The sequence below is a fragment of the Neolamprologus multifasciatus genome, chromosome 11 (genome assembly GCF_963576455.1).
Source record: "Neolamprologus multifasciatus chromosome 11, fNeoMul1.2, whole genome shotgun sequence".
Classification (NCBI taxonomy): Eukaryota; Metazoa; Chordata; class Actinopteri; order Cichliformes; family Cichlidae; genus Neolamprologus; species Neolamprologus multifasciatus.
Genome location: NC_140449.1, coordinates 2,477,325 through 2,548,815, shown reverse-complemented (window position 1 = coordinate 2,548,815; position 71,491 = coordinate 2,477,325). Strand labels below are relative to the sequence as shown.

The following is a 71,491-nucleotide window of genomic DNA, read 5'->3' as shown; positions in this document are numbered from 1 at the left end:
TGATTTCATTTTTCTCAGAACCAAAAATCAGTTAATAAAAAATCAGATAATTCTTTGTTTTTACAGTCATCAGCTTCCAATCAGCCCAAATATCAAAGAGAAATTAAAATTAATGCCACGAAAGAGTTCGGGTCTTAGGAGGTTCAATTAAAGGTTGAAAAAAAAAAAGTAACTGCAACTCTGCTATTGATCAGTAATTGCGATTAATCGCAATTAATTACAGAAAATTGTGAGAACACGTACAAACTCCAAAACACAACAGAAGTGCTCCAGGATGCTCAGCGCAGTGTTGAGCTTTTGTTACCTAGTGGCTACACAAGCCAGCAAGTACCAACGACCGGATTTGATGTGTGGTAGTAACAGGTAAATGTAAGTATATATATATATATATATATATATATATATATATATATATATATATATATATATATGAGTGCCTGTGTATAAATACACAAACAATACACACATGCTTTCAATTGTGTAATTTTAGTGATCTAGTAGCTCTGGAAGTTCAGTTAAAGCTAGAAATGTGTTTTGGAGTTTGTACGTGTTTTGTCTGTAGGGGGCCACCGTATATATTTTTAAAATATAAAGAGAAAGAGCCGGTTCTCTAAAAAGAGCCGGAAATCCCATCACTAGTAGAAACGATATGGCTGATTTCCTTTGTCACAGAAGCGTTAATAGAAGCAGGATGTGGATATTTTATAGGTGAAGTGTCAAATGATCTTTACTTATAATTGTCTCCTCCTGCAGTGGAACTTCCCTCTGCTGATGCAGGCGTGGAAACTTGGCCCTGCCCTGGCAACTGGTAACACTGTGGTGATGAAGGTCGCAGAGCAGACGCCGCTCACTGCGCTTTATGTAGCCAGCCTTATCAAAGAGGTATGTTTCAGATTGTAATCGCAAAGTATTAGTCCTCACAAATGTAGTACAGAGGAACGTCGACATCAGTATTTCAGTCTTTTTCTTTGTTATGAACTTAAATTGTGAAATCTTGTTACATAATGTAGAGAAATGTGTTGTAAAATCAAAAGAAGTCCCCAAAATATCCATAAATATTTTTGTGCATCTTAACCTGGTCTGGGCCCGGAAACTGCAACATAGTCAGCCAGCCACCTCCTCTGTGGACACCAGCTGCTCCAAAGCCAGCGCAGAGATGCAGCGCTGCAAACAGCCCCACTGCAAGCTGTCTGCTGCAGCTGGATGAAACCAAAGGAAGCACATCATGAGCAAAAAGCAGAGACAAGATCCTGAGCTCGCTGAACCTGAAGCCCTCTGCCCCCTGGCTGCTGCCTTGAAATTCAAATCAAATTTTATTTCTATACATAATAAACAACAAAGTTGCCCAAAGTGCTTCACAGTCGGTCAGAGCAATAGCATGAGACAGAATAAAAAAGAAACAGTTAAAAGGGCAGGAAACAATATGAACAATATGGGTAAAAAAAAACATAACTAGCAACAAAATAACATTAGTTTGAATCAAAAGCCAGACTGGATGGACTCGGAGGAACGAATGTAAGGAGGGAGGTTACTCCAGAGTCTGGACTTCAGACAAGACCTTGGTTGCGTCAGGAGCGTTTGATTGGAAGATCAAATGCCTTATTAGGGAAATACAAATGGAGGAGTTTGCATAGATAGCTGGGAGCCAAATTGTTTAAAATTTTAAAGGTATGCAAGAGAATTTTTGAAATTGATACGATAATCAACAGGGAGCCAACGTAGGTTGGCTAAAACTGGTGTGATGTGGGCATAATTTCTAGTACCAGTTAAGAGACGCGCAGCTGCGTTTCAAACTAACTGGAGCCGGTGAATAGAGGAAGGTGGGAGGCCCGAGTAGAGGGAATTACAGTAGTCTAATCTGGAAGTGATAAGAGCGTGATAAGGCATCAGATAGTTGTTCCAGCGGGGTGTGACTATCAAAAACTGAAACTGTCTTATCCTGGTTCAGTGTGAGAGAGTGATAACCAAGTTTCGACCTCACTTAGACAGTCAAATAGGGCTCGCAGAGAAGTAGAAACATCCGATGTCAAAGGGAAATAAATTTGTATGTCGTCGGCGTAGCAGTGAAAGGAAACGTTATATTCTTTAAATATTAATCCCAACGGCAGCATGTACAAGGAAAAAAGAACTGGGCCGAGCACAGATCCTTGAGGAACGCCACAGTGAATGTGGGCAGAGGCCGAGGAGTGTTGCCCCATGGCTGTGGAAAACGACCTCTCTGAGAGATGGGATTCAATCCAGGAAATCATGAGCCACTGGTGACAAAGAGCAAACTCCCACCCAGCCCAGACTGAGAGAGGAATCTCCTCTCCAGCGCTGGCACACACTGTAGTCTGGGAGGTGTGATTTCCTCGGAAGCTGGAATACAACCTTTGGTACCACTATAGGGAGGAATGCTCTCCAACAGCCATCCCATAGCAGAATTAGGCTTAATGTCATCTACCAGAGGGGCCAGGACACTGGAGAGCTTATTTTAACTACCTCAGTAGTCAAATGTGCGGCCATTTGTCAGTGAGCCAAAATGGATCGAGCAGCAGGACGAGGATCCCAGCACAGCAGGAAATCTACAACAGAAACGACTACAACTGCAATATTGTGTGGGACCCTCAAAGAGCTGTGCATAAACACATGCCCACAAAGCTCAATGAACTAAAGTATTGTTGTAAAGAAGAGCGAGTAAAATTCCTCAGGGGGTGATGTGAGAGATTATTCACAGAGAAACCATCGCTGCGACTTGCTGCTGAACCGTTGGGACGTCCTTCATACTGCTGCTGCGTTTTGTTTCAGTTTTGGGAGATCAGTAATGACGAGGTTTAACAGATTGTGTATTGTTGTTGGACCTGGTGAGGACTACATGATTTAAAAAATGTCCTGATGTGTTAAATTTTAGAATTGAAAGAGAGAGTAATGTATTTTTGATGTGACTGTAAACACAAAAAAGGTTTTACTAAGCTTTGGTTCTGTTTGCAGGTGGGTTTTCCTGAAGGTGTTGTGAATATCCTGTCTGGCATGGGACCAACAGCTGGCGCTGCCATTGCAAAGCACATGGATGTCGACAAGGTGGCGTTTACTGGCTCCACAGAGGTACGACAGTTATTGCCTTTTGTGCCATGAGTTGTTGTTTGGACAGTAACATGCTGTATGTTTGCTAAAACTCATAAATAATTACTGGCATGGCCGAAAGAACGAGCGGCAGAAATGAGCTTCCTCCAACTGGCCTCTCCCTCAGAGAGGAGTTCAGCTAATCCGGGAGGGGCTCAGAGTCGAGTCGCTGCTCCTCCACATCGAAAGGAGCCAGCTGAGGTTGTTCAGGCATCTGATAAAGATGCCTCCTGGGCGCCTCCTGAGTGAGGTGTTCTGGGCATGTCCCACCGGGAGGAGGCCTCGGGGCAGACCCAGGACACGCCGGAGAGATTATATCTCTCAGCTGGCCTGGGAACGCCTTGGTGTTCCCCCGGATAAGCTGGAGCCGGGGAGAGAGGGGTCTGGGTTTCTCTCCTCAGACTGCTGCCCCACGACCTGGCCCCGGATAAGTGGAAGAAGATGGACGGAAGGAATTATTGGCACGAGGGGCTGGAAAACTAAAAACAAGTCAAAATATTCAAACCCTCTTATTCTGCACCAGCTGTCGGGCTATGTGATTGAAGCCAAACATGATATGGAGCAGAAAGTGACCATGGCCCAACAATGTGCTGTAGGCCGGCTTTTACTTTAGTTTGTTTCTGCAGCAACATAAAAAGGAGAAGTTTAAATGAGTCCACCACAGAATCAGAAGGCTGAACATGTCTATAAACACTGATATACATAATTAGAAGACATAAGGCTTCTAGAGTGCAAGCTTCACTTTTAGTTTGTGAAACATTAAAGCATAAAACATTTATGCCATTGTTCTTACAAACGCTAAAAATGAAAGATTTGCTGGGTCCTGTCAGAGAGGAGCATTTTAGATGGACTCAGGCAGAGAGCGTTCAGACTGCATAACAATAATGAACATGTGTGTAAATGCCCAAAACATGTGGAGCTCTGTTCTAAACATTTCAGGTGATATACATTGATGAAAATAAGGTCAAAAGCTGCTGTAGGAGAGGAAACCGAAGCTTTGCCATTGTGTGTGCAACTATTGGTAATGCTCGTAATTTAAACTTGTTTTCCAAATGAATTAGCAGTCGTAGCAGCAGTGACCACAGGCAGCATTACTCGATCGCACAGCATTCAGCCTCAGAAGTTTGTCCCCTGAAAGGGAGACTCCAAATGCAGCCGCAGATACCTGCAAAACAACACGGCAGTAGTCAGTTACAGGTGCAAAAACTCCCTTTGATGACAGGTGGGGAGAACCAGCCCATTTAAACTCTCTTGCTTGTTACGCACAAGTCTACGTTGTTTACAGCCTGTTGGCCGCTGTTTTTTCCTTTTACTTACTTTCGAAAAGAAAACCTGATTTTAACATCCATGTAGATGCTAAAAATGACAGCCTCAACATGGCATTTAATCTGTTGTTAGACTCAATTGGTTTCTCTCAAAATGTAAAAGAACCCACCCACCACTTTAATCACACTCTAGATCTTGTTTTAACATATGGCATAGAAACTGAACATTTAACAGTGTTTCCTGAAAACCCTCTCCTGTCTGATCATTTCCTGATAACATTTACATTTACAATAATTGATTACGCAGCAGTGGAGAGTAGACTTTATCAAAGTAGATGTCTTTCTGAAAGCGCTGTAACTAAGTTTAAGAATATAATCCAGCCACTGTTATCATCGTCAATGCCCTGTACCAACACAGAGCAGAGCAGCTATCTGAACGCTACCCCAACAGAGGTCGATTATCTTGTTAATAATTTCACCTCCTCACTACGTACGACTCTGGATACTGTAGCTCCAGTGAAAACTAAGGTCTCTAATCAGAAGTACCTGACCCCGTGGTATAATTCTCAAACACGTACCCTAAAGCAGATGACTCGTAATCTGGAGAGGAAATGGCGTGTCACAAATTTAGAGGATCATCATTTAGCCTGGAGAAATAGTTTGTTGCTTTATAAGAAAGCCCTCCGCAAAGCCAGAACAGCTTACTACTCATCACTGATTGAAGAAAATAAGAACAACCCCAGGTTTCTCTTCAGCACTGTAGCCAGGCTGACAAACAGTCAGAGCTCTGCTGAGCCAACCATCCCTTTAACAGAAATTGTATTGGGAGAGCAGCCTGTTGTGCCTGACAGAGACGTGGCTGACAAACATCATTACCGACTCTGTGATGAGTTTTAGTGGCTTCAGAATGAGCAGACAGAGTGAGTGGTGAGCAGAAATGAGTGGGGCTAAATTTGCCTGTCAGTAGCAAGTAGTGTAACCCTATGCATCATACCATATCCATCACTGACCAGATATGCAACAAGGGCACTGAGCTGTTGGTGACTGGCTGTGTTACCTACCAAGGGAGGTACTGACTTGATGGCCTGAAGAGTTCAGGAAGGAGTCTGATGTTAGACAGGGAACAGGTGGAAGAGGACCTGCAGAGGTTTAAGTATGTGCTGGAGGAAGAATGAAAGTCGGTAGAAGCAATGAGGGAATGAGAGGGACATGGAGGGAAACATGGAGGTTCTGAGGGTAGACGAGTTTAAATACCTGGAGTCCAACCACCAAAGCAACAGACGGTTCACAAGAGGGGGGAAGAAGAGAGTGCAGGCAGGCTGGAGTGGGCGGAGACGAGTGTCAGGGGTGATGTGTAACCAAAGGATAGCAGCAGGATGTCATGTGACGATGTGAAGCCGGCAGGATGACGACCAAAAATGCAGACTCATAGGCAGGACTTCACTCAAACACAGCTTTGTTGATGGAGTGCCAGAAATACAAAGCTAGACTTGGATACACAGGAAAACAAAACAGTTTCATTTGGTCATTATGGTCAACAAGTATTGTTTAGATGTTTCTGTGATATTCTAGAATAGAATAGCTCTTTATTATCATCGTACATATACTCACCGCTAATTCAGAGCAGCCACACATCCATTACCTGCTTTATGTGCAAAGACCTGGGTCTGTACTGTGGATGCAGGTCTTTGTTAGATTTGTAGAGTCAAGTAAAAGAAATGAGAACAATGTTAAGTGTCTTTTTTTTATTCTTGAATGATTCATAGGTAAGTGTTACGCAACTTACCCAAAAGAAATCTCCTTTGGAAATAATGCCTGACAAGCACGGGTCTGAGTGAGTGAACAAGCAGCCAAAAGAGAAATTTTGCATTTTGATTAGAAAGCGGGAAAAATGTTGAGTAATTTCTTTCTGCAAAATTGACAGCGTATGTTTTAATCCACACGCCTGGTGAATTTTAATGCTCACATCATAAGTAGCAGTGTTGAATATAGCTCTGCCTTTCCTCCTGTCTGTCAGGTGGGTCATCTGATCCAACAGGCTTCAGGCAGCAGCAACCTGAAGAAAGTCACTTTGGAGCTGGGAGGAAAGAGCCCCAACATCATCCTGTCTGATGCTGACAGTACGTCCTCTGACTTCCTTTGCAGTACACACTGAATATAGTATGTTTAGAAATCTGTATCCTATTGTTGAAGACACTTTTTCCCATCTTTGTGTAAACTTTGAGGCCTTATTAGGACTGAGCAGCTGGATGCATAAAAGTCTTCTGCTTTGTGGCAGCTATAATGTTACCACTGGACAGTCTAAGAATCGTAGTGTTGCTTCTGTTTTAAGATTGTCTCCAGTTAAAGTTTTTCTGTTTCTTCCCTGATTCAGTGGAGTACGCTGTGGAGCAGTCCCACTTTGCTCTGTTTTTCAACCAAGGCCAGTGTTGCTGTGCTGGCTCTCGAACGTATGTCCAAGCTGATGTGTACGACGAGTTTGTGGAGCGCAGTGTGGAGCGAGCCAAGAAACGAGTTGTAGGAGATCCTTTTAACCTTAAGACAGAGCAGGGACCTCAGGTACACATAAAGTCTGTTGTTCCCAGAGTCGAGTACTTTGCACCGTCACATATAATCGATGCCCTTTCTTCCAATAAACTCTCCAGATAGATCAGGAGCAATTCAACAAGATCCTGGGATACATCAGCAGCGGGAAGAGAGAAGGAGCCAAGCTGATGTGTGGAGGAGGAATAGCTGCAGACAGAGGATACTTCATCCAGCCTACTGTGTTTGGAGATGTCCAGGACAACATGACCATTGCCAGAGAGGAGGTAGGAAGGAAAATAACCATTATAACTGTAACTGTTTTATATCAGTGTACTCTAGTAGTCCAGACAAAATCATGTAAAGCTACACTGTGAGGACAAACACACTCACCCTCCCCACTTAATTTGCAACAGGGCTGCTGGGAATTTCCCATGATGCACTGTTTCTTTTTCACTCAGCATGTGTTTACACCACACTTTGGATTTAATCCTTTGTTATTATTCACGTCTGTCTCTCTTCCACAGCATGTCTTTTATCCTGTCTTCCTCCCCTCACCCCCAACCAATCACAGCAGATGGCCCCGCCCCTCCCTGAGCCTGGTTCTGCCGGAGGTTTCTTCCTGTTAAAAGGGAGTTTTTCCTTCCCACTGTCACCAAAGTGCTGCTCATAGGGGGTCATATGAGATTTCTCTGTTATCTTTGTATCATTGTAGGCTCTACCATACAATATAAAGCACCTTGAGGCGACTGTTGTTGTGATCTGACTGGATTGTTTACATAAATAGACTCTAATTGAATTGGATTCATCTTAATTCAGGTGTCAGTCTGTTGCCACTGGTGCAGTCTGGCTTCACAAACATCTGAGGGTCACTGTGGAGTGCTCACAGGATTAAAGTGTGGTACCATGCAAAGCTCCAGACGTGGCTGCTGAGAGCGTAAACGTGGCCTTCCTGGGGCTTTTACAGCGTGCAATTAACACACACACACACACACACACACCTGGTAATTTCTTACTGTTGATGTTTCTAAAATACTTTTTTGCTTTCGTGTCTCTCTTGTTTTGCAGATTTTTGGTCCAGTGATGCAAATCTTGAAGTTTAAAAACCTCGAGGAGGTCGTGACGAGAGCCAACGACACAAAATATGGGCTTGCAGCCGCCGTGTTTACTAAGGACATCGATAAGGCCAACTATGTGTCCAGTGGACTTCGTGCTGGCACAGTCTGGTAAGGACAGATTAATAGGATCACTAATGTGCAAACATTCACAGAGGAGGGAAAAGTTGAACTCTCTGTCCTGAAACATGAGGGGGGATACTGACTTTTCTAATAAGGGTTTTCAGTTATTTGTGTAGCTGCACTTTCCAAACACCTACAAATCCAGCTGCTGGAGGACATCACGCAGCCATGCGTCATCACTGGTTGTCCACACTGTGTTGCTGTAGCTCAGTATTCATTCAGGCCATGTTTAACATCAGCGTTTGTTCCTGTGTGTGTTCTTCTGCAGGATTAATTGCTACGACGTGTTTGGGGCTCAGGCTCCGTTTGGAGGCTACAAGGCTTCAGGTGTCGGCCGAGAGCTGGGCCAGTACGGCCTGGACAACTACACAGAAGTTAAAACGGTAATCACTGCTGCCGTTTGGTGCTTACAGCCTTTGAATAGGTGGCTCCGTGTTGGCATGTATGCTTGGCTAAAATCTCATATCTTTAAGCTGAGATTCATAGGTGAGGTTATCATTAGCTTTGCCTTTATTCTGAGCCTTAGATCACATGTGCCAAATTCAAGGCCCGCCAGCCAAATGTGGAACGCCACATCATTTTATGTGACCTGCGAGTGATTGTGCAAGATTGTCTTAAAATAAGTTTACTGTATACTGCTCAAAAGCACAGTGACTGCAAACTACATCTCCCACAATGCATTTCAATTATTTGAACCAGGAGCAGGGGTGAGAGGCAGACTATAAGATAAAGGAATAAAAGACACACAGATACAGTTGTAAACAAGTTATACCTGCTGTAAGGTGCAGTGTAATCAGTGGTAAGAGGTCGAGACCAGAGGTAGGAATGTTGGTTGCATCATACTATAATAAATATGGTTTATAAATAGGAGGGAATATAGTATAAAAATGTCCATCTAGTTTATCGTGATGTCCCGGAGGATCTGGTAAATATAGACGTGTGTGGAATCCACAGAAACGTCCGAATCTCAGCTCAAAGCTCGTCAAACCATTTCAACGACCAACAAAAAGCCAAAACAGCAAACGATTAAAGAGCAGGTAAACAGATCGCGTAAAAAGATGCAAACACGGATCCCATTGGGTGCAGGAAGCCGACATCTCACATCGTCACCCTCCAACCAAACTTCCCTGAACCAGCAGCAAAAGAAGACCAACACCACACGTCTGAAAAACATTGAATTCCCTCTTACTTTGGATGCCACCACGATAAAACCGCACAGCTCTATCTGTGTGCTGCGAGACCAGGCTCCCATCAGAAATCTCTGTTTTCTGTGTTATTTGTTTGCTTATTACGCACCAGTCTATCGGTGTGTACAGTGCTGTCAGCTGCTGTTTTCCCCCAAAAATGACAAAAAAGCCAAATTTTTGTCATTTAGTACCAAAAAAATTCAACTTGCAAAACACTTAATTATGTCTCCAATAAACCCTCTGCAGTATATAGAAATCTCTATGACTACAACAGCCAAAAAATGGTCAGTCTGAACAATGAGCTGCCACCACGTCTACACATGCGTCTTACAGCATGTGTAACTTGTATTTTACACGTTTATTTCTTCCAGTTTAAGTCCAAAGAGTCAAGCTGACAGATTTCTTTCTTTTTCACACTGTTTAAGATCAAAGTGGGCTGTGTGCCTCAGAGGCTGATACAGGGAGAGCGTGTGAGTCTCAGAAAGGATCTAATTATGATTTTTCTGGCAGATATTCTGATTTCAGTTCAACTCATGATTTTCAGCACAAAATTCACAGCGTACAGTAACATTTACAAACATGACAGAAAATGACGTCGTTTCATCAAAACAATAAATGCGATTACTCTATGACGAAAACTAAAGTGGTTTCAAATGTATTTATTAATAAGGAACACGCAGGTACATTCAGTTTTTGACCAATGACAGTTATTACAAACGAAGAACTAAAAGGACCATTTTTGACTGAATAAATCTTTTATTATGTGAAGTTACAGTGAAGTAAAATACAACAAAAACCGTATTTGGTGAGACACCATGTCACAGTGTGTTATGCCTCCTAACTGTCTTCTGGTTCTGCTAAATAAACAACACTACAGATCCTGGGTCAGTCAGTCAGGAGCAAAAAACCGCAGCTTTGGCCGTCACATGATCGCGCTGTCTGAAATCACAGTTTTGATCAGAAAACGATCAATCGTTCAGTGATTACAGAGGAAAGGCTCGGCCTTGCATATCTTAAACTCGGTCTTCTAATCAGGGTCGTAATATCAGCTGAGCGTTTAATTAGGCTCAGTTATCAGCCCTAGTTGTTATTATGCAGTAAGTTAGAAAGGATTAAGTCATAAAATCGATCGTTGTCAAACCCATAAAGAATAATTTTATTGTGTTCAGACTGAGTTACAAATATTTGTGTCACAGATTTGATAACTGGGAATGTTTCTGCACCATAAACAGGACATAACAGAGTCATCCTTTAATATTAAATATAATATTAGGTCACAGTACGGATGGGACAGCGATGCACTCCTCAAACACGACACAAACGTGGTGGGTTTTATACCAAACAATGAGAGGAGCAGCTCTACCTGTTTGTTGAACAACCTGCTGCTTAACACCAGCAAGACCAAGGAGGTCATAGTCGACTACAGGAGGTCCAGGAGGACAGAGCACCCACCTCTCCTCATCCGAGGGCAGTGAGGGGATAACATCAAGGCCTCCACAAAGCCTCTTCTTCCTCAGGAAACTGAAGAGGGCTGGACTCTCCCCCCGTTTGCTCAGAGCTTTTTACAAAGGAAGGCCAGTGGTATTGCTGCTGACCCCACTCTCCCAGGACTGTTCATCGCTGCATCGAGGTCACGGTTACATAGAAAGCCCCACCTGAGGGACAGCTTTCTGCCACGAGCTGTGAAAGCCATCTGTCCACCTGCACACACACTCACGTCCAGTCGCTGTACTCGAGAGACTTCTGCCTTTGCTTTTGACTTTTTTAAAATCTTACTGATGTATTTATTGATCTTTTGTTCTCTTTATCACCGAGGGCATCACAGTAGGTTTTGTAATGCTTTAGTAACATAATGACAGTAAATGTGATGTACCCTGTGATGCAGTGTATTTCTTACATGTTGACAACCTGCTCGTGCTTTCAGGTGACCATCAAGGTGCTGCAAAAGAATTCTTAGACGTGTGCAGTGAGACGGGACGACAGCTGACTGAAAAAGCTGCTGAGAAGATGTCAGACGGAGAAACTGCCCTCTGTTACACAAACAGTACAAACCTGCTGAAGCGAGGTGGAATCTGTGCTGTGGATTCAAAAAATCACCTCCCCACTTAAAGCTTGATCTCAGTGAAATATGTTAGTGAATGAAATCACCAAACTCAATTACAGTTTTCAGTCATGGCTCAGATCAAAGACTAGAATCAGAATTTGATCGTATTGTATGTAGAGACCAAGGTCTGTGGACCTTTCTCTCATTTTTCATAATAAACTGATTTGAGTCACTCGGCTCTGTGTGTGTATGTACAAACTCACAGACGACCAATTACACTGTTGAAACATGAAAACACACTTTAATCAGAGTAGCATCCATCAGGTAAACATCTGTGTAGTGAGTGTTAAATAGCTTCAGCTGCTGTGCTGTTAATGAAATCAACAACAGGTGCAACACTGAGACAAACCCTAAAGCAGCAGCGGTTTAACAGGTGGAGGACACTCGTGTTCAGGCCAGTTTCACTACTGATATCAAGACGTGATACCTGGACGGGTTGCACAGGTAGCTGCTCCAGGATGGAGCCGTGTCTCCCAGCACAGGCTCCAGAGGATGAAGGAGACTCCAGAAAACAGGCAGTTAGGAGAGCAGCTTTGACTCTGACCAGAAACAGACTTCATAGAGTGGCCTGAGTGCCTGATGTCCTCTGGTTGGCACCGTCCTTACTGCCTGGGAGTGTGGACTGCCTCAAGTAGCTATCAGTATGAAGAAGTGAAGCTTTTTCTTCATATGTGAATTATATTATTTAACTAAACACAACAAGTAGTCGTTGAATTCAACAATTACATCAAGAACAAAGGATTGTGAATGACTGCTTCAGCTCTAGCTCTGGTTCAGCTTCTACATTTAAATATCGTGGGCTTCATGTGAGCCTTCGACTGAAACCTTGCGCTGCAAAAAAGAAAAACCCGCCAAAAAGCCTGAATCAGATGTTACAGTCATGTAATCCAAGTGCAATACAGTACAAAAAATGACTGCAGCTGTCTTGATGCATTTCACCTGAACTTGAAGCAGCACCGTGGAGTCTGCTACCAGTAAATTCATGTTTGGCTGCCGTTGCTCCTCCAGTAGAGCTTCAAACTCCGCTAGTACAGAATTAAAGTTTAACTCAGCAGATAACTCGTCTTTGCAGATGTTCCTTTTCTGCTTGTTGTGTCATCCTGTTCAACATTGTGTCCACGGATTTATGAATGCACTGAAGAACTACCAATATGCATACTGCCATGCACCATTACTATCACTTTCATGCTGGATTGTGATGCTGGCAGCACTACAACTAACTTTATTACCATTGGGGCAAATTGGAACAGTGCCATCAATATTTAATACCGAAACTTGACCTTCTTGCAGTAATAGTGGTGCTGTTGATGCTAGATAAGTCATCATTGAGAGTTTGGAGCCTTCACCGTCTCCTGAGCAGATTTGTTAGTGTGTGGTCTGCTCATGTCTGCAGATTATTAGCACGTGTGCCATTTCCATCATTTCCGTCAGCTCAGTTTCTGTGTTTCCTGTTCACCACCTGCATCCAGTCGCCAGTGTTTCTCAGCATCATCATCTTTTTCCTTATTGTGATCAATCTTTGTCTTTCATGGAGGAACAGCCATGATTTCTTGTCCTGGTGGACCAACCCAGATCATTTAATCCTCTAAGCCACATTAAATTTAAAAAACAAACAAACAATACAAACGTATCAAATGTCAAATATTTGATGCACTTTTTACTTTGAAACAGGATAACAAATAACTGGAGATGGGGTATGATGTACATGTACAGTGGGGCAAAAAAGTATTTAGTCAGCCACCAATTGTGCAAGTTCCCCCACTTAAAATGATGACAGAGGTCAGTAATTTGCACCAGAGGTACACTTCAACTGTGAGAGACAGAATGTGAAAAAAAAATCCATGAATTCACATGGTAGGATTTGTAAAGAATTTATTCGTAAATCAGGGTGGAAAATAAGTATTTGGTCAATAACAAAAATACAACTCAATACTTTGTAACATAACCTTTGTTGGCAATAACAGAGGTCAAACGTTTACTATAGGTCTTTACCAGGTTTGCACACACAGTAGCTGGTATTTTGGCCCATTCCTCCATGCAGATCTTCTCAAGAGCAGTGATGTTTTGGGGCTGTCGCCGAGCAACACGGACTTTCAACTCCCGCCACAGATTTTCTATGGGGTTGAGGTCTGGAGACTGGCTAGGCCACTCCAGGACTTTCAAATGCTTCTTACGGAGCCACTCCTTTGTTGCCCGGGCGGTGTGTTTTGGATCATTGTCATGTTGGAAGACCCAGCCTCGTTTCATCTTCAAAGTTCTCACTGATGGAAGGAGGTTTTGGCTCAAAATCTCACGATACTTGGCCCCATTCATTCTGTCCTTAACACGGATCAGTCGTCCTGTCCCCTTGGCAGAAAAACAGCCCCATAGCATGATGTTTCCACCCCCATGCTTCACAGTAGGTATGGTGTTCTTGGGATGCAACTCAGTATTCTTCTTCCTCCAAACACGACGAGTTGAGTTTATACCAAAAAGTTCTACTTTGGTTTCATCTGACCACATGACATTCTCCCAATCCTCTGCTGTATCATCCATGTGCTCTCTGGCAAACTTCAGACGGGCCTGGACATGCACTGGCTTCAGCAGCGGAACACGTCTGGCACTGCGGGATTTGATTCCCTGCCGTTGTAGTGTGTTACTGATGATGACCTTTGTTACTTTGGTCCCAGCTCTCTGCAGGTCATTCACCAGGTCCCCCCGTGTGGTTCTGGGATCTTTGCTCACCGTTCTCATGATCATTTTGACCCCACGGGATGAGATCTTGCGTGGAGCCCCAGATCGAGGGAGATTATCAGTGGTCTTGTATGTCTTCCATTTTCTGATGATTGCTCCCACAGTTGATTTTTTCACACCAAGCTGCTTGCCTATTGTAGATTCACTCTTCCCAGTCTGGTGCAGGTCTACAATTCTTTTCCTGGTGTCCTTCGAAAGCTCTTTGGTCTTGGCCATGGCGGAGTTTGGAGTCTGACTGGTTGAGGCTGTGGACAGGTGTCTTTTATACAGATGATGAGGTCAAACAGGTGCCATTCATACAGGTAACGAGTGGGGGACAGAAAAGCTTCTTACAGAAGACGTTACAGGTCTGTGAGAGCCAGGGATTTTCCTTGTTTGAGGTGACCAAATACTTATTTTCCACCCTGATTTACGAATAAATTCTTTACAAATCCTACCATGTGAATTCATGGATTTTTTTTTCACATTCTGTCTCTCACAGTTGAAGTGTACCTCTGGTGCAAATTACTGACCTCTGTCATCATTTTAAGTGGGGGAACTTGCACAATCGGTGGCTGACTAAATACTTTTTTGCCCCACTGTATAAACTGATGCATATTTCAGTAGTTCAGTGTCAAACGACTGCACAACAGCATGCCTTTGTTGGAAAACAGTCATAATGCTAAACTGGCCCATCTGCAGTCAACACCTGTCATCCACTGAAAACATCTGCTGCAATTCATCAAACTCAAAATGATCAAATATTTTTCCAGAACAAAAATTCACTTTTAACATTTGATGTCTGCGACACTTTAAATGTTTTTACATTTTACCCAAAGTTGTTGTTTAATTATTTCTGTCATGTGTTTACTCATCTTCTGTAACCAGGCGATGTATGATTTAGTTTGCTCAGTGCATCCGTGCACTTGGAAACTTGGAATCACACAGGAGCACGCTGACGAGGAGGCTTCTAGCTCCGCCCACCTACAGAATCCAAACACCAAACAAAACATAAGGCATGCAAGGAAACACGTATGTACGGTCGGTCTGTCATCTCGGTTGTGGGCAAAAGACCTGCAACTTACAAATAAATCTATCTCATCTCATCTTTTTGGAGTTGCATTTGGTTAACTTTCTTGTGTTTGCTTTGTTTTAAATGCTCTGGTATTTTTTGTGAAGCACTTGTGATCTCTGTCTTGAAAGCTGCTAAATAAATATAATTTTACTTACTTAAAAATGTTTCTGCTTATCTCCTTGAAGAAAATATAATAAAACCACGTGACTGCAAACACAATAATAAACAAAAAAAAGTTGAAATTGGGAATAAAAATACAATAAATACAGGATGAACAGAAAAAAAAACATTTTCTTTTAGCTAAGTTAAATGTGTAAGATAGAGAGACTTTATTTGGGGCTTCGGGGGTCTCCACCACAGTCCTATGTAAGACCAGCAAGCCTCCTGCCAAGCACTGAGCTGGCTTTTTCCACCAGCTTGTCCAGCTGCTTGGTGTTTTTGTCTGTCACGCTGCACCACCAACACACAGCAGTATGATAGAGAGCACTGCCCACCATAGTGTGACAAAATATATGCAGCATCTCAGCACACAGGTCAAAACGCTCATCACATTTATCTTAATAACCACAGTGTGACCCGTCCCATATGGAAAAGAAATAGTAAAAACTTATAAAAGACTTGCATCTGATGTGGCCGACTTCATGAATAAATCATATAAGGCTTATATCATAGGTGTCAAACTCTGGCCCGCAGCCTAATTACATTTGGCCCGCGAAGCCATACCAAATTACTATCAGAGCTGGCCTACTGGTATTATACAGCTAATATATATATTGTTTAGTATGAAGCTTTGCTTGTTCCATATTCAGTTTTTCAGCAAAACTTGTTTGAGTCCATAAGAAAAGATTCATTCTTAAATCTGGAGGAAGATTTTTTTTTTTTCAATAACTATTAACGTTAGCCCGCGACCTTGTTCCAGTTTTGAATTTTGGCCCACTGTGTATTTGAGTTTGACACCCCTGGCTTATATGATTTACTCATGAAAGTGGCCACTTTCTCATTACTTTCATATATTGTTTTAGTAAGTATCCAAAACATACAAGTTTCATTATATAATTTTTTAATGGATCTTATATGTGTTTTCACTCTTGTATGCTTTTCATACAAGTTTCACACAAGACAGATACAAACTTTATAAGATTTATAGATCTTTTCCATATGGGGTGGTAGGTGCCTATTTCAGAGCCGCAGGCATACAGTCAGTTAAAATGGGTTTAATGTTAATACAAAATAAAATAAACATGTAACAGTAGCACCTAAAAACAATTAAAAGCTTTCCTTTATTAAATAAAACTATAAAATTGTATGATTGTACGTGGGAGACAGGACCTGTTAAAAAGAAATCAACATGTGACCCACGTGAAAAGGGGCGGAATCTCACGCTGAACCACGTGACGACGCTGCGCTCTGAGCGTCTGCTGACGCGACTCTCGGTTCAGCGGCTCTAGCCTGTCTGGTAACTGCGGCTCACATGACCGCAGTCGGTGCTTCCTCACTGCGCTGAGGAGCCGTGCAGGGGCCGACTCCAAGCACCAGCTCTACGGGGATAACAGCCCAGGGGAGCGGGGGGACAGCTGACATGAGCGGCTGTGAGTCGGTGAAGCTGTGAGCTGGTCTGTGCGCCGTTCTTTCAGATCCTGGATGTGTCCATGCTGCAGGCCGGGGATCCTGGATGGGGTGCGTGTTTTCTTTTATTAATGCCTGCTTTGTTAAAGGGAACATGCTCAGTGTGTATTGTTCGGTCATCTGCGTTTGTTTAATGATCCGCAGACTGCTCAGTCGTCAGGGCTGGAAGCGCCTCAGAAATAAATCCATCCATGTTAGTTCCCGCTGTAGCGGTACGGGAGTGTCCGTGTCAGGCTGTGGGAGAAGCCAGGGGCTGCAGGCCGGTACTCGGCTATTTGCAGCATGTTGTACTGCAGCTACGTGTGTGGTTTGTTACAGGTGCTGAGTGAGTGTAGGTGGTAGGATTACATGAAGAGCAAAATCAGTGTGAGACAAAGCGGGGTCCTTTCTAGAGATGGACTGATCCGATATTACGTCTCGGTATCGGTCCGATAGTGACCTAAATTACTGGATCGGATATCGGAGAGACTTTTTTTTTTTTGCTAGGAGTTTGCAACCCTATTATTTAGGTTGTTTAATTTTTCTGCTAAGTACTCTTTAAAATACCAGAGTAGGGAGGATGGAGCAGGGTTAAGTTTATTAGATTGATCAGTTTTGCTGAACTATGAAATATTTTGGGTGCAGTGTGTTTTTGCATACAGGTATAACAGAATAGCTTTAGTGTTGTTGTTTATTTAAACTTGTCTATGAACTTATACAAAATGCAGCAAGATATTTATAAAAAATAGTTTTATTGATTATAAAATGCACCATATTTGCATATCGGCAGATATGCAAATTTATGATATGGGCATTGGACATAAAAAGAAGTGGTATCGTGCCATCTCTAGTCCTTTCCACGGGGATTTTAGAGGAGTGCCGGCATTATTGCTGCTAATTAGAGAATTAATCACAGCACAATCACATGATGGTTTGACTGCCGTAGGTTAGCTACCTCCATTATAAGAAACACACTTGAGCCTGGGGTAATGGTTGCTGTAAGTCTGTCTGAATGCATTTACAGTACGGCTAGGCTCTTGTGTTAAGTAACAGAAGTATAGTGAGAGGTTACAGTAGTGGGGTTGGGAGATATTATTTGATTCATATTTCATAATTCCCACTGTAAGCTATTGAATTTAAATTAATGTACTGACTTGGCAGTATCAATGTGCTGTCTCTGAAATGCTATAACCCACATAAAACGCTGGCAAAATAATGAAAGTCAGCTGAATGGAGCTTTGTTTGTACTCTGAGTCCTACTGTCCCTACAACCTCTTACCACATAGGTCTTTCGTATGCTCTCCCATAGCCTACCATTACGCGCATCTGATACAGTATACGTCTTTTATGAGGTTTTAGTTCTGGGGTACAGTTTGATTTTGCATCAATAGCCTGAGATCCTTTAGATCACGAGGGTTTGAGAGCATCCTCCTGTAACCATGGTTACTTCCTGTCAGAAGTAGACCATGTGAGAGGAAAAATGGAGAGCGACCGTCCTGCAGCCTGACAACACTCTGAGCAGCTGCATGATTTCATGTTTACAGCCTGTTTATAATAACTTCATCATGAATTATAAATTGTGATGTGACCTACACGAGAAAACGGACGTGTGACAATTAGGGTTATTATGATTAGGATGGCTTGATCATCAGAGATGTTCTTCTTCACAGTAGAGTTGAGTGGTCTTGGTCTCGCTGTCTCAGATCGACATAGTGGTCGGGAGATTTGGAGTCAACAGTATCCATGACACACACTGTAACGTTGGATAAGGTGTCATGCGCAAAAGCATCAGCTCAAAGAGTCGTGCTTAGAGAGTGCTTAGTAGTGAATCAGAAGAGTCGACTCCCATTGAGCGAGAGCCGGCTCCTCACTTAATTTCCTTTGCTCAGCTCTCACACAGTGGCTCAGCTACGCTCCAATCCCTCCATATTGTGGCCAATCACATGCGAGGATATAGGATAATATCATTGTGTGAAAAACAGGGAGGGTGATGGACGCGACAGTCAAGTGGAGCGTGCGTCTGTCCTCTCAGTGAGTGAGTGAGACAGTAGACAGCGGTGAGGAGGGCTGTGTGAAAGCAAAAACACATAAATATTAGGGGTGCAACGATACTCGTATCGGTATTGAACCGTTCGATACAGTGCTTTCGGTTCGGTACGCATATGTATCGAACAATACAAAATTTTTAATTTATTTTATCAACTTTTCTTCTGACGATGCTGTCTGTGTTGAGCGCTCAGTGGATCTGCGCTCGACTACTCCGCCTAGGCTGCACTGTCCAGCGCAGATCCACTGAGCGCAGCGCAAGCTAGCAAGACAGAAGCTAAGCTCGTTGCAACATGGCAAACTGAACCTCCCCCACCCTCATTCAGATCTGGCCTGTGTAACTATTTTGGTCTTCATGTGACGTATGACCCTGAAGGTAAGCGCGTCATGGACTAAAGTAAAACAGTATGTTGGATGTGCCAGCAATGCTCAATTACATGGGTGGGAACTAGTGTGTTAGCGCAGTTAGCTCGTTAACGTGTTGACACTGTCCAGCCCCACGCACAGGGCGATCCGCGGTAGCTCGTTTACAGAGATTTGCCGTGTTGTGGCGTTAACGTCATTTCAGACTAACGCTGACAGCACTAGTGGGAACACAACCAATATGACTGCACATTTACTCTGACATCATCCTCGTGCAAAGACAAGTGGAAGCAGACAAAACAACAAGCAGCATGCTACAAACTTTACCGAGTCATTTAGACAGCCGTTAGCACATGATTCTCCTTATGGGGACCTGATATGTTTAATATGCTGCTGAGAATATAGCCCAGAAGAAGCGTATAGTAGAGCTTTTATTTTGGAAAGAGACATTTCTCTGTAATAAACTCTCTTTTCCAAAGATGAGGGATTTCTCCATCAGATAGATTTATTTTATTATTACTTTGTTGTTTCAGCAACATTAAATTTAAAAACTGTACGTTTGAATTAAAATATATATTTATAATTTTAATAAATGACAAATTAAAAAAGCATGAACATTTTTTTGTATCGAAAAAATATCGAACCGTGACACCAAAGTATCGAACCGAACCGTGAATTTTGTGTATGGTTGCACCCCTAATAAATATGCCTGACACCTGTAAACGAAGCAGCATATGGCTGCAGTTTAAAGACTGTTTTATCTCGGTCTTGGTCTCGTCTCGACTTTGTCTCGGTCTTGATGCCTCTGGTCTTGGTATTATCTTTGTCTTGGTTTAGGACTACAAGTCTAGATCTCAGCACAACTTCATGTCTATTGAAGAATTGTCTGTTTCCATGGCAGTTGCATGTCTTATTCCACGCAATCTGCGCTTGGAGTTGTATTTGAACCAGGCTGTCTAATTTATCCTAATGAAATCTTTTCCCCTCAGGTACTGAAGAGTGATCAGCTTTTACTGGCTCACCTGTGTCATCAGATAGACGCAGAGCTGCTGTGTCTCCAGTGAGATTCACTGCTCCTTTAGACGACTGTTTCTTGACTAACTGGTGGTTCTGCACCCCATGAGTGACTCTGTGCCACATAATGGACTGATTTTAAAATTACTTGAAGTCATATTGAATAGTGTGACTCTCTACTGCAGCCCTGTCCAGTGGCTTTTTTTAATTGCAGCATTTCATAATTCTTCTCATCTAGAAAGAAGCAGACGAATGTTTATTCCAGCACCTGCAGTGAAAACATAGCACAGGCAAAACACAGAGACTTCCTGCTGAGCAACATGAGTACAGACAGACCCAAACGCAACGTCATCAGAAAGAGATATGTAAGTAAAACGTCTTTCCTCTTTAAAGTGTACGTACGTGTATGTGGCCTCTTCCTGATTACTTTTTTGTTTCAGATCATCAAAGAAATTTTAATATTAGACAAAGATAATATAAGTAAATCCAAAATGCAGTTTTTAAATAATAATTTGATTTATTAACGGAGGAAAAAGTCATTGCACCTGAAACCTAAACATTGGTTGTGCCATCCTCAGCAGCAAGAACTGCAATCAGATCTGAGGCAATCAGGTCTTTCACTTGGCTGTGGGAGGATTTTGCTCTCTTCATTGGAGGGTTTTTTCGGCATGAACACCCTGTTTAAGGTCAAACCAAAGCATCTCAATTTGATTTAAGTCTGAACCTGAGTGGGCCACTTTCTGAGCTTTTCAGAGGTAGACTTGCTAGTTTGTTCGGATTATTGGATTCTCACTAGGGCTGCACGATTAATCGTTAGAAAATCGCGATCTCGATTCATACTTATGTGCGATCTCATTTCCAATGACAACGATTAAAAAAAAAAAAAAAAGACGATGATTGTACCGCATTTTGATCCGGGACGTAATCTGCATGAAAACAAGCGCTCACTCTTCCTGCTTAACAAATGACGAGGGCGGAGCCTCATACCACGTGATACAGAAGCTGGCTGCTAAAATCAGCAGGGAAAAAACAACGGAGAGCACGTCAGGGATGACGAGAAAGTGACAGGAGAAAATCCGTCCCGGTCAACCACCCAAACATCAATAACGGGAACCTTATACAGCGCTTCCCTATACCTGTCGACCTCCCGCAGGCACAAAGAAATTACGGAGGCTGTTACTTATCACCTGACCAAAGATATGGCTCCATCAACACTGTGCAAAACGAGGGATTTAGGAGAATGATCAACACCCTAGACAAACGCTACACAGTGCCGTCCCGCAACTATTTTTCTGTTGTTGCACTACCTGCTCTATACACGCAGTGTTGCCAACTTAGCGACTTTGTCGCTATATTTAGCGAGTTTTCAGACCCCCTAGCGACTTTTTTCCTAAAAAAAAGTCGCTAAAAAAAGACGTGAAAGCGCGAATCGCTTTTACTCTCAACAAGCAGCGGGTGCTGTAACGCAGTCAGTTCTTCTTTTACTCTTTTACTCTTATGCTGTTTTGCGGATCACAGGGTTTAAAACTACTTATAAACACACACACACAAAGTAACTCCACCAGAGTGCCTGTTTCGGGTCACTTTTGCCGGTCCAAGCCCGGGTAAAGGAGCAGGGTTGGAATTGTGACATTAAAAAAACAATAATTGCTAAAATAAATTTAATTTGTAGTTCTAAATAAACTCTAAATGCATTTAGGACGTTTTTTACTCACTTTATGTCTCGTCCACGATGTTATTTCTCTCTCCAACAACATAGATTACAATTACATTAGCATGACCAATTATGCAAATTAGGTGATGACGTCATTTAGCGACTTCTAGCGACTTTTAGGACAACCAATAGTGAGTTTCCTTACTGAGTTGGCAACACTGTATACACGCAGCGTCCAGCAACGGTGGAGACGGAATTTCAAGCAGTACAACATTTTGCGGCAACGACAAAACGTGAGACATTTATTGTTTTTATGTTTATTTATTGTTTTTATGTTCAGTCTCAACTGTTACGAAGTTGATGTGCAGTTAATAAGAGCAAGAAATATTTATACTGGAAAAGAAAATCGTGAGAGAATCGTGATTCTCATTTTATGCAAAATTGTGCAGCCCTAATTCTCACCCCCAACCAATCACAGCAGATGGCCCCGCCCCTCCCTGAGCCTGGTTCTGCCGGAGGTTTCTTCCTGTTAAAAGGGAGTTTTTCCTTCCCACTGTCACCAAAGTGCTGCTCATAGGGGCTCATATGATTGTTGGGTTTTCTCTGTATGTATCATTGTAGGGTCGACCTTACAGTATAAAGCACCTTGAGGTGACTGTTGTTGTGATTTGGCGCTGTGTCAATAACATTGAATTGAAAAGTGTATTTGAGTAAATCTCCACATAACTCAGTTTCAGACTAGTCACAGTTGGCAGAATCCTCCTCACTGGCCGAGTATGTTTCAGATTTGAGGATGGTTTATCAAACATTTCACTTGTACCTGTAACATCAGTACGTTTTAGTAAACAGATGAAATAAAAATTGTGTCGATGCCCCAAAATCTGTGGAACTGAAGGTGACGACACTGTCTTTGTGGTGCAGGACATCAGTGACGGGATGCCGTGGTGTGAGGAACGTCTGGTCCGCAAAGTCCTCTTCCTTTCTCTCAGGGAATACAGAGACAAACACCGTGCTGCACACACACACGCACACATACACAAGTGTCCACATGAACGCAAGTCAAAAAACACACACTCACATGCTCTGCAAAAGACACTGACAAAGCCTAATGCACACAAGAAAACACAAGCAAGGAAAAACATGCACACACAACAGCAAAGACTCACATGCAAACAACTCAATACATACACACAGGCGAACACACACGCTGCACAAAACATGCACGTTTCAAAGCGCCTACACACTGAACACACAAACAAACGGCAGACAGCTCACTTGAATTGGGTCTCGCACTCTCCAGAAAGTAAATGTACTCGGATACTACGGAACACACAAACTCAGATGAAATTGTGTAAAAGGAAAGTTGCACACACTCTGCAGCGTACTTGCACGGAGCAGAAGAGGTCTTCTACCAGGACGCTACGCTCAAATAAAACACAAAACACGCTGTCGCTGCAGAACGCAAAATACCCAAACCTGCAAAACACGCAGACGCTGCTCAACACACACACACACTGAACAACATGAGATCTAAAAACACAAAGATGCCACTGAGAGCTGCTCTCTCAGCCAGGACTCTGAGGTCGCACACCCCAACAAGTGTCTGTGGTGAGTAACACAACAAGCGTGCATGTGCATCTAATATTGTTTTGGGTTATTTGGAGGCTCGCTGGAAGTAAACGCAGCATTTTGGTCCCAAGTTTTAGCCACGAGCAGATTGTCGAGGTCAGGGGTCAACAACCTTTAACACCCAAAGAGCCATTTGGACCCAGTTTCCACGCAAAAGAAAACTCTGGGAGCCACAAATACTTTTTGAAATCTAAAATGAAGAGAACACTGTTTATATTGTTTTTTACTTTTATGCTTTGTGTGAACAACTAAAGTAAGTAAAGTTTATTTATTAAGCGCTTTTCACAAATATTAAAATAAACAATACAATCAACAGACATTATACACAATGTAAAAGATCAAATGTAAATAAAGAATATAAAATACGTAGATCAACAAAAGGCTTGTTTGAACAGAAACATTTTAACTGCTTTTTAAACGAATCCACAGAGCAAATAAAGTGTGTTGCTTATGAAATCCATGAAGTGCTACAGAGAAAATTACATTTTATTTATGTAATTAACACATTTTGAACTCTTAAAGAAATATAACAAAAGGAAAGACACCCAGCTGAACTAAAATGATCCAGCAAACAAAAACTGTTATATCGCCTTTGGGCTGTTGGAGCCTTGACCTGACTTTTAAAAAGTAATTGAAAAAAAGCTCTGTGCTGCTACAAAATGAAAAATAGATATTTGCAAAATTCTGCCTAAATATGTATTTTACCTGGTTAATGTGTGTGGCGGGGCGTGGTCTGCAGCGCCGCTGCAGGGGAGGCGGATGCACCTGAGCGGCACCCGCAATCACGCCTCGCCGCCTTAAAGTCTGTGCTCTCTCTGCTGTTGTTGGTGTGTGTCGGGCTGTGAGCTGCAAAGCTACAACCGGCTGTGTGCGTACAGCAACCGTGTGTGAAAAGTGGTCAATTGCATGTTCATGCAAACATCGTCGGGTCTGCTGTGATATGTTTACAATAAGACTTCTGGTCCTGAACCTCTGCGCACAGTGTCTGCAGATCGGGGCTTTCATCTTTACGCAGGACTGTAAGCTGTCGTCTGTGAGGCGTGAGCGTGTTTGTTTTTAACGTGCCGACATAATGTGGATGAAGATCCATAACTGACCTACCTGGGGTCAGAAGTCTCGATAAATGCAGGCGTTTCGGCGGGTACATCGGCTTCCGCGAGTGTGCCGCTTATTTTGAGCGATGAAAAAATAATAGAAAATAATTTTATTTTTATATTTCAAAATCACAATAATCTAACAATTTAGAACTACAAGTTAAAAAAAGAACTAAACACAAATAAAACACACTTCAGCTAAATACTACTAATTTATTTTCCCAAACCACGCGGGGCCACAGTATAAGGACAAAAGAGCCGCAGGTTGCCGACCCCTGGTCGAGGTCATCGTGTGTTATTACTTTGATTGTCATGACGCTGTAGGTGGAGGTCAGTCCTCACACAGCTGGGCTTGTGCCTGTTCTCTCTGTAGTTAACACTACGATCAAGCATCGGGCAGCTGGTCCAAACTGGAGTTGGTCCTTACAGACGCGACAACGCCGTCCTCCCAGCAGTCGTGGTGATGCCGATGATTGTGGCAAAAACAGGTAGGCACGAGTGTGTTTGTGTGTGTTGTGATTATGCTTCTCGAACTTGTGATGTTCCAACATCAGAAGCTGATTTTTAAACAAAAATCACATCCCAAGAGGTTTGAATAGATTTGAATAAACACAGTGTTGCCAAAAGTATACGCTCGTCTGCTCGAGTGATGCTACATCACTCACTGAACGTTGGTGCAACAGACGAATATTTATACTCTGTGATTTGCTCCATCTGTGTACAACAACACAACAGTTTCTAAAACGAATCCTGTCATTGTTTCATCAAGAAAATGAACTTTGAGAACTGAATTCATTTAAAGTCTGTCGTCACTGAACTGTGGCTCACCAGATATTAAGATTAAATGTTTGTTGCATTATTAATAAATGCACTTGTTTGATTTGACTTGATGTGTGTTTGCAGCCCTCGGCTGCACGCACAGAGAAAGTTTGCTCAGTCCCCACCCAGCTCTCCAGGACCGTTAGTGCTGATGACGTCGGCACAGAAGAGCCACTCCCACAGCCTGGCTGTCGTCACCTGTCTGACCAAACGTCGCCCTAAGACTGAGGACTTTTTGTCTTTTCTCTGTTTAAGAGGTAAGCTGAAAACACGGAAGCTGCTCTCATGTGACCAGGCTGTGCACCGGGGTGGCTGTAGCTGAGGATGTTATCTGCTAATTGGACGATGGGTCGTTCGAACTCTCAGAGCCTAGCAGGATATTTGTGTCTCTGTGTCGTCCATGTTGGTTTCTCTGTGGTTTCCAGGATTCTGACTGCTCCTAAGCTCTCTGACGGGTTTATTTTGGTATTACAGCCGAATCCACAAAGATCCCCTTGGCCTCATTTACAATGAAAGCTGTAAATACCATTTGAATCAGCGTATCATATCATATGATGTCATATCGATTTTTTTTAAACCCACTGAATTAAATCTGAAAGTCTTGCTTCAGGCGAATATCGACAAAAATACTTTCTTTGTCTAACTAACGTTGGACATAATTGTGAGCACATGGAGATGAGGAAGAAGGACTGCAGCCCTCAGCAGCCTGAGAGGGAGATCTAATTATCTATCCATCCATCCCTTCCCTCATTTCTCCATCCCTGCCTATTTCCTCTCTAATCAGGAGTCCCACTATGGACAATCTTCACTGGTGTTTAAACAATGACCCCTTTTGGATGCAACCCCCTGTGTAGCCAGACAAAATGTAAAAACTCATAACCTTGGATGCACTGCAAGCAACCTGAACCTGCAAGGAAAATAAAGTCTTTAGGCTCATTTGTCACTTAAAACTCAACACAATTCTTTCATTTAAATCATTTATCCATAAATCATCCATAAATCATCCATAAATCATCCATAAATCATCCATAAATCATCCATAAATCATCTATCCATATATCTTTAGGGTCAAATATAACTCCTGTTGTTTCACCAGTACACGGTGAAAGGAAGAGGAGAGCTGAGCTCCTTGGAGCAACCCTGTTCTGCAACATCTGGCTGTCAGAAGCACTTTTGATGACTTTTGGGTCATCTAGATTTTTCCTAGATGGCATATTGATTGTGGACCAGGAATATCAAACATCGGCCCGGCTAGGGCTCCAATCTGGCCCACTGGATTGTTTTGTGGAGGGGTAATTCAGCTTTGGACTTTTATCTGTGATTTTAAAAGTTTTGACTGATAAAAACTCTTACATGGCTACTCACAACACATCAAAGTAATTTGATTATAGATTTCTGTGATTTTACACATTTATTTCTTTAAGTTTCAGCCCAAAGTGCTGATTGAAGGAAGCATTTGTTTATAATGTAGAAAGACTGTGACAGAACTGAACTTAGTTTCACTGGTCCAGTTCAAATAAGATGGGCTGTGTGTGGCTGCGTGTTAATTGTATCTGTTGACAGTCCCTCTGTGAACCCTCTTGCATTAGCTTCAGCCATCAACAAAGAGAGTAACCTCATTTTTTGTCAGTGGTGCCAAATAAATCAGTGCAAGGGAGCATAGCTGCTTGCAGGCAAGGATTCCCATTTCCCCTCGTTTGGGCTGGGCCTTGTAATGACAGCACGAATGTTTGATACTTCTGCTTCTATTCATTACACATTAATCACATAAATATTGTATATTATTCATATAATCATCATATAAATAATACACAGATATATTACTTGAATAATTACCATCATGAGACTAAGCTCTTTTCACTCATATCAGCAGAGAGGCACACGGCCTGTTTTCAGCTCTCTGTCTGCTTACTCGTCTTTTTCCACACTTTTAACAGAAAAATACACTACTCACATAATTCACCACCATACAGAATATATTCTGATTTATTGCGAGCAACACAACCTGATGTTGTTGCAGTTGTAGTAATTTCCAGCCCATCCTTGGTTTGTCCTGCCTCCTCTGAGTTCCTGTTTGACATTAAAAAAATGGAAGTTTTATCCAGCTCATCTACTAACTGGAGGGTTGATGGTCCGATCCCTGACTGCTCCGGCCTGCATGCCAAATATCCTCGGGCAAGACATTAAGTTTCCCTCTGATGCATTTATCAGAGAAATCACGTGTGATGATCCAAACAGCTGGTATTCATGCACATGTTAAGCATGAGTGCTGGAGGAGTTAGTTAGTGGAACATCAGTCGACAATGAAGTATAACAGTGAAGTTAGCTCGTAGCAGCTAAGTTGTGTAGCACAGAGTCGGGCTGTTCAGTGTTTCTCAGAGCATCTTTTTGCCTCTTTAAACTGTTTTGGTGACGTAACTCTGTGAGAGACTACAGAGATTAAAAATAAAAAAAGGACGTGACACGCACACTCGATGATGCCATTTCCTCTTTCGCTTCAGGTTCAGCAGCATTACCGCGCAACATGTCATTCTTAACAAGTAAGCGAGACAGGGAGCCAATTGACAGTCAGCACTGGCCTTCCCGTCACAAGGCTCCAGCTGAGGAGAAGAAAATCAGGATGTTGTGTAGAAAAACAGGTACTCGCCTGCTGGGAATGTTTTTGTAAACTTTTGCATCTTTCTTTGCAAGTTTATTATTCGTCCTTAAACTCTAGCTGCTGTTTGAAATGATAGTTTCCGTTCCTGTGCCTGTCCTGCAGTGCACAGTGACTCCAGATCACTGAAGAGGAGGCCTGCCAGCCCTGCTGTGCTCAGATCCAGCTGCCCGTTAACAGCTCGAGCACAGAAAAGGACGGACAGGGATGAAAGAGAAGGGAAGCCACAGAAGAAGGGAGTGGAGGGGGACAGGCGAGAGGCAGCTCAGATACACCTCCTGAGACCTCGCCAGCACTTACTTCATGTCACGAGGGCTAACAAGGTCTGGTCATGCTTTACTACACGTTTGCTTGTGTGAAAAGTGTGTTGTTGTATCATCGGCATGGAAACCAAACACTAATAAACATACAGCTCCTTTTAACACCCGGGGTTGTTCCTTTTGGACTTTGTCAACAGTTTTTTAAGTTCAATGAGAAGAATAAAAGGTCGTGGACACATTGTCCATGTCAGTAGCACCTGATGGTGGCTGAAGAGGGCCACTGACTGGAGTGTGTGTGGGTTAATAAAGCTCCTCTCTGACAGTCACAGCACTGCTGTCAATGCTGCCAAACAGCTGAAACAGTCACAGTGACATTTGACCTGACAAATGCACAGAGAGCTGTCGCCTCTCTGACGACATCTAGAGCTAAAGTTAAAGTTGCTGATACAAACAGTCCAAACACTGGGTCTGCAGCATCGAAGCGAAGATGTGAATCAGCTGTAGTGTACACAAATGATGTGTTTGTTTGTTTGTTTGTTTTGTTTGTTGTTATCATACACCAACATAGCATTATTTTTGTGCACGATGGAATGAGTAAATTTTGGTGTTGTGTGTTTGTATATTTTTGCTACAGCAGGAAATCTGAGTATTTTTTCACCCGTGTGTGTGTGTGTGCACCCCTTTTGCATTTGAGATTAGCATTTGTTAAAAAAAAATCCCCACGACAGACTGTGGGGGTTTGGAGGGTCCTCCCCCCCAATGTCATAGATGTTAAATAATGCTCTGATTTCCTCCCACAATCCAAGGACATCAGTGTTAGTTTGATGGAATCACGATCACTAATTAATGTAAATCGTCGATCGGATGCAAGTTTTACTCCATGGGTTAGTCCTCCGATGGACGTGGCGTGTATACAGTGTTGCCAACTCCTCAGTAAGGAAAATTGCTATTGGCTGTACTAAAAGTCGCTAGAAGTCGCTAAATGACGTCATCGCCTAATTTGCATAATTGGTCATGCTAATGTAATTGTAACCTACATTGTTGGAGAGAGAAATGACATCGTGGAAGAGACATAAAGTGAGTAAAAAACGTCCTAAATGCATTTAGAGTTTATTTAGAACTACAAATTAAATTTCTTTTAGCAATTATTGTTTTTTTAATGTCACAATTCCAACCCTGCTCCTTTATCCGGGCTTGGACCGGCAAAAGTGACCCGAAACAGGCACTCTGGTGGAGTTACTTTGTGTGTGTGTGTTTATAAGTAGTTTTAAACCTGATCCACAAAACAGCATAAGAGTAAAAGAGTAAAAGAAGAACTGACTGCGTTACAGCACCCGCTGCTTGTTGAGAGTAAAAGCGATATGCGCTTTCACGTCTTTTTTTAGCGACTTTTTTTTAGAAAAAAAGTCGCTAGGGGGTCTGAAAACTCGCTAAGTTGGCAACACTGGTGGGAACTATCTGTTGTGTCCCATCCCCCATAGTTGGCTATTGTTGGATCAGCACTTAAAATAAATGGACAGAGAAACAGGAATAATGGTGACACCTACTTTCATCGTCTTAATCACAGATCTCATAAACAAAGAACAGTGAAGAAAGTGACTAAAACCTTTATAAATTTAAGTTGTGAGTTAATGATCAGACTGAAAGCCTCTCACCTTGTCTGTGTGTGTGAACGTATTTAGTTTTAATCTCTGGGTTATGTCATCACGGCTCAGTGACGCCAACACTAAAGTCATGTGATGGTGGCGTTGTTCCTTTGGATGCGTCGTTGACTTCATATGTTGCCAAATGCATTTAAACAAAACTTGCATGGTTGCTGTGCTCACCAAAACATCTACGCATCATAAACCAGGGTGATGCTGACTTCAGGCCTACACGAATGATTATCCACAGAAGTATGCAGACTGTCACAATTTCTCTCTGTTGCAGGTTGCCATGGTTACTAAAATCTCTGAGCAAAGAGCCTCCTGTGTAGCGTCAGTCATTCCTTTAACGCCGAGAACTGGCGTTGGTAACAAACAAGGCACAAGGCCGAGCAATACATACAAATCAAGGCGCCATCCCCAAAGCAGAGCCCAGGAAAGCAGCAACAAGTACCACCCCCTACATCACAACCGCCATCGGGCTAACAATCAGCACCTTCGCCACCCAGCGCTTTCTAAATACTATAGCATCCACACGACCTTCAGTATTCTCCACAATTCAGGAAGAAATTCACGCCAAACTCCACGTTTAAATAAACGTTCAGTGTCTAGACGGCTGAATGAGAACCCTGTGGTCCTGAGGTTATCCAGACGCAGGAGAGGCCTTCCACCAGACACCAGTCCTGTCCTTCCCAATCGGGTTCCCTTGGACAAAAACTCATCAAATGAGTGTCAGACGTTTCAGGACAAAGATGCTCAAGTCTCACAGGAGAGTGATATTTACGAGATTCAGCAGAAAGGGGACAATGTTAGAGAGGATTATGTGAACATGTGTGAACGCTCTGATAACCACGATGTGACAGTTGTAGAAAAAAGATTCGGGCATGTTGGAGATGTGAAACTGGAGAGGGGAAAGGGAAATATAGAAAAGCTGCCTGTGGCAAGCACAGCTGCTCTGGAGGCCTCTGATCAAAGGGAAAGCCTCACGAATGTCAGCACTAGCTATAACCTCATGCCTGCTGGTGAGGTTGTATGGAAACACCTGAGAGAGAAAACACTCCAAAAGCATCAGAACACTACAATCTTAAAGCCACCTGCCAGGGCGAATGAGTCCAGGGCTGCTGCTGCGAGGACTAGTGTAACTAAAGCTGCTATTAACCCACCAGCCAATTCTTTTTCCAGGCACAGTGCCAAGGGTACTAATAACAGCAAGAAAATGAAGAGTAGTTTACGAGCCAGCACCAACATAGCCCACGAATCCAAAAGTGCTACAAAACAGTCGTCAATGAGCACCACAAAGGACACGTGCAAGGATGGTGCACTTACCATCCGTTGCTGTAGCACTTCCAAAGAGGGGCTTCTCCAGGCCAAGCCTGCTACCTCAGCCATCAAGACCAGGTTCAGCTCTAGGATCCTTCTAAAGCATTAATTTTTAAACAGTATCCAAACATGACGCACTGTTATGTAACTAAGATTTTATGATGACACGTACAGAAATGTTTTTAAAGCTTTTATTGTGGTGAGTAGTGGCACAGCATGATGACGGTTTCCTTGTCATGTTCTGTACTGTTGTCATTGTTGGAGATAAAATAAACTGGAAGTCATGACACTGGCTGATGCACTATAAAGTGGACTGTGCAGGAGTGATGATGCTTAAAAGCTGCTAGGTTTCAGTTTGTTCATTGTTTGCTTTTTGTCTGTTTGTTTTCTTCTTGCTTGCTAATTCTCTTACTGTAACTTGGAAAAAAAAATAAAAGTATGGGGGGGGGCACCTTTTAGCACATTATGGTAAATGGACTACTCAATGTGAGCTGTCAAAGCACTTTTTCTACACGTTTCATTCACTCATTCACGCACAATGCTTTTATCTGTCTAAAGCGCATTTACATAACAATCGCACACACTTTGATGGGAGATCCATGAGCCGACCTCGGTGTTCATTATCTGCTTGAAGGATTCTTTGACACATGGACAGAAGGAGCCAGGCATCGAGCCGCCGACCTGGTAGAGCACCAGCTCTGCCTCGGAGCCACCAGAAGGTCAACGTTTTGTTTGAACAGCTACAGGAGTTGGTCTCCTCAGCTGCCCTCGGGCTTCTGTCCTAACATTTCTGAAACGTGTTGCTAACTTGAAATTTATGTATTCAAAATAATAAATACAGTTTTAAAATTGAAGCTTTAACATTTGACATTTTTATACTACTGCTACAGACCCAAGACATTAGTTTGTTGTACTACATAATGTAGCGTTTAATCAGTCTGCATATTTTATCTGCAGACTATAATAACTTTTGCACTATTTTAGGACCATAATAAACGTTTCAGCTAACATAATTTACTAATGCTAGAATGTAAAGAATGCAATAACAGCACCACTGCTGCATCAAGCAAAGTGCAGCATGACCCCTGAGTGTTTGCTACCCAGGGGATCAAACCCTCTGTGGGGCAGGTGTTGCCATCTTGGAGGATGGAGGTTGGTCCTAGACGATGAAAACACAAGATTTCCACTGATATGTTTCTTGAGTGAGATTAAGGACGAGCCTCATTTTTCCAGTAAGGACTATGCTCCCCTATATTTTTATGCTGCCTCCACCAAAAGCTGTTGTTCTCCGAGCCTTCCTCACACTTTGACCCTATGATCAAACTGCCATAGGACAATCTGGACTCAGACAGATGTTCATATCCCAGAACACGTTACTGACACCAGCACAGACAAATCAAGCTCACGAGTATTAGAATTGCTCATTTGGAAAATCATCGGCTGCAGGATTAGTGAAGCTGAAGCAAGCGCTGAGATCGCAGCTGTAACAGTGTATCCTGATGCATAGAAAGTGTGATTAATAAAATAAACATTTAAATACATAAGATGTACAAATTGTTATACTCCAGTTTGAGGGTTTTCCTGCTTTCTTCTTCTCATAGAGTCAATTTTATAATCTTTTCTCTTTCTCAGCTTTGCAAGCACCTGTTATATATTACGTCATCAATCTTGGATTCATGGTTACAAAAAGCTGGGACCCAGTTTGTTATGTTAACCCAGGGTTTTCCCTGCATGTTTGCATGAAAGGGCTGGTGTGACAACATCTGACCAATCTAAGATCATCTCACAGTTCATAACACTTTTCTTTCACAGAAAATGATTCCTCTGAGTGTCACCTGTAAAGAAAATAAAAGAAATATACGAGTAAAACACCACAGGATTATAAAAAGGACAAGAGATGAATCGTTCATCTGGTGATTTAGCACACAGAGCAGCAAAATAAACACTTTAATACCAGTTAATTATCTCGTCACTGAGCTGCTGTTTACTTTTAAGGTGATGGAAAGCTAAACTGTCCCACAGGCTGATAAAGGAAACGTGGAAATCACTTTAATGTCAACAGATCAAAGTGAAAATAATGTGACTGACTGAACTGATGCTCTGTGTTGTAGTAGCTGCTTTTTCACCACAGTAAAAAAGACAAGACAGCAACTCGGAAGTGAAACTCATGAGACCATGTTCAGTCGTTTGTTCGATATGATTTATTTATTTATTTTGAGCACATTTTGTCCACACTCCACAACAGTTGGTGGCAGTAACGCACCATCCTGCTGTTCGCCAGCCGCTAATAAACGTCAACGAGACGGGAGCGAGCGGTGGCTACAGCTAGCTGTCAGGACCAATATCGCGCGTGTCCGAGAGGAATCATGTTTGAAAACTTCAGAGAAAAGCTTCACATCGTCCAGCAGGATTTCACAACGGGGTTGGTCCGCTGTTTTCTGCACTAGTGAACTTTGGGTAACGTTAGCTGAGGTCATGTATTAGGTCTCGCCAGCGTGTAGCATAGCAGGTAACGATAGCTAATGAAAAACAATGCAGTGAGAGAGAGCAGCGGTTACCCGACCAACGTACGATTCTGCTTTTGTGCTGCTTCATGGACTCCTGAATGCGTCAGCATACCCAGGACTAATTTCGATTTGTTAGCGTGCCAATTGGTGCGATCCCAGCTGTTTACGTTATTGCTGTCAGCTGATAGTCATGTGACGACCCGCTCCACCAAACAAACTTTTGGAGTGCAGCTGTTTTGTGTGTTTGAGGGAGAGAGTGTGTAATCGGGCTCGATTATAAGAAGCAGGTTCAGCTAATAACGCGTTAGTTATCTCTGAGATGAGGAAAACTCTTTGTGTTCATCAAATAGAGCTAACGTTAACTCTGAGTCTGTTATCAAGTAACGGACTCAGAGTTAACGTTAACTCTGAGTCCGTTACCAAGGTAACAAACGTTAGTTACGTTAGTTTGTTACTTTGTGTTCTTGACTTAAACGCCTTTTTGTAACAGTGTGATCATGGAGATGGTGTCAATATTTGAGTGAATATGAGGCTGAAATAACTTAGAGTCTCACACTAAACTGAAAATAATGCAGCCTGCAGACAGTGTGTGTTCTGACTGCAGCTCATGTTAACTTTAATGGATGAATATTAAACATTTTGAAATGTTCAGAAAGTTAGAGACTGAGCCTCGACATATTTTGCACTAAAAATCACCTAAATCAGTCTCAGTGGGTTGACCCAAAAATCTGATCCGCTCTAAGAGGATCTCAGCTAAGCTGACTTTTTCCTTTCCTTGTCTCCCCACAGCTTCAAGACACTTGGAGACAAATCAAGAAATACCAAAATGAAGAGGAGACCCAGGTGAGAGCTGGGTCTAAAAAAACGTTAAAAAAATAAAATAAAATAAATAAATATATATATATATATATATATATATATATATATATATATATATATATATATATATATAACGTATAATGTGTAATGCTGATAACGCGTGATCTGAGGTGCCGCAAAGTTAAGCAGCATGATTCATCATTTAGTGAGTTAATTAGTTTGACGTTTTCCATTAAACGGTTCTCAAACTGACTGAAATTAATATCTGAGTGTTTCTTAGTTTTAGTCTAGCGGGTTAGTCTTATGTTTTTTTTCCTTATTTAGTCAATTAAGAAATTAGTCACCAGGAACATCCATAGTTTGAATCTCAGTGACCTAAAGGTCAGAGGTCAAGTTTTCTGAAAATCTTGTGAATGTGATACTGAGAATTGATAGCATACATGGATTTACTAAAAATCTTGGAGGAGATCAAATCTCAGTGACCTCGACCTCAAAGTAAAGGCCAGAAAACAACTTCCCTGAAATCTTGAGGTTGATCCACAGGTGTGTCTGCTGGGAGGCTGAGAGGCAGTCATGGCAGGTGCCAGTGTTTTTATATCACTAAATTCTTCAAAAAAACAAAACAAATAAAACTGTTCAAAACTACTGGCCCTGTGTGAGAAAGTATTTGCTGCCTCTTGTTAAATCATTAAGTAACGGTGACCAGCCACGTTCATGTGGAAGAGTTTCACCAAGCCAACCAGCAGGTCTGATTCAGAAACCTGTTTTGCTGTCAGGTAACAGCACTAACCACTTCATCACTGTGCTGCTTATCCTGTGCCTGAAAAAGGCTTAAGATTCAGGAAACTCAACTTAGTATCTGGATATAATGCAATAAATGCAGTGTTGTTTCATTGGAGTATAAGGATTAGCAGCTAGCCATAATAAGCTGACCATGTAAGTGAGCAGCTTCATTTGTGACAGACAAACATTGTGTGATCTGTCTGTCTGTTGTCCAGGTTTGAAGAGCATGTTCCTCATTTCAGTGCTGGCCTGGAAGTCCTGAACAGGTGTCCTCACACACACACACACACACACACACACACACTGAGTGTATTAGGAAGTTTGATATAAAAGTTGTGTTTATGCTATTAAAATGATTATTTGTAGGTATGAGGAGAGTTGGTTTCTGCTGCATAAAAGAACGAAGGACTGTGCTCAGGCTGCAGAGGTACGAGGTATTTCTGTTTTTGCCTTGTTAGAAATCTACTGTTTCACAGCATCGTTCGTTTACCTAAATGTAAGAGGTAGAAAAACTAAAAAACCTCTTTTAAAATTATTATTGTGTAAGTAAAACAGTAGGACTGAATGAGGGTATGATATCTCTTTTCTTTTTTCCACTGTTTGTCTGGAGTTGCTTGAATATCAGTTGTATAGAGTTTGCGACTGTGACATTAATGCAAAGCTAGGTCATTTTAATATTCATTAGTGACTGAAGAAAAGTTATCTCTACTTTTAAGAGTTATGTCTCTTAAAAGTAGAGATAGTGTCCGTCTCCTGAATCCAAACTGAATCCAAACAGGAGAAATATGCTCTCTCTTTCTAGTCCCTGTCAGTACTCTTGCTGCAGCATTTTGGATTAGCTGAAGGCTTTTCAGTGAGTTTTTTGGACATCCTGATAATAATGAATTACAGTCGTCCAGCCTGGAAGTAATAAATGCATGAACTAGTTTTTCAGCGTCACTCTGAGACAGGATATTTCTAACTTTAGAGATGTTGCGCAAATGGAAGAAAGCAGTCTTACATATTTGTTTAATATGTGCGTTGAAGGACATATCTTGGTCAAAAATGACTCCAAGGTTCCTCACAGTGTTACTGGAGGCCAAGGTAATGCCATCCAGAGTAAGAATCTGGTTAGATACCATATTTCTAAGCTTTTCAGGGCCGAGTACAATGACCTCAGTTTGATCTGAATTAAGAAGCAGAAAGTTAGCGGCCATCCAAGTCTTTATGTCTTTAAGACATTCCTGGTGTGGTGTGTGTTAGGTGATCTGCAGATGATCTGTTAGGTACGTGAGACTGGAGCTCTGCTTCCTGGTCCCAACTCTGGATGGTCACTTTTTGGGGCATTTAATAAATGTGGCCAGATTTCTAGAAATGAGAGCTGTGCCATCCAAAGTGGGATGGATACTGTCTCTCCTAACAAGACCAGGTTTCCTACACAAAGTTGCTTCCTCCTCATCGTCACCCACCCAGCAGTCTTAGCTAATTATAGGCCAATCTCCAACCTTCCTTTCATATCAAAAATCCTTGAAAGAGTAGTTGTCAAACAGCTAACAGATCATCTGCAGAGGAATGGTTTATTTGAAGAGTTTCAGTCAGGTTTCAGAGCTCATCACAGCACAGAAACAGCTTTAGTGAAGGTTACAAATGATCTTCTTATGGCCTCTGACAGTGGACTCATCTCTGTGCTTGTCCTTCTTGACCTTAGTGCAGCATTCGATACTGTTGACCATAATATTCCTATTAGAGCGATTAGAACATGCTGTAGGTATTACAGGTACTTGCACTGCAGTGGTTTGTATCATATCTATCTAATAGACTCCAATTTGTGCATGTAAATGGAGAGTCCTCTTCACACACTGAGGTTAATTATGGAGTTCCACAGGGTTCAGTGCTAGGACCAATTCTGTTTACATTATACATGCTTCCCCTAGGCAGCATCATTAGAAGACATAGCATACATTTTCACTTCTATGCAGATGACACCCAGCTCTATCTGTCCATGAAGCCAGATGATACACATGAATTAAACTGCAGGAATGTCTTAGAGATGTAGAGACCTGCATGTTTGCTTCTAAATTCACATGTGCTTGAGGTTACTTGGCCCTAAAAATCTGAGAAACATGTCCAACCAAATATGGACACCAGACGGCTTTTCTTTGGTCTCTAGTCTGTTGAAATTTCCAACTGTGAACTCTTAAAACCAGGCTTCTGTTCTTCTTATCATTTTCATCTTTTATTACATTCTCATTCATCATATTAATCAGACTTATAGTTTTAGCTCTTTATTGTTATTGTACAGTAACACTGGTGAAAGTCGAAACTAGTTCATGCATTTATTACTTCCAGGCTGGACGACTGTAATTCATTATTATCAGGAAGTCCTAAAAACTCCCTGAAAAGCCTTCAGTTAATCCAAAATGCTGCAGCAAGAGTCCTGACAGGGACTAGAAAGAGAGAGCAGATTTCTCCTGTTTTGGCTTCCTGTTAAATCCAGAATCAGTTCCTGGCTCTTTAAAAGTAGAACGGCATAAATAAATGTTTATGTATTTGTGTTTCTTTATAATTTTTTTAAGCTCAGCACTTCACAGATACAGTGATTTCTAGCAATTCATAGATTACAACTAAGGAAGTGGCTGCAGGACAACACAGAGTGACTTCAACCTAAAAAACAACAACTCTGAATCAGCTCTGTTTATATTCAGTTAGTCCAACAGTTCGATAGCCTGTGGTTTTGTGCCGGCGGCGATCACAGATGACCTAACAGTTCCTGCTGCCTCTGATCTGCTCACGGTCACACCTCTGTTTGTTTCAGGCACTGGATGGTGACATAGTGATGCTCTCAGCACACTGGGAGAGAAAAAGGACATCACTAACACAACTGCATGAACAACTGCAAAGCTTGCCGGCCTTTATCAGCGATCTTGATGCCATCACTGCTAACATAGGTTCGTGTTCATTTCTGTGGTCAGATGACGATATGATGTCAGCCACCTCAGCGTTTAGAGCTTCTACTTTAAGGATTGAACACAAAACCTCAAGTTTCCATGTTGAGTAATGCTTTACACTGAGGTCTGACAGCTATGCTACAAAGCTTAGTTAAGTGTTGATACAACATAATAAGATAAACCTTTATTAGTCCACGTGTGGGAAAGTTGTTACATTGTTAACCTGGCTTAAGCAATGAGAGAAACTTAGTAAAGGGATGATAACAATATGTTAAATGTAGTCTTATTAACAGAGATTAAAAAGCACCTTAGTACATCAGTAACTCCAGGACATGCAGTTTATGCCTTCACATTTTCCAGCAGCTCTTCCTGCACTGCTCGTATTAAAGTGACCGAAACAATCTGGCCAACAAAGACAACAGAATTTGACTTCTTCAGTATTTACACAGATTTTTGTGGTGTTTATGTGCGATTGTTTCCAGCTCATTTGGAAGGCGACTTTGAGGAAATGGAGAGCAGACTGGTTTACCTGGAGGCGCTGTGTTTACAGTGTGAGCAGCAGACAGCCAAACAGCAACATATCAACCAATCAGAAAACTACAAGAAAAAAAAAAGGTACGACAGTTTATTTTTCCTTCTTAATGAAAAACTTTTATATTAAAATCAAACTGATTTAAAAAGTGATAAAATGATCTTTATGTAATAAACATCAAAAACAGACCATTTATATAGAAATAGGCAGGCATCAGTGAAATGTATTGTCTTAGATTCATGGTTGTCAGTTTTGAGTGTCTTTATGACTCCTGTCAGTTTGATTAAACTAATTACATTAAAAAAAAATAAGCAGAAGTGTCACCACATTATTTCAACTGTCAGAGAAATAAATGACCTTATGGCAAATGTTTGGGTGATTAATGAAAATCTTCCTTTCTGTAAATAGGAGGGAGTTGGAATTACTCGAAGGTGAGTTTCTGTGTGTTTTCTTACATGGGCTGTATCCCAATTCAGGGTCTGCAGCCTTAAAGTACGCAGCCTTAACGGTCCCCGAGGGCCGCGTACTCAAAGACCGCTAAGGCCAGAAGTGCGAGGCTTGTGAAATGGGACGGTCTAGCCTCTGTTGCACTGCCGAGGTTGCCTAGCAACCATGATACTAACAGCTGGAAACGTTTCATACAGCTTTGTTTGACAGAAATGAAGGAGAAAATCTTTTGTTCATTTGTTTCTACATGAGCTTTGATCATTCTCTGATTAAGCTCAGCTATTGAACGGCGTCTATTTTAAAGTAAAGGCTTTAAAACCAAGTTAGTACAAACGTCACTAATGTCACATGACTTTGCCGACATGTGGCCAACAGTAATGTTTTAATGTTCTTCGTTATTAAACATTTGCACATAAATAAGTGACATAATATTCAGTACTTACTTAAAGTTTACTCTTCGGCCGCCCCTCATCTGCCGTTTTTTTCGGCAAAATTATCCACACCCACCGCTGCGCTATGCATTCTGGGATATGTTGGGTCATGAAGTCTACACCGCCACATCCTTAAAATTCAGGGAAATGAAGGACGCATTTGAGGGCCGCATTTCGAGCAGCCTTTGAATTGGGACAGCCTTCGTCGCGTCGTGGTGACGTAATGGGCCTTAAAATGCGGCCTTTATGGCTGCAGACCCTGAATTGGGACACAGCCATGTTCTTCTCAACAATGGTAAACCTGGTAAAATACCAGCAGATGTTGTTTAAGCTGCGTTTCTTCCTGTTTTGTAGAGGAGTTGGGTTCTGAGCATGCTCAGAAAGTAGCAGAGCTGGAGCTGGTCATGCAGCAGAAACTGAGAGAGCGACAGAAAGTCTATGAAGAAGCCTTTAACCAAGATGTGGAAAAATACCTGTCCACTGGATACCTGCAGAACAGAGGTGAGTCAAATGAAAGATTGTTAACACTACTTTGTCAAACTATATGAAAATGTATAAATAATGAAATAACAAATAGCCTTTAACACCCAAACAAAGACTTAATTTAAATTTTTTTAATAAGTTTAATTTTTCGCTGTAGAAAGAAGTTTTTTCCCACGCAGAACAGCGGACACTAATGTTTGTGTCACTTTTACAGAATGAAACTTAAAGTAATGTGATTACTTCCACGATTTAAACGCTGCATGGTCGTACTCTCTCCATCACTCCATGTTATCCATTGTTGATCTGCACACGTCAGTTACCGTGGACGCCACACGCTCGGACGTCACTGTCATGAGACACTCTCACAAATAAAATCACGGTTTAGTAACGCAGCAACACAGCGTGCTTACAGGAAAGTAACAGTAATCTAATTACTTTTTTTTGCAATAGTAATCCCTTACTTTACTCGTTACTTGAAAAAAGTAATCGAATTACACTAACGCGTGTAGCGTGTAGTGTCCAACATAACAGCCCCAGGTCAGTGCCTCGGACTTACTTACATTTTTATTGGTCAGCAAAAAATGTTTATATTTGTATTTTGAATTATTAACGCTGTTGTATTAATACTTATTTTATTCTAAATGATAAAGAATAAAGAATGTAGCACGGTGGTTAGCACGGTGGTTAGCACGGTTGCCGCACAGCAAGAAGGTCCTGAGTTCAATTCCACCATCAGGCCGAGTTTGCATGCTCTCCCTGTTTGCGTGGGTTCACCCCGTGTACTCCGGCTTCCTCCCACAGTCCAAACACATGCTGTTAGTGGGGACAGGTTCATTGGAAACACTAAATTGCCCATAGGTGTGAATGTAAGTGCGACTGGTTATCTCCTGTCTGTGTGTTAGACCTGCGACAGACTGGCGACCTGTGCAGGGTGTACCCTCCCTCTTGCCCTAAGACAGATGGGATAGGCTCCAGCGCCCCCCACGACCCTGGAAAGGATAAGCGGAAGCGAATGGATGGATGGATGATAAAGAACGTTACGAAAACCATGAAATATGGTCTAGTACACCCTACGCCCCCCCTTGCTTCCAGTGTCACTTAAGAAACTTGAGGTATCACTAACTAGAAAGTGAGCTGCCTGATTTAAACATGCTATCAGGCTAAGATGGGATAAACCTTCATCAGTCCCACACGTGGGAAATTTGTGTCACAGCAGAAAGTGGACTGTGCAAAGTTACAGCAGCAAAAAATGAAGAAAAACACTGGAATAGGATAAGTTAAAAGAATAACATACTATATGACTATTAACAGTTCATCTGCTGTGTGTGTGTGTGTGTGTGTGTGTGTGTGTGTGTGTGTGTGTGTGTGTGTGTGAAATATACACCCTGTTGATTGAAATGATGCACTGTTTGCCACATGTAGTCTGCATCGGTAACTGTAGAGTTCGTATATTAAGTTTAGTAAATTGCATAATTGTCCGTTTACTTTTGCAGAGCCAGCAGGTGCTGATGTTTGCTCTCTGGATCAGGTGACACTAACTAACACAGACCAAGAGGCTTTGGATGACTTCCTCAACTCCAGTGGAGATGAACTCACTACTGAGTCATCATTGACATCAGGTAATCTCAACTCAAGACATGTTGTCATAGAGTACAAAGCAGAATTATTTATCCTGACAAAACAAAATCAGCTAAACTTATACAAACATGTCAAAACATCAGCATTTGTTTAATGTTCCAATAAAATATTTCACACTTGTGGTCAGACGTGTACATGTAGTGATCATGGACATGGCTGTCATGGTCATTTTGGACTTTTCATGATTTCTTTGAACGGTTCTTTTCCAGTGGTCCATACAGGGTCAATCCGTCAGTGCATAAGAACAACCCAGACATACATCTAAATGGTTTTATAATGACTAAAAGAAGCATCTGGAATGACCTGAAGCATTTAGAAAATGCATGAAAGCTGTCTGTGATAGTAAACTAAAATTTAAATGAATGTTACCAACTCTGTCAGAAGAGTGGTCAAATATCCTGCTAAAATCATGCCAGAAGCTTGTTAATAGCAACATTGAGTAAAACTTGCTAAAGGACATTTAACCAAGTATTAGTGCAGCTGTATGGATGTTTACTAATGTGTCTAAATGTGATCCTCTGAGGTTTACAAAACCTGCAAAATAATTAAAAACTTTTCATTCTTTCAAGTAATTTAAGATGTACAATCATTCCACCCTGAAGCAGAAAACAATCTAAGAGCTCTTTTTGATGTTGACCCCTGCCCAGCGACTTTGTCGCTATATTTAGCGGATTTTCAGACCCCTTTGCGTCTTTTTTTCTAAAAAGTGACTAGCAACAAATCTGGCGACTTTTGCTGGTGTTAATAGGAAGACTTATGACGACTTTTTGAGATGAGAGCACGTATCGCTCTTACTCTCAACAAGCTCCGGGTGCTGCCGTGGCCACCTGACCCGTGGTCCCCACGCAGCAGTCACCTCCAGCTGCTGTCAGAGCAGGAGGTGCCGACCCCTACGCATCCAAACTGCAAATGAATCGCACATGACGAAGCCGCTGCACCCACCCTGACTGTAACGCAGTCACTTCTTCTTTTACTTTTTGTGGATCACAAAGTTTAAAACTACTTAAAAACGCACACTTTTTATGAACTCACAACTCGCCTCTACAGAGGAGCTATAAATGATGGAAGCATTAAATATTACGGTCAGATGAGGACTGAAAATCAAGCTTGTCGGGTACTCTGTGAAATAAGGCTCGTCTTCTCTAATAGGTCCAGACCTTACACGTTGCTCTTCTGAATCTTCGAACCAAACCTCTCCCCCAAACGACCAGCTGTCCAACAAGGATGTATTCTGGCAGCCAGAAGAGGAACTGGCCAGTCAGGCGAGCGACGAGCCTCTGGTGCAGTCAGACGAAGAGGATATTCATCCAGATATGGCTCTGGTTGGTCTCCATGATGTTGGTGCACTCAGAGGCTCTGACGACAGTGACAGTTCAGCAGACATGCGCACTGGCACCTACGCGCTTGGAAAGGCCTGAATGTTGGACCTGTTGCTGCTGCATTGATTTAGCAGAGCTTAGAGCTTTTTCTGGTTCTCAAAGATCTTCCAAATGTTAGCTCCAATGCTTTTTTTAAAGATATATTTTCTTTGTTTTTTCCAAATGTAAAGCTTTTGAAACAATGAATTGATTCTACTAACCACATGTAGGCAGAAATGTATTCGATTGTTGGTTTGTTTAAAAAATCAAACAAACCCAATCTGATGACCTAACTGAGCCTTTAACATCAGGGCGCTGTATGCAGAGTGTTTCACAATCATAAGTATTTATCACCTGTTATAAAAATATCAATCTGTCATAGCAGTGTTTCGCATGTTTATGCTGATGATGATAAATTCGTCTGACTTAGACTAATGTCTAATGGATGGTTTTCATATTGTAATGTTTTGTTTTTAATTGAATTACATTTGAGGATGATGTGGTTGCACGTTAATTTCCTCTCTTGCATGTTATTGTTTAGAATATTTGATTCCAGCAATATGTGGATGACAACCAAAATGTGCTGAAACAAGTGCACTAGCTTGGGCCGAGGGACAGACAGGGGACGGTCTACACTGGGGGACGAGCAGATCAGCACACTCGATGAACTGCTGCTGTACGAGCCGTCTGTATTTCTATGCACGTGTTCGTTCAGTTTTTTCTATCAAAGGTTCCACTGTTGCATTTTCAGTCTGCTCGTACATTCCTGTACTGCTTTTCTGTTATCTGTATTTTCTCAGCTGCAAATCAGGAAATCAGGGACAGGACGCCGTAATCTTGATCGATAAGCTTTGCTAGAAATATTCTTTCTGCAAAGAGAAACTCGAAGAAAGGAAGATTTGGAAGATTCAGAACATGAGGTTATTTGCCTTTATTGGATTGACAGTAGAGTTAGACCAGGCACCTCTAATGGGTCTATCCTTCAACACAAGAGTCACCTGCTCAACCCGGTGAATTAAAGCAGCGCTTTGATTAGACACAGTCTGAAAATCAGTTTTAAGATGAGATTGACCGTTGGTCAGCTCCTAAACATCGACAGCCAGCAAGGACAGAAATATGTCGTGTGAATCTCAGTGACCTTTCCCAAGGAGTGAGGCACGCTGCATGGCTGCCAGTATGGTGCAGCTCATTAATTCTTATTTTGAACTTTCATCCCAGATGTTTCCTGGTCTAAATCCAATAGCAACAAAACTAAGAGCTACAACGTATGTGGACCCAAGATAGACAGCAAGACGACGTGCGCACAAAGCTTTAGCTCGTCTTGTATAGAGCGGCATTAACAGGCTGAATGGTACAAATTGACATGAATCTGATCTTCAAATTCACTTCAGTGAATCAACCTTTGCAGTGATCAGAAACCTTGGATCATTTTTATTTCTTCAACATAAAAATGTTTTTCCACCCCTTTCATAGTTAGGACAAAATGATCTCAGAGCAGTGAAGGTAGAGCCAGCTGGTTCCCATCAGTTTAATATCAGTCCATGTGCACGCGCAAACAACCAGGAAAAAGCTGCTGGCTCGTCATCTTCATTAGCTCAAGCTAGCAGGACATGGATACACATCGGAAATGGAAACCAGAGCTATAAGCAACAATAACTAACTGCAACCACAAGATGGCTGTAATCTCAAGGAGTTAAGGCAAACAGGCAGGTAGCTTTATGGAGCGGTTTGAGGTGAAAGTTGATTTTGTTTTACGATTTCACTAGAAACACTGCTCTCCTCGGTGTCCTGACAGAATGCCTCGATGTAAAAACCCTCTTTTAATTTGAAGAACTTACTAATAAGGAACTGAACTTAAATAGCACTGTGAGTTTATTATTGTTTATTATTTGTATTATTAGCTTGGATCTACTGGCACTGTTGTAATCATCAGGTGGGGATGTATGTCTCATATTGTTTTTACATTCTACAAAAAGGAAAACAGCATATTATTGGATTTGTCTTCTGTGAAACTGATGCATAAATTCAATAAAAAATATCTGGAAAAAAGAACCAGTCATGTGATTTCTTCTTCACCAGCCTGTGAACTTTGAGTCGCATACAAACTCTAGTTCATGTTGCTGCTTCTTTTATTTAAGGAACATTTATAAATTGCAAGCTATAATCTCCTCTGACCTAGAGAAAACTTTATGCATCCACTGCCTTTTTATAAGCTTAGACGAATCATCCCTGTTACACCAAGCAAGCAATGCAAAGTGCTGCAGCCAGACTTTCAACACACTCTAGCAAGTGAGCTCACATTACCTCTATTTTACTTTCTTTAAATTGGCTTGTTTGTTTTAAAATTCCTACCCTTACATAGAGAGCGCAAAATCCACAAACTCCAGAATAATTTTCTTGATTTCTTGTTAAAAATTCGTCTGCCATTCTTTGCTCAGTTGCTCTCTTCCTGAGTCGGTTGCAGGTGATACATTTATGGATAATCTGATACGTAATTCATCATCCAACTCGGGGTCCACAAAGTCATAGGTTTCAGTTTCTGTTGTAACAAGAAAGCAGGTCCCTTGAGCCAGGCACTGTCACCACGGCAACAGTCTCAGAGCGTGTGCCTACGTCAGCAGTGTTAGAGCTCGTAAAAACACAGTGCCATTGTTTTGGTTCTGAAATCTGATTCGCTGCTCGTGTTAGTGAGATATACATGGAGCCGCTTCGTCTGGTTACTTGTTGACGAACACGTGAACCTTCGTGCGACGCTCACAGAAGTCGTTGGCAGGATCGTTGTCTTCAAGTCAGAGGAAGTGCAAATAGTTTCACTGGTCCTCTCTAACAATGAAACTGGGAAACATCTATGTCTGCGGTTACTGCAACAGTTTCACATCTGAACCTCAACAATACTTCCAACGAGCTATTATTGAGGTCAGGTCCAGAGAGGAGGGCATCTTTAAGAGAGACGCCATGACGGTTTGCACTTGAGTCAAAACCAACTCTGATCTGGCTTCTGAGGATGGTACACCCCAAAGGTGGGTAAAAACCAACACTGGTTGTCCACTTCAGGTGGAGGAGCCTGTTCAGCATGGTCACGATCAAATATTCTGCATGAAGGCAAACAAACTCCTCTTCATTTCAGGCCTTTTTTCAAGGGTGCGATAAAGAGAGGATTAGCATTTGACCACTTGGTCGTGACTGTTGGGCAGCCGCTGGCGAGGTCCCTTAAGGACCTTCTACAGCCCTGTTCAGTTCTCTTAGAGTAACTTTGTCTCCTCAAATATCCTCCATGCTCTTGACACTGTGCTGGGAGACACAATAACACTTATTGCTGTGCAATACTGGAGGAGTTGGACTAACTCAGGGGTGGGCAATCTCAGTCCACGAGAGCCGGTGTCCTGCAGGTTTTAGATCTCACCTTGGCTCAACACACCTGAATCACATGATTAGTTGGTTACCAGGCCTCTGGAGAACTTCAGGACCTAATTTAGCCATTAGATCAGCTGTGTTGGTTTGAGGACACATCTAAAACCTGCAGGACACCGGCCCTCGTGGACAGATTGCCCACCCCTGGACTAACTGTGCAGCCTCTGTAGGGTCTGACAGACAGATTTCCTGAAAGACCAAATTCCAGATACCGTCTGATGCAGGCCATTATGTCATCATGTCATTTTGACAGTACGTCAGCAGGTGTCAGCAAATCCCCTCTTGCATCTGCTTGGAAAGCTTCTCATTTTGGCAGAGAGTGTCATCCGACTGAAAGTGTGGAATCAATGAGCACTATCATTGGAAGCTGTAGCTGGAAAAGGACACTGGTTTTTCAGCAGGACTTGTAGAAACCAGATTGTAATTTAAAGCTGTAGCCAATTGACTGAACGTGAGCGCTCTGGACAGGAGTTCACACAGTGTGGATCTGTCATCAGTGCTGTGAAGTTGACCAAAACTGATGCTAGAAGTTTCTTCTGAGTTCTACAGTTCAGGATTCTGATGCAACCCATTTGAAGTAGCTACCCAGAATGCTCTGCAGCGTAAGTCGTGGCAGCCTGTAAGTGAAATAATTCATTTTCTAAAAATACATATATAAAACCAAAACCATATAAACTACATATAAACATATATACCATATCCACTTGTCTAGGAGGAGACAGGGAACATACAAAAGCTACAGTCATTAATGAGCTAAATGATTTGTAATCAGTGTATTACACCTTAAATACAGAATTATATGCCTTTTTATTATGTGACTTTATTATGTGAACCAGAATATGATTAGACTGTTAACCTAAATAAACATAAAAAGGTAGACTATCAAAATCCAGACAACAAACCAGTTTAAACCGGTTGTTGTTATGACTTCACTGCATGCATGAAATCATAATTTGCATCAGTGGGAACAAGAGCTGGCCACTTATTTTCACACCACACAACAAAGAAGTGCTGAGACCAGCCCTCATCCAGTCACCTCAAGCTGAACTGTGGAGCTACCAGGGCCCCGATCAATTCAATCTGAAGCCGATCAGGTTAACACTTATCAAAAAGTGGTGGACGGAGAGGCAGTGACACCAGCGACAAAACAAAAACACTTGAGAGTAAGAGTTGATTAAAGTTGATTACATTTTATTTTGTATATTAAAACAAACAAACAATTTTAAACAAAAAAAAGTTGCCTCAAGGCATTTTATACTGTAGAGTAAAGACCCTACAATATAAGAAAGAAACCCCAACAATCTGATGATCCCCTGTGAGCAAGCACTTTGGCAACAGTGGGAAGGAAAAACTCCCTTTTAACAGGAAGAAACCTGTGACAGAACCAGGCTCAGGGAGGGGCGGCCATCTGCCACGACCGGTTGGGGGGCGTTGATCTTAAGATTCTTCAACATGTGAAGAAAAGCAAAACAACCTTAAGAAAAAGTTTTTGATCCTTTTCCCTAATGAAATCCGAGCTTTCGGAGGCTTTGTTTTGACTGTTCCTTCTCTGCTAGAATCGAAATCCCTGGATTTCGAGTGAGTTCCTACCTGCTGTTTTTGCGTCATCCCAGGCTTTTCTTTGACACCCTGACTACAAGACATGTCATCTTCTGCATGCCATGCAAACCTGCGAAATGCAGGCTGATTCTTTTGGCGTGCAGCTGCTCTTTTCTGTCGGTTTATTTGGATTTTAGCTGCAGTCACACCGTTGTTAAAAGTGGAAGACAGTCTAGATCTCCCACTGCTCTGTTCGCTGTTGCTTATGATTTCACTGGAGGTAACAAAGTTTTCAATTTCATTTTCTATACTGAGGGGTGAGCACACTTCCATGCTCGAGCGGGATGACTCTGTGTAGCAATCTACTGCAGGGTCCTCAGGAAGATGTTTCATTGTAATAAAACGATGTCCCAGACCCTCAACGGGTGTGATTCTTTTCACAGGATCCACACACAGCATCCATTTGAGCAGGCTTAAAAATGCCGCTGTGTCTTCCGCTTCGGATTCTGTGTTTGGCTGCGGATGGTGTTTGCTTAAATCATCCACGCACGCAAATCTGTCTGTGATTGTTTTATTTTGTTTGATCAAAATGCCTGTAGATACTGAATACTGAACTGGTGTCTTCAGTACCCATGTGTGTTTCATTATCCCTTTCCTCATCCAGAAATATTTCTTACTGTGCTTCCCTTCCTGTAACATGCTTTTATTAGGCTGACCAAACATGTGAACAAAACGTTGCATCGTTTCATATTCATTCATGTTGAAAAACAGGTGGTAGCCCAAGTATAGAAAAGCTGCGACACAACCGAGAGCCCACATGTCTGCCGATTCAGTCACAGGTATGCCCAACATGACCTCAGGGGCCCTGTAACTAAGGGCCTGAATAACAGCACCACATGGAATTTTTGCAGGTCTTGTGGCAAAACCAAAATCAATAAGTTTAACTTTATATGGCTGTTGAGACTGATTTACAAGCATGATATTATCAGGTTTGATGTCTGCATGCATCATACCTCTGCTCTTCAGAGCGGTAAGAGCCACAAACATCTGCTTTAAAATGACCCGGATATCATAGACATCCATTGGACTCTGAGACCTTTGAGTCACGAAGTCATGCAGACTAATGTCTAGCATTTCCATTGAAATGAAGGCGCGACGTTTGTACTTGAAAATTTCGTAGTACTTGACCAAATTGCACCGATCCCTATCCAGAACACTCAGTTCTTTTACAGCAGCAGCCTCTTTCCAAGCAAACTTGTTGTATTCCCTTCTAGCTGCCTTGACTGCTACCCTTTCAAAAGTGTTTAATTGTACACACTCCACAACTCTCCCAAAAGTTCCTTCTCCGAGGAGCTTATATACCATGTATTTACACGTTTTACTTTCAATGAGGGCGTTCGTTTGTAAACCCTCATCACTGTCATAAGACGACGAAGACGAACCCGAACCCGAAACCGAAACCATTATTTCAAAAATATATCTAAAGTTTTACACCTGGGCAAAAAAATGTGACTCTGACCGCAATGTGACGCTGGCAGGTTCTGTCAGTAGGCGGGTGTATCCGGGTATTTATGCCTTTTGGATCAAAGGCAGCGTTCAGTCACTGTGATGTAACCGAGTGACGCAACAGAGCGTAACGCTTTGATCCGGAGCAGCGGTTAAGAGCTTAAGAATGCAAAGGTCTCTGGAGAGAGATATAGGTTAGAAGATAAACTGCTGGACTGGCAGTCCACACCTGGAGTGGACAGCCTGTCGGAGTGGGATCAGACACGCTGTCATTTCTGGAGAAGTCCATCCCGGACAGCGGTACGTTTTAATAAGAATCCCCCCCTGGCTCTACGTGGCTGTGTACGGGTGAACGTGCGTACGACGGTAGGAAATCCTTGATACCTTTAGGTGCACTTTGTAAACTCAGCAATGTGTACTCCAAAAGCCACCATGGTTATTTCAAAGTTGTTGATTTATATATATATTTTTTACCCTTTTTCTGTGTGAAATTTCCCTTTGTTGATATTTTTGAAATTCCTACTTTTAAATAATGTTAAACAATCGCGATACAACAGCGACATGTCCTCAGCTGCTGTGATCTTTTTTCTTTTTAAAGTTTTACATCTGCAGGACTTTGTTATCTGTCACGGTTGCGCGGGCAGACCGTGGCGATGCGGGGAAAATAGGACCCAAAACGCAGGACTGTGTGCGATGAATGCAGTTGTGTTTATTTACAGTGATGTAAACATTAAGCAATAAATCTCCGTGCGCGCCCCTGACTCCCGTGCCGTGTCTCCTTCCGTACTCCTGCCGGGAAATAACAGAGGCAGCCGTTGGTACAATTACCTTCACTGTAGCAAGCTGGAGGACGGAAGGGAAGTGTCCCGCAATAATCCGGGATGGAGGAGCTCTCAGGATGTGTCCCAATCCAGCGATCGCATGCTTCGGAGTACGAGCAGGAAGTACGAGAAGCGCGGAAGTGAGAGGCTCGTGAAATGGGACGGCCTAGCCTTCGTCGCGCTGCTCAGGTTGCCTAGCAACCATGGATCTAACCGCGAGAAACGTCACATACAGCTTTGTGTGACAGAAATGAAGGAGAAAAATGTTTTGTTGGTCGTTCATTTTTGTCATGACATCACTTTGATTAGTTGAGTATCTGAGGCTGAGACCACAGGACTGTAAAACATGATTGTTGGACTGTACTGAGCAGTCATTTAAGATTAGCTAGTAAATAACAATCAGCTGATGTTGTTCATGAGACTAAAGTCATCTCACTGTGTAATGTAAATATAATATGGCCAATATCAAAGTTATTTACCATATTAATCGTTATTAGTTATTACAGCAGTGAGCTTGAACTCTGAGCTTTAGTAAAGATTCAAGTTGCAGTTATTTATATGTCCTATCACCTTAAATCTTCACTCAAAGACACTCAAGTATCTTTATTAGAAGTGACTCATTGCACTTGTGTTTTGCTCACGTACAGGACATCTTTATAACATAAAATCAGACCGAACTGAGTTTCTTTTTCCCCCCCTGCTGATTTCTGACATGGTGACGTGTTAGCTTGTATAGAAACATTTAGCTAATAGCCATGGGATAAGCTTGCAAAATGGCCAAAAAAGAGGCAAGAAGAAAGGAAGGACTGATAATGGACTTGGAGCCAGATAAAACCTTTGCAAGCTTATGCAAACCTCTCCCTCAGACCCCTCTTAACAGCCCCAACCCAAAGAAGAGCCGCATCGAAGCGCATGAGGTGAGAGAGGAAGCTGTATCCAATGCCGACATCTTGAAAGCTATTAATGGGCTGAATGACAGATTCTCCAAATTCGAACAAATGGTGAACAAAAACACAGCGGAGATTATTGCCGTGCGGGATCACGTGAAAGGTCTCGAAATACAGAGCAAAGAGACAGAGGTTACTGTGAAGAAGCTGAAAGATCGCATTGCTGCACTTCAAGAGAAACAAGAGGAGACGGAGAGATATAGTCGGCGGTGGAACCTGCGTTTGCTGAATCTCCCAGAGCAAAGTAACGAAGACATAAGAAAAGAGGTGATGGATATAATCGCCCCGATCATCCCAGAGGAAAAAAACAAATTCGAGTTCATGATAGATACTGTTCACAGAGTTGGTCGAACAAGAGATGAAAACCGCTCACGCCCCATCATCATACAGTTCACCATGCGCACCTACCGACACAAAGTGTGGAGAGCTTCCCTCAACTCTGCTGTGATGAAGAAGAAGAATCTCAGGTTGGCTGAAGATCTCACCTACATGGAGAGACAGTGCAGAAATAAACTGTGGCCAACTGTCAAACAAGCCCGTGACGAGGGAAAGAAGAGCAAATGGATTGGTCCTGTGGCCATCATTGACACACTGCATAAACAAGAGGTTATTAAAAGATCAGCAAGATGACTGAAATACTTTAAGTTCACTCTGTAAGTTACCTAACATTAACAGGTATTTCAACTACCTCAGGCTCCCAATGTTACTGTTCAATATTTAATAATTCTGAGGCACTTGTATATTGTTTTTTGTTTTGTTTTTGCTTGAAATACCTCAGGTTCATTAGGTAATATGTTTACAACCAATAATATCCTCTTTAAATTTTCTATAAAACTTTCATACCTCCAAGTTAGTTGTACCAATATTTGGCAAACATTATTATGGTTATGTTTGGACTTGCTTATGTTTTACAGTGTGAGTAGTTAAACATCCTACTATTATTGGTGTATAAATGTTAATTTGCTTAAGCATTTGGGTCACTTCAATGGGGAAAAGAAAAATAAACAGAGTCTGAAGACTTCTACTCAACATTTAGTGTTCCTGTTTGAGAGTATCTTCTTTAGGTGTTTATACCTTAGCACCTTATAAGTTTCTAGTTAATTTAACAGACATCCAGTTCACTTTATTCATTCCCTTCTTCTCTTATGACAGACTTACATTTCAGTTCCTTAAAAATACTATCCCTTAATGCTCAAGGTATTCGTGACAGTACCAAAAGAAAGTCAATTTTCATTTTCTGTAGACGGAAAAATGCTGATTTGATTTTTCTACAAGAAACTCATTCGAGTGATAATGATGTAAAATTCTGGAAAGCACAGTGGGGTGATCAGTGTTATTTTTGCCACGCCTCTCAACGTTCGGCAGGCGTAGCCGTTCTCCTTAACAACTTTAAAGGTAATATTATTGAATCATTGTCTTCAGATGAAGGCAGATGGATTATTCTGGTTTTCAAATTGGACAACACCTTCTTTATAGTCTGTAATTTATACAGTCATAACAACACAACTCAGGCCAAATCTATGTGCATACAATTATCTGAGAAACTTGATTTTTTTAAATCAAAATATAAGGGAGCCCACATGATTCTTGGAGGAGATTATAATGATGCTCCAGACGATCTTATAGATAGAGTACCAATAAGAACATCTCAACACTCAAAATTTAAAAGCACTGCATTTTTCTGTGAACAACTTGCAGTTATAGATGTATGGAGATTCTTCAACTCTGATACAAAAGAGTTTACCTGGAGCAATGCGAATAGATCTCTACAATCCAGAATTGATTTGTGGTTAATATCTTCTTCATGTTTACATTTTGTTTCAGAATCTTCTCGTGATTTTGCTCCATTAACTGATCACAAATTGATCACAATTCACTTAGTTGGCAATAAACAAAGTCAAAGTAAACTACGTGGTTTTTGGAAGCTAAATAATAATTTATTGAATGATGATACATTTTGTAGTATAGTGGAAAAAACGGCAGAACAGATATTCGGGGATACCAATATGAATCACACACTAAAATGGGAATTTTTCAAATTCAAGGTAAGAGAAGCAGCAATAAGGCGAACCAAAGAAATTTAAAAAAGAAATGACACTAAAGAAATCAGTATTATGAATGAACATATTAATGAAGAAAGATGCTCTATCAGATGATGAAGAAATTAAATTGAAAAGACTAAAGGAAGAAATAGATAATGCATATATTAACATGGCTAAAGGGGCTTTTGTAAGGTCCAAAGCAAAATGGCTAGAACTAGGTGAAAGAAATTCTAGTTACTTTTTGCTCTTGAGAAACAAAACCAAAGAAGAAACAATATATCTGCTCTAAAGATTGATAATAACATAACCACTAATTATTTAGATATCTCACAACATGTTGGTTCATTCTACAAAGATATATACAAATCAAATTGTAATATCAATGATTGTGATAGATTTATCAAGTCAGTTAAAAATTTTGCACCAACTATCTCAGAAAACTTCAAAACTAATTGTGAACGTCCCATAACAAAATCAGAAATTTCAGAGGCAATTCGATCAAAGAAAAAGGGCAAATCTCCAGGTAATGATGGTTTGTCAGTGGAATTTTATTTACAGTTCTGGGATATCATTGTTGATCCTTTATTAGAATTGTTTAAGGCAGTGGTTCCCAAACTTTTTTTTGCTGGGCCCCCCTTTGTTTTACAAGAAAAATGTTCGCGCCCCCCGCCCCCTTCTCGCATATGCACGCGCACACGCACGAACACATCCTCCAACCACACACACCCATATTTTGCTCCATTGCGGTTTATATCACACCTCAAACATTTAGTAAACAATTAAGCAAATACAAGTAATCTGCAATAAACGACAGGTAGTAATAAAATACACTACTAACTCTTTTACGCTACGTCCGCACCTACATGGGGATTTTTGAAAAGACAGCTGTTTCGTCCACGTAAACGGCGTTTCGAATCACCGAAAACGGAGGTTTTTTTTAAAACTCCTTTTTTGCGTTTACGTTTGGACGAGAAATACAGAGTTCGTCAATGTCAAAGGTATGTGTCTTTTTTCACGTCACGCTGTGGCCACGTTATTGTTTACATGAGATGAATTGCAGAATGACAGAGACAAAATACTGTTAATCTGACTATCTGCAGGTTTTACACGCAGTTACTGTCCCTCCATTTACAAAGGCAGAGGCGTCACGCTGTGATTATTTTACTGTAGTTTTTTTTTTCTGTGTAATAATGTTCAACATTGTTATCAATACATTTTTCAAAAAATGCCTCTCTGTGCAAAATAGGTTTAAAAACATAAACAACTGTGGGATCCTGTTTGTCTGTGATTTAAACAGCCCAGCGCTGCTCCCGACGCAGGGAAAACCAACCCTGCAGGGAGACCTACCTCTGCACTTGTGCAGGTGAAGCCAAAGGGAAGATTTGCTTCATCATATTTTCTAATCTTTGTCTTAGAATGAAGTTGGTTTGGAAACATATTCAGCGATGCTTCATCTCCTGCTTTGCGTTTCTGTGGGCGCCCCGTGCTAGCAGTGTCCAAGCGTTTTGTTTTTTCCCCCTTTTCACACCGCGCCCCTGCAATGACTCTGCGCCCCCCCCTAGGGGGCGGGCCCCACACTTTGGGAAGGTCTGGTTTAAGGAATGCCTTGATGGAAAAGAAATGTCCACAAGCATGAAACAGGGTATTATAACTTTAATTCCTAAACCTGATAAAGATCTTCTTGTTATAGAAAATTGGAGACCTATCACGCTTTTGAACATAGATTATAAGATTATCTCATTGGTCTATGCCAAAAGATTAAAGAAAAATCTTGATGAGATCATAGCTGAAACGCAAACCGGATTTATGACCAACCGCCATATCAGTTCAAACATAAGGCTTATTTTTTGACCTATTAGACTACTCTGACAATATAGATGATGATTCCCTCATTGTGTTTCTTGATTTTTATAAAGCTTTCGATACGGTAGAACATTATTTCTTATTCAAAGCACTCAAAACCTTTGGTTTTGGTCCAAACTTTGTGTCAACTGTCGAAATGCTTTAAAAAAATATTGACAGTTGTGTTATACTATATCCAAATACTACTAAAAGATTTCCAGTCATGAGATCTGTTCGCCAGGGTTGCCCAATTTCACCCTTTTTATTTTTGATTGTGGCTGAACTACTTTCATTGCACATTTTAAATAGCCCAGTCATTAAAGGTTTATCTATTTTTGGTAAAGAAATCAGAGTGACTCAACTAGCAGATGACACCATTTTATTCTTAAAAAACAAAGATCAGATTGAAAATGCTATTTCATTAATAAATGATTTCTCAATTGCCTCTGGATTAAAACTAAATAAATCTAAATGTGAAATTAAATTAATGTTTGTACCAATCAAATGTCAAATCCTTATACCATATTCCTGTCAAAAACTGTGTTAGATACCTTGGTATTCATGTCTGTAAGAATGACACAGAGCGTCAACAACTCAACTTCTCTCCCAGGATGGAAAAAACTAAAACTATACTAAACTTATGGCTCCAAAGAGACCTATCAATTTTTGGTAGAATCCTTTTGACTAAAGCTGAAGGTGTTTCCAGATTTGTGTATCCACCCCTTTCCCTTAATGTGTATGATTCCACATGTAAAAATGTTAATAACTTATTTGTTAACTTTGTATGGAAGAATAAGCACCATCATCTAAAAGAATCATTGCTTTGTGGACCTAAAGATAAAGGTGGTTTTGGCCTTCTGGACTTTATGGACCTGAACTATACATTTAAGGTGAAATGGCTAAAAGAATGCTTAAAATCTCCTGGATCATTATGGCATTTCATTCCACATAACATTTTTAGAAATGTTGGAGGTTTACAGTTCCTATTGTCTTGTAATTACAGTATATCAAAGTTACCAGTTAAAATGTCTGCATTTTATCAACAGGCATTGTTGGCTTGGAAATTATGTTATTCACATAACTTTTCTCCACATAGATCTATTATCTGGAATAACGAATGTATTACTAAGAGGAACAAGTCACTGTATTTGCAGAATTGGATTGATAAAAAATATAATCTATTTAAAAGACTTATTTGACGCTGAAGGCCAGCTACTTAGTTACAATGACTTTATTACAGAAAAAACATTACCTGTCAAATTTAAAGATTTTAGCTCTGTAATAAAGTCCGTTCCCAGCGGACTGACTGAGTTGATGAAAAGCTACAAAAAACAGAACACACCACATGCATCCGTTAACACTCTTTATATAAATGGTATTGATTTCTCAAGCAAGAAATGCACCAATAAACATATTAGAGAATGTTTGTATAATGCGAAGAAAATAACTCCAAGAGGGAAGTTTTTTTGGAATGCTATTTTTGATAATATCAACTGGGATAAAGCGTGGCTTGTTCCTTTTAGATTTTGTATCACAAACAAAGTTAGAGAATTACATTTGAAAATATTACATAACATATATCCATCCAAGACATACATTTCAAGATTCTGTGACATTGATAGAAAATGTACCTTTTGTAAAACTGAACTTGAAAGTGTTACTCATTTGTTTTATGGCTGTTCATATAGTGCTACATTTTGGAGAGAGCTTGAAAATTATATACTGTGCAAAACAACATATAGAATCAAAATTGAAGGGAAGAACATTATCACTTATTTTGAAACAAAAGAAAGAAGAAAAGAAAGAAAAAAATATGTGCCACTGTCAATCTTTATATCTTATTAGGGAAATTCCATATACATAAATGTAAATTTCAAAACTCAACCCCATCATTTAATTTGTTTTTGATTGAAATTGAATATTACTTAAACTCTCTTAAATTAACTTCCAATAAAAAAGGTTTATCATTGATTGAAATTCTTTCAGAAATGTTTAACGAATGAGCTGTCACAACTTTCAAGTACAAAGTTGTTATGAAGTCTGTCACATTCCCCTTTTTCCCCTTTATTTATTTATCCTTCTTATTTCATTGTACTGTATATTGTTACTCTTATTTGCCCTGTATGTCTACTGTACAAACTGAACTGGAATGACTGACTGTTCGCTTTATAATTTCAAATAAAGTTTTGAAAAAAAAAAAAAAAAGAGTGCGGTCGCTGGATTGGGACACAGCCTCAGCCACACCGCTATGTAGCTCCCCCAACAATCCTGATTAGCTGCAGGTGTGTCGGTGTGTGTGATCCTCCTCCTTGGGTGGGGCCAGGGAAAAACCAATGACAGTCATTGGGAAAAACCCTCCAGGTCTGGTGTGCCAGGAAAACCAGGACAACACACACAAGTACACCGGGAAACAGACAGCAGCACCATACACACCCCATCGAACATAAACAAGTCCATAATCTGCTCATGAACCCTGGGTACAGCAATTGTATATTTTTGCATGCATTTGTGCTCTATTTTATTCTATTTTATTTGATTGTATATAGTATTTTATTTTATTCTATTGTGTACAGTTGTGTACAGTATCTTATTGATATCTTATTCCAGTGTTTTTGTTTTTCTCTAATTTTTCTATGTAACTTTGCACTGTCCACTGCTGTAACAAAACAAATTTCCCACGGGTGGGACTAATAAAGCTTATGTTATCTTATCTTATCTTTTCTTTATCTTGTCCCTCAGACCCAGGGTCCTTGACATTATTAAACTTAAAAGAATATTTTCCCACTCACCTGTACGTTCTCTCTTTTTCATAAACACACTTGCTGAATTTGTCCTTTTACTGCAGTTTTGTTGTAATTAAAATAAGAAAAATCAAAGCATCTCTTCCTTTGTGTCAAGTTGAACCAGTGCTGCTGGGTTCTTTAAGGGCGGTTGGTTTAATGGATGTCTTGTGATCCAGATGTGTGAGTAATTGGACATTTTTACACAAGCATTCAGAAAAAAAACCCTAAAGCACATACATTTTTTACTGAAGACGACAAATCCATTGCTGAAGCCCAGTGTGCTGACCATATAATTGTGAATTCAGTTTATTTGCTGTTTATTGACTTCAGCTCAGCATTCAGCACAGTCATTCCCCAGAACCTGGTAAAGAAGTTGGACTTACTAGGAATAAACACCTCCGTCTGCAATTGGATCTTGGACTTCCTAACTGACAGGCCCCAGTCTGTCCCAATGGGAAATAAAACCTCCAAAGTCCTCAGACTGAGTACAGGGTCGCTGCAGGGCTGCGCTTAGTCCACTGCTGTTCGCCCTGTTAACACATGACTGCGCTGCACAGTGCAGCTCAAACCACATCATCAAGTTTGCAGATGACACAGCAGTGGTGGGTCTCATCACCAACAACGATGAGTCTGAATCCAGAGAGGAGGTCCAACACCTGGTGTCAGAATAACAGCCTGTCTCTAAATGTTCAGAAGACTAAAGAGATGGTTGGTAACTTCAGGAAGAGCCCAGCGACCCACAGCCCACATCAACGGGTCTGCTGCTGACATGGTCATCAGTGGGAAGTTCCTGGGTGTGCGCATATCAGATGACCTCTCCTAGAACCTGAACACCACCATCATCATGAAGAAAGCCCTACGTATCTTAGGAAACTGAAGAAGGCCAGTCTCCCTCCTCCCATCCTCACATCATTTTACCAGGGAACCACTGAGAGCGTCCTCTGCTGCTACATCTGTAAGCAAACTGCACCCTCGCTGAAAAGAAGTCTCTGCAGCAGATAGTGAGGACAGCAGAGAGGAACACTGGAGGCCCTCTCCCACCCATCTCCCAACTCTACGACAAACACATTATCCGATGTACAAACAGCATAGTGAAGGACTTTCCAACCCTCATATGCACTGCTCTGTGCTTCCATCTGGCAGATGGTTTCACAGCATCAAAACCGTAACGACCAGAAAATGCAAGAACCTCTTCCCCCAAGCAGGCGGAGCCCTCAACCACCAAAGGACTGATATACACCTTTACAAACACCTTACAGTACTCACCAAAAGAGTCAGTAACAACAAAACTTACACAATCCACCTGGGAACAATATGCTTATTTGCACACTCAGTCACATAGTGACTGAACACACATCTAAACTATACTACATTTGCACATTTTGTCATGTCTCGTCTATAATATCCTGACAATAACTTGAACCTGGTATTCAATACCACTGCACACTTTGTATTGTCTCTGTCCTGTCTTTGTTTATCGTACAGATAGTTATCATTATAGTATTGTATATTATTGTATAGTTAGTAATTAGTACCTTTGCATCCCTTAATTTTACCAAAATTTAGCACGCTATTTATATTTAATTTCTAGTTTTATATCTCTTGGCGATATCTTTGATATACTTAGAAATGCTCCATGGGGGCGTGGGGTGAAACAGAATTTTGGTACACTGTATATTGTGTATACAGTATACAGTGTACAGTATTGCTTCTTAATTCAGATCAAACTGAGGTCATTGTACTCGGCGCTGAAAAGCTTAGAAATATGGTATCTAACCAGATTCTTACTCTGGATGGCATTACCTTGGCCTCCAGTAACATTGTGAGGAACCTTGGAGTCATTTTTGACCAGGATATGTCCTTCAACGCACATATTAAACAAATATGTAAGACTGCGTTCTTCCATTTGTGCAACATCTCTAAAATTAGAAATATCCTGTCTCAGAGTGATGCTGAAAAACTAGTTCATGCATTTATTACTTCCAGGCTAGACTACTGCAATTCATTATTATCAGGAAGTCTAAAAAACTCACTGAAAAGCCTTCAGCTAATCCAAAATGCTGCAGCAAGAGTACTGACAGGGACTAGAAGGAGAGAGCATATTTCTCCTGTTTTGGCTTCCCTTCATTGGCTTCCTGTTAAATCCAGATTTGAATTCAAAATCCTGCTCCTCACATACAAAGTCTTAAATAATCAGGCCCCATCTTATCTTAATGACCTTGTAGTACCATATCACCCTATTAGAGCACTTCGCTCTCGCTCTGCAGGCCTACTTGTTGTTCCTAGAGTATTTAAAAGTAGAATGGGAGGCAGAGCCTTCAGTTTTCAGGCCCCTCTTCTGTGGAACCAGCTTCCAGTTTGGATTCAGGAGACAGACACTATCTCTACTTTTAAGATTAGGCTTCAAACTTTCCTTTTTGCTAAAGCATATAGTTAGGGCTGGACCAGGTGACCCTGAATCCTCCCTTAGTTATGCTGCAATAGACGTAGGCTGCCGGGGGATTCCCATGATGCATTGAGTTTTTCCTTTCCAGTCACCTTTCTCACTCACTATGTGTTAACAGACCTCTCTGTATTGAATCATATCTGTTATTAACCTCTGTCTCTCTTCCACAGCATGTCTTTATCCTGTCTTCCTTCTCTCACCCCAACCAATCACAGCAGATGGCCCCGCCCCTCCCTGAGCCTGGTTCTGCTGGAGGTTTCTTCCTGTTAAAAGGGAGTTTTTCCTTCCCACTGTCGCCAAAGTGCTGCTCATAGGGGGTCATATGATTGTTGGGTTTTTCTCTGTATCTATGAAGCGCCTTGAGGCGACTTTTGTTGTGATTTGGCGCTATATAAATAAAATTGAATTGAATTGAATTACTGTTGTATTGACAATAAAGCTCTTGAATCTTGAATCTTATTTGCCTAATAGCGATGTAATTTTTATTTAAGTGCATTTTTGACAGATTGCTAAAATATTTTTGTCTTGTTTTTATGACAGATGGTGTATTAAAGTTGTAAAGCACTGTAAATGCTTGCAAGGACGTTCTCCATCTTCTTCAGTACTGGACACAGAGAAGTAAAATAATAAACACGATGTAACTTCTGTTGGCTCTGAAATTTAAAACAGTTGTTGATCTTGGTGATGTGACTGCAGTGACAGAGCTTATGTCCTCTGATGGTAAAGAGTGTCTGTAAGTTCATGTTAAGCCAAGGAGTCAAACGTTTTTGAAACGCTATGAGTTGTTCACCTTCCTTACGTTTTTTGTACGCTATCTCCTTCAACCATTCAACCACCATTAGATTCCTCTTCTTTCAGACACGTGTGCTTGTATGTTTCTCATTTTTAACTTTTATATTTTTTAAATTATTCAACTTTATTCGACAAAAATTTAAATAATGTATTTCAAGGGGAGAATCTTCAAATTCTCATTTGACTTACTCCTCTTTCAACTCCAACTACTTAGCCATACGTTGACCGACAGACACCATTCAAACTTTAAAATGCAGCCAAGCCATTGAACTATTCAGCTTGTATTTATCTTTTTAATATCTGTTATACTTTTTTGTCAGCGCCAGTTTAAGTTTCATGCTTTTTTTCACCTGTTTCAGAGTTTATAATGGGTGTGTATGGGTCGGAATCAACTGCTAGAGTGGGAGCAGGGGGAAAATTTATCTTAAAATCTTCTCTTTAAACTGCTGCTGTGTCCACAGCGTTCAGTCTGTAGCCATCATTTTACCCTCAAAACATAGCCATCGTTGTCCTCTTTCATCCAGTGTTATTATTATTGTAGTACATGTTATGGTTCTTTCATAAATGTCACCAATACACAGCCTCCTCCATGGAACTCTTCCATAGAGTCCAATGTTAAAATAGCTCCCAAAACTCATCTGAAAATCACAAGTACACACTAGCTGTGTCCCAAAGGAGCTGGACATCAGCTGGACTCTGATGCTCCGTATAACAGCCACACATGAGTCTGGATTCACTCAAAGCATTGAACAAACTTTATTGTAAATGAAGCTTTTGGACATTTATTCTCTGATATTTGCTCTTCAGCTCGAGTCTCCATCAGTGGGAACATTTCCTGATTCAACTTTTCTTCTGTTCAAATCAAACTCCATGAGAATCAAAGTGTGAATCAGAGTCCTGATGATCAGATTCTATAGAAACATGGAGACTGTGGAGGATTTACACTCAATATGTTCATTTGTTCCCTTCAAGAAAAATCAACCATTCATCCAATTAAATCAGTCGTTGATCAGTTTGATTGACAGGACAGATGATCAGAGGTGCAGAGTTTTTACCTCCATAATTAGGACATGGACAGAAGTATGGGTGGAGTTTGTGAGTGAAGGAGCAGCCAGTAAAGGAGTAGATCAGAGCTGCAGCACCTACATCATAAAAGGAGACCAGACCCTCCTCATAATCCACAAACACCCCCACCTTCTCAGGACCAGGATGAAGACAGAGGGGGACTGAAGGGTCATCGAGAGCTCTGTACTCATTTCCATTTCTCAGACAAACAGTCCAGAAACCATTTCGAGGACTCAGTGAGATTTTTCCCTTCCTGTTGATCGACTCTGTGGACACTCCTAAATCCCACTCAGTCTTTCCTTTAACCTGAACCTCAAAGTAAAATCTGTCTGAAGAGAAACTCTGCTCTCCTAAAACACAAGGACATGGAGAAAATCTCTCAGGGTTGTCTGGAAGATTCTTCCTCACATCACCACAGTACACTTGTTTTCCATCATCAGACAGGATGAGATAAGGATGAGCTGTATCAGGATCCAGAGTCACATCCACCTCATGCTGCTGGACCCTCTGCAGCTCAGCCTCAAACAGCTTCTTCTTCATGGGTTTCCAGACTGTCTCCTCCAGCTGAGCCACAGCTCTCCCCACAGTCCCCTCATATGGTGGATGAACTCTGACCTCTGTCCAGTCCTTGCTGGGTGGAGCAGCTTTCAGGGAGGAGAAGCTTTGGAGGAGGTGGAGGTGGTCTTCAGAGCGTGAGAGCTGCTCCACCTCAGAGCTTCTCTCCATCAGCTCAGAGATTTCCTGTTCCAGATCTTTGATGAGACCTTCAGCCTGTTTCTCTGTAGCTTCCTGTTTGTCTTCGATCTCCTTCATGAGCTCCTTCAGGCGTCTCTCAACAGACTCCATCAGAGCCGTGAGGACCTGAACACCTTCTGCTTTCTGTCTGTCTGCAGCATCTTTACTCATCTTCACCGACTCTGTGATCTCCTGAATCTTCAGTCGTCTCTTCTGGATCATCTGCTGAATCTCAGCCTCTGTCTTCTCCAGCTCTGCCTTCTTTCCTTCATATTCTTCTCTCAGAGGAACAAACTCATGAGCCTTGTGATCTAAAACAGAGCTGGTCGGTCTTACAGAACATCTCCAGGAGTTTATCGTGCTTCGTGCACATCCTGCCTTCCAGGTTCTCCACAGCATCAATCAGCTGATGTCTTTTCAGGCCTTTCACTGTCAGATGAGGCTCCAGGTGAGTCTGACAGTAGGAGGTCTGACACACCAGGCAGGACTTCAGGGCCTTCAGTCTGGTTCCAGTGCAGACGTCACAGGGAACTTCTCCTGGTTTGGCAGCTTGTTGCTCTGAGCTGCTGCTGCTGGCTTTCTGCTGAGCTTCACGTCTGAACTGAGCAACCATCTCAGAGATGAAGGTGTTGACCCTCAGCTGAGGTCGAGTGTAGAAAGTCTCTTTACACATGGGACACTGACAGCTCTCATTCATGTCCCAGTGCTGACTGATGTCAGCGCTACAGCCGGAGAGGTCCTCGCGTTTCTCCTCACGACCCAGCAGTATTCCTGTGGCAGCCGCTGGCTGCAGTGCGCTTGAAAGTTGAGGAAGTTGAGTGGGTAGGGGTGAGCTGCCGTTTCTTTTGATCACCCGTTTTTCTCCTGTTTTGAGTTAGTTAAGGAGGTTAGACTCTGTCTTTATTTTTGACTTTGTTTTGGTGAAGTCAGGGGTGCGGGATTTGTGTAGATTTGTTTTGTTTATTGTTTTGGCCTTGGCTCACCCTGAAATGTTGACACTCCCGTTTTGGTTCCTTTTTTTCACATTGTAAATAAATCACATTGAAACTAAAGGATTTGTTTCCTGTGGCTGCTTGGGTCTTGGAGGGGAAGCGAGTGCCTCACTCATGTTATTGCCTGGCCCTAGACGGGTCGTAACATGAACTGGGGGCTCGTCCTCTGCCTTTTTCTGTGGTTTTCGTGTGTTTTGGTCTGTTTGGCAGTTTTCTTGGTGTGGGGATAGTAGGTGTGTGGGATTATGGAGTTTTCTTTGGATGAGTTTGTTACCTCGCCTTCATGGGATAAAATAGTGAAGTGCAGGAAAGCCAATTTGCTCATTATTGCTAGTTTTTATGATGTTCAAGTGTCTATAATGCCCGTAAAGCGGAGGTTAAGGACGCTTTGTGTGCAGGGCTGGTGGAGCGAGGCATCCTTCCTGCCCCGAAGGCAGCTGCAGAGCAGCCTGGCGGCGGGGGTGTGAAGGTGGCTCCGGAGGCTGAGCCGGAGCCGGATGCCAAAGGGCCTGTTAACGTGCTCCCGGCTGAGGTGGACTCTGATGCAGCTGAGTCTGGTACGTCCGGGGAACCCCTGGTGGGGCGGTCTACGGAGGATCTCCGTTTGACCCTCCGTATAAGGGAGGTGGAAACCCGTGCTAAAGAGCTTGAGGTACAAGCAATGCACCTCCGTGTCAGAGCTTTGGAGCTGGAGCGAAAGCCCTCCACATCTGCCTCTAGTCATCCTAGTACATCCACCGCTGTCTCAACAGGTTTTGACATCACTAAGCACGTTAAACTGGTTCCCCCATTTCGTGAGGCCGAAGTGGACTCCTATTTTAACGCTTTTGAGCGTATAGCGGCCGTGTTAAGCTGGCCGAAGGAGTTTTGGCCACTGCTGTTGCAATGCAAACTGGTCGGCAAAGCCCAGGAGGTGTGTACCAGTTTATCAATTGAAGATAGCCTGGATTATGACATTATGAAGAAGACTGTGTTGCAGGCATGAGCTTGTCCCAGAAGCCTACCGTCAAAAATTTAGGACGTGTGAAAAAACTGCCAATCAGACATTTGTGGAGTTTGCCCGTGAAAAAAGTTGCTTGTTTGAACGATGGTTGCAGGCCAGTAAAGTGAAGGATCTCGAGGGGCTGAAAGAGCTTCTTTTGTTAGAGGAATTCAAAAAATGTTTGCCGGACCAAGTAGTCATTTATCTGAACGAGCAAAAGGTGACGTCACTTGCTAAAGCGGCAGTGATGGCTGATGAATTTACTCTCACTCACAAAACTATATTCTCAGCCGCTGTCGCACAAAATATCAGGGTGGGACAGGAGAGGAAGATAAGATCACCAAAGGTAGGGCTGAAGGATAGACAGGAGGATGGTGGTAATCGCGACTGTTTTTATTGTCGCGAACCCGGACATCTGATCGCTGTCTGTCCCGCGCTCCGGAGGAAGGAGCAGCGCAAAGGCTCTAAAAATCCAGCCGGCGTAGGTCTTATTAAAGTTGCCCCTTCGCCTAAAATGCATTCCACCCGTGATTTGCACCAGCGGATGCTGAAATAGAGCCACGTTTTAAACCATTTATCACCAAAGGCTTTGTTTCTGTGACGGGAGAAGAGAGGGATAAAGTGCCTGTTATTCTTCGGGACACCGGTGCGCATCAGTCATTTATGTGGGACAGTGTACTGCCATTGTCAGATAAAACTGCTTGTGATTCAGATGTGTTAGTTTGGGGAATTAAGATGTTCTTCGGGCGCCGCTACACAAGGTGCATTTGCATTCGCCCGTAATAACGGGGCATGTTAAAGTTGCCGTGAGTTCCCAGTTGCCTATTATGACTTGGCTGGTGGGACAGTTTTCCCCCGCCTGAAGTGGTGGAAACGCCTGTTGCTTCTGTTACTGATGCTGCCACCCCTATATCAAGTGTGTTTCCTGTTTGTGCTATTACTCGTGCGCAATCGCGCAAATTTGACGATGTTGTGGATGTCGCTGACACATTTATGGCGACGCTAGATGAAAGAAAGTCTCCCAGCTGTGAGAGTGGCAGAATAGGAAGTGGCAATGATGTGACAAAACTGATGCCAGAGCTGGATGAAAAGTTGAATAGGGATGCATTGAAAACCGCTCAGCAGAAGGACTCATCACTGGCTTTATATCCGCAGCCACGAGTGCAGAAAGTAAATCCCCCACTTCTTTTTTGTGCAAGACGGAGTTCTTATGAGAAGGTGGTCCCCTGACTGTAGTGGTTTGCCTGGTGCTACGCAGGTGGTGGTGCCGAAGCCACATCGAGGGCAGGTGCTTAGCTTAGCGCATGATGCCAGTATGGTTGGACATCTCGGGGTGAACAAAACTTATCATCGGGTGTTGCGCAACTTCTTTTGGCCGGGGCTGAAAGCTGATGTGGTGGCATATTGCCGTACCTGTACCACATGTCAGATGGCGGGGAAACCTAACAGACCAATCCCACCTGCTCCGTTACACCCTATTCCAGTAATAGGTGAGCCGTTTGAAAAAGTAATATTGGATCGTGTGGGTCCCCTGCCAAAAACTAAATCCGGACACCAATACATACTTACAATAATGTGTTCAGCAACAAGGTTCCCGGAGGCAATTCCGCTACGCACGCTGAAAGCAAAACCGGTAATAAAAGCACTAATTAAGTTTTTCTCTACTTTCGGGCTTCCAAAGGTTATTCAAACAGACCAAGGAACGAATTTTACTTCAAAAGTGTTTGCACAGATTGTGGAGGAGTTGCACATAAAACATGTAAAATCCAGTCCATACCACCCGGAAAGTCAAGGTGCTCTGGAGAGATTCCATCAAACCCTCAAAGCTATGCTGCGCAAGTTCTGCGCAGAGTCGGGCAGAGAATGGGACGAGGGTCTGCCGTTATTGTTGTTTGCCGTCAGGGAGACCACTCAGGAATCCTTGGGATTCAGTCCGATGGATCTGGTGTTTGGACATGTGGTCCGCGGTCCCCTCCGGCTTCTGAAGGAGAAGTGGTTGTCAGAAACTTCTGAAACTCAGCATAATGTCCTGGATTATGTTAGCGGACTTCGGGAAAAAACTCCACCTTGCATGTCGGTTAGCTCGAGAGAGTCTGTCACATACGCAGGCTAAAATGAAAGCTCGCTATGATAAAAAGGCTGTTTGCAGAAGTTTCCAGCCGGGCGAGAAAGTGTTGGTGTTGCTGCCTGTGGTAGGGTCCAGTTTGTTAGCCCGGTTCGCTGGCCCATATGTGGTGGAACAGAAACTCAGTGACAACAATTATGTGATCCAGACCGCCAGAGAAAGTCTAGGGTTTGTCATATTAATATGTTAAAATCGTATCACTCGAGGAGCCCTTCGGGTGCGCCATCTCCAGTGTGCGCCGCTAGTGTTGTTTCTCCTTATGAACCCTCTGATGACGGACTGCTCCAGAAAAGTGAAGCGCTGGGGAGCGGCCGGTTGAAAAATTCGGAGATCTTAAATGATTTAGACACATATTTAGCCCACCTATCTGAGCCCACTCGAGCTGACATCACTGCTCTGATAGAGAATAATTTAGCGCTCTTTTCTGATCATCCTCGTCAAACTGCTGTCCTGTGCCACGACATTGACGTGGAAGGACATAAACCGATGAAGCAGCATGCCTATTGAGTGAACCCAGTGAAAAGAGCGATAATGCAGAAGGAAGTTGACTATCTCTTAGAACACGGTTTAGCCATTCCGAGCGCCAGCGCATGGAGTTCGCCGTGTGTGCTGGTACCAAAACCTGACAACACTCCTCGGTTTTGTAATGATTACAGGAAAGTTAACGCTGTTACCAAACCTGATTCATTTCCTCTTCCTAGAATGGAGGATTGTATTGATAGAGTGGGATCAGCATCTTTTGTAACCAAACTTGATCTGTTAAAAGGTTACTGGCAAGTACCTTTAACTCTCAGAGCATCTGAAATATCTGCTTTTGTCACGCCAGATCATTTTCTCCAGTACACAGTTATGCCGTTTGGGTTGCGTAATGCACCCGCTACTTTCCAGCGCCTTATGGCCAAAGTACTGGCAGGCGTGAATAACTGCGATGCCTACTTGGATGATGTTGTCATTTACTCATCCACCTGGTCTGACCACTTACAAACACTCTCTCTCGTTTTCAGCCGTTTTTCAGAAAGCCTCGCTTACACTAAACCTAGCCAAATGTGAATTTGGCAGAGCCACCATCACATATCTGGGAAAACAGGTGGGTCAGGGACAGGTACTGCCGGTGACTGCGAAAATACAGGCGATCGTTGAGTTTCCAGTCCCACAAACGAGAAGGGCGCTGCGCAGATTTCTAGGAATGTGTGGTTATTACAGAGGTTTTTGTAAGAACTTTGCCACCGTTGTCGTTCCTCTCACCGATTTGATCAGTCCGGTGAAGCCTTTTGTGTGGACGCCTGTGTGTCAGACTGCTTTCGAGTCTGCGAAAGCATTACTGTGCAGTTCCCCTGTTCTTATGGCACCTAACTTCATGTCCCCTTTCAAGCTCGAGGTTGACGCTAGTGCATCTGGTGCAGGAGCTGTCCTTATGCAGGAAGACCATTGCGGCGTGGATCGCCCAATTTGTTATTTTTTCCAAAAAGTTCAACAAACATCAGATTAACTACAGCACTATTGAAAAGGAAGCCCTTGCCTTGTTGTTAGCCCTGCAGCATTTCGAGGTGTATATCGGATCCAGCTCTATCCCTGTTCAAGTATTCACTGACCACAATCCATTGGTGTTTCTCTCCCAGATGCAAAACTCAAATCAGAGACTTGGTCCCTTCTTTTGCAAGATTTTAACCTGCAAATCAAACATAAGAAAGGGATGGAAAATGTCATCGCTGACGCCCTGTCGAGAGCAATTTCATAGTTTGGGGATTAAACAATGGGAGGCTTGTTTAATTCTTATGGAAGGGGGGAATCATACCCCTAGAAATTAACATAAAAGGATACAACACCTGCACAACAAATACATGAACATGCAAGTTCGTAACAGTGTGTGTCTGCGTGCGTGTCTGCGGTGCCACTGGTTGGAGTTGCTATAGCAACCAGACTCTGTCTGTCACTTCCAAGATTCATCTTAAAAACTTCTCTTTTAACTGCTGCTGTGTGCACAGTGTTTGCTCTACAGCCATCATTTTACCCTCAAAACGTCGCCACCGTTATTCTCTTTCCAACAGTGTGTTTTCCAAAGCTCAAAGATGTAAACTTTTTGAACTGTGTGGATCCAAGTGAAGAGAGTACGAGTGACTCCAAATTTTGTTTTGTTACTCAGCTTTTTTGAACATGTTCAGCTACTTTTCAGCTCCTTCTTTTCTGTGAACGTCAGCTTTCAACAGTTCTGCACTTTTGTTTTCAGGTGAAAAATTCTTTATTTTTCAGCTCTTTCAACATTTTTAACTTAACATCCAGCGATTATTTCTTTTCAGCTCAAAACATTCAGCAATGAGCATTCACACTGCAGTTTCTTCAGAAAATGCGTTTTTCTAGTCTTAAATTCTATTCTTGATAATCCTGTATTGTTTAACTAGTCTGTCAAACTGAATAAAAATAAACTAAAATGGAGAGAATGTTATCTCCGGGAGTTTAGCTGATTTGATTTAGAGTGGCAAGGTATGGTGGGTGTGTTCCGGTTAAAGAACACGGAGGCAGCTTCCAAGTTTAGGAGATTTATTCAGCTGTGGTCTGTAGTAATGATACATAAAGCAACTATCAGTACAGCACACATAAAATATTCAACATGTCTAGACATTATTCTAGCACAGAGATAGCACAAGGAACTGTATTCAACACTCACATCTATAACAACTTCAACAATTACACAAGATCTATAATTAGCATTAACTAGCTTAGTAGCTTACATAGCGTATTAGCGTATTAGCATATTAGCGTATTAGCATAGGATAACATTAGCATAGCCACGAGAGAACAAATGCACACAATAGCAGCTGACATACACAACATCATGTAAACAGAACCCACCTTCTGGCATTCACACACAGCAATAAACCAAAACCCACGAGATACTGGTGAGAAGACACAAGGAAAAATGCTGGCTATCAGCAGCTACAAAGGCAGACTAGCAGCACACGGGACAGAGTGGTGCATTCAAGGAGCGTCAGCATAGACATGGTGAGTTCAATGACGTAGGACATATCAAATTCCACAGCGCAAACACTATCTATCGACAAACCACAACACTTCTACCAAGCAAATAACGTGTAAACAGTGGGCTTTCTAACACAGCCGCCCCCGACTGTCTGCACAGACAGTCGAATCCAAGGTAGAAAGGTCACTCAGGTACGTGGATCCTTATCATCTTCAAGCATAGGGAGTGAGACCAAGCGGGCTACTGGTCGAATATACGTTCGATCTTTGACCTTAACAGCAGCAGTCCGGATACGTCCATCAGCTCCAGGGTAAGTAGTCGTTACCTTACCAACAGGCCATAAAGCTCTTGGGAGCTGAGGATCAACTATGAGCACCACTTGGTCCAGTTTGAGGCACTCTGCATCCTTCTGCCACTTCTGTCTCTCTTGCAAGTTAGGCAGGTAGTGACGGATGAATCGGGACCAGAAATGGTCGACAAGAACTTGACTATGTCTCCATCTGCGACTCCCGATAAGGTTACTGGGATCGTAAACCACTTGAGGGAGTGATGCATCATAGCGTCCCATCAGCAGGATGTTAGGTGTGATGGGGTCTGGATCTGCTATGTCTGATGAGACGTAGCCGAGAGGTTTAGCATTCATGATGCCTTCCACTTCCACAAGTACCGTACGAAGCACAGTTTCAGGGACCGTCTGCTCCTTGAGTACGACTTTAAGAGCAGTTTTCACGGACCTGACCTCTCTCTCCCAGGCGCCACCGAAGTGAGGAGCACTGGGGGGTTGAAACGGAAAGCGATCTGCTGCTCTGCCAAACGCTCCTTCAACTGAGGCGCCATGGTCCCAAAGGCCTCATGGAGCTCTCGGGCTCCACCGACAAAATTTGTCCCGTTGTCACACAGGACATCAGAAACGACATCAGAAAGGAGTCAGTGTCAAGACTCTCGAGGAGGTCTAGATGCACACAACGGGTCGTTATACACTTGAAGACTATGCCCCAACGCTTCTCTGTTCGACGTCCAATTTTCACAGTAAAGGGGCCAAAACAATCGACTCCAGTCGAGTAAAAGGGTGGTTTATACAGACGCAGACGAGCTGGTGGCAGATCTGCCATCTTTGGGATGGAAGGATTGGCGCGCCAAGCCTGACACTGCCTGCAGTCCCTCTGATACTGTCTGACTGCTTCCCTCCCCCGAAGGATCCAGAACTGGCGACGTAGTTCAGCCAACACTCTTTCTGGTCCAGGATGGAGGA

General features: G+C 42.1%; 3 protein-coding genes, 1 long non-coding RNA gene and 2 pseudogenes across 9 annotated transcripts in view; 3 read left to right on the top strand and 3 right to left on the bottom strand.

Moving 5' to 3' along the window:
- The window catches only part of LOC146507577 (aldehyde dehydrogenase, mitochondrial-like), a 26,082-nt gene extending 14,491 nt beyond the window's left edge, over positions 1–11,591 (top strand). The window contains exons 6-13 of one of the 2 annotated variants that reach the window (XM_085176703.1): positions 754–882; positions 2,971–3,084; positions 6,385–6,487; positions 6,742–6,926; positions 7,013–7,177; positions 7,959–8,116; positions 8,397–8,511; positions 11,240–11,591. In XM_085176703.1, the coding sequence (XP_085032829.1) occupies positions 754–882; positions 2,971–3,084; positions 6,385–6,487; positions 6,742–6,926; positions 7,013–7,177; positions 7,959–8,116; positions 8,397–8,511; positions 11,240–11,272 (1,002 nt within the window). In that variant the 3' untranslated portion in view covers positions 11,273–11,591. Of the gene's footprint in view, positions 1–753; positions 883–2,970; positions 3,085–6,384; positions 6,488–6,741; positions 6,927–7,012; positions 7,178–7,958; positions 8,117–8,396; positions 8,512–10,832; positions 11,180–11,239 lie in introns of those variants that run through there. The other variant, XM_085176702.1, reaches the window with a different exon arrangement.
- A 5,017-nt stretch (positions 11,592–16,608) lies between these two features.
- On the top strand, positions 16,609–32,163 carry LOC146507575 (uncharacterized; annotated as a pseudogene). Its single transcript, XR_014876746.1, has 8 exons — positions 16,609–16,883; positions 20,473–20,599; positions 22,810–23,496; positions 24,985–25,099; positions 25,515–25,687; positions 27,932–28,069; positions 28,192–28,409; positions 30,276–32,163. The product of XR_014876746.1 is annotated as an uncharacterized LOC146507575 (transcript).
- On the bottom strand, positions 17,272–20,473 carry LOC146507576 (uncharacterized). Its single transcript, XR_014876778.1, has 2 exons — positions 18,724–20,473; positions 17,272–18,681 (listed from the first exon to the last, which is right to left on the bottom strand). It is a non-coding gene; the product is annotated as an uncharacterized LOC146507576 (long non-coding RNA).
- Positions 32,164–32,276: 113 nt separating the features above from the next.
- Positions 32,277–45,286, top strand: LOC146507574 (dysbindin-A-like). 4 transcript variants are annotated; one of them, XM_085176742.1, is made up of 10 exons: positions 32,277–33,731; positions 34,606–34,659; positions 35,634–35,684; positions 35,785–35,845; positions 38,213–38,345; positions 38,828–38,960; positions 39,286–39,308; positions 40,110–40,256; positions 41,732–41,857; positions 43,026–45,286. In XM_085176742.1, exons 1-10 carry the CDS (start codon positions 33,676–33,678, stop codon positions 43,292–43,294), a joined length of 1,053 nt encoding a protein of 350 aa, XP_085032868.1. In that variant the 5' UTR covers positions 32,277–33,675; the 3' UTR covers positions 43,295–45,286. The 4 variants fall into 4 exon arrangements, with proteins under 4 accessions (XP_085032868.1, XP_085032869.1, XP_085032870.1 ...); XM_085176744.1 differs by lacking the exon at positions 32,277–33,731 and adding an exon at positions 33,797–33,818; XM_085176745.1 differs by lacking the exon at positions 32,277–33,731 and adding an exon at positions 34,269–34,401.
- On the bottom strand, positions 43,723–50,652 carry LOC146507573 (homeodomain-interacting protein kinase 2-like). The gene has a single exon (XM_085176719.1). It carries the CDS (start codon positions 49,646–49,648, stop codon positions 48,083–48,085), a length of 1,566 nt encoding a protein of 521 aa, XP_085032845.1. The 5' UTR covers positions 49,649–50,652; the 3' UTR covers positions 43,723–48,082.
- An 11,443-nt stretch (positions 50,653–62,095) lies between these two features.
- Positions 62,096–63,873, bottom strand: LOC146507572 (E3 ubiquitin-protein ligase TRIM21-like; annotated as a pseudogene).
- Between the last annotated feature and the right edge of the window lie 7,618 nt (positions 63,874–71,491).

Excerpts from the sequence above, each read along its gene's own strand:
- LOC146507574 (XM_085176743.1), top strand. The coding sequence starts at position 33,676 with ATGTTTGAAAACTTCAGAGAAAAGCTTCACATCGTCCAGCAGGATTTC. Across the intron at positions 40,257-41,731 it reads TGGATACCTGCAGAACAGAG|AGCCAGCAGGTGCTGATGTT; the intron begins GTGAGTCAAATG and ends TTACTTTTGCAG. Across the intron at positions 41,858-43,025 it reads TGAGTCATCATTGACATCAG|GTCCAGACCTTACACGTTGC; the intron begins GTAATCTCAACT and ends CTTCTCTAATAG.
- LOC146507573 (XM_085176719.1), bottom strand. The coding sequence starts at position 49,648 with ATGGTTTCGGTTTCGGGTTCGGGTTCGTCTTCGTCGTCTTATGACAGT.